We start from the raw sequence: 72,089 nt of genomic DNA on the forward strand, positions 1-72,089 counted from the left end.
TATTATCATTATTATTATCATCATTTTTATGATCATTATTATCATCATTATTATCATCATTTTTATCATTATTATTATCATTATTATTGTCATTATTATTATCAATTTTATCATCATTATTATCATTTTTATCATCATTATTATCATTATTATTATCATCATTATTATCATCATTTTTGTCATTATTATTATCATCATTTTTATCATTATTATAATCATCATTTTTATCATAATTATTATCATCATTTTTATCATTATTATTATCATTATTTTTATCATTATTATTATCATTTTTGTCATTATGATTATCATCATTTTTATCATTATTATAATCATCATTTTTATCATAATTATAATCATCATTTTTATAATTATTATAATCATCATTATTATCATTATTATTATCCTCATTTTTAATATTATTATTATCATCATTTTTATCATTATTATTATCATTATTTTTATCATTATTATTATCATTATTTTTATCATTATTATTATCATTATCATTATCATTATTTTTATCATTATTATTATCATTATTATTATCATTAGTATTATCATTATTTTTATCATTATTATTATCATTATTATTATCATTAGTATTATCATTATTTTTATCATTATTATTATCATTTTTGTCATTATTTTTATCATCATTTTTATCATTATTATAATCATCATTTTTATCATTATTATAATCATTATTTTTATCATTATTATTATAATCATTTTTATCATTATTATTATCATCATTTTTATTATTATTATTATCATCATTTTTATCATTATTATTATCATCATTTTTATCATTATTATTATCATTATTATTATCATTAGTATTATCATAATTTTTATCATTATTATTATCATTATCATTATCATTATTTTTATTTTTATTATAATCATCATTTTTATCATTATTATAATCATCATTTTTATCATTATTATTTTCATCATTTTTATCATTATTATAATCATCATTTTTATCATTATTACAATCATCATTTTTATCATTATTATTATCATCATTTTTATCATTATTATTATCATCATTTTTATCATTATTATTATCATTATTATTATCATTATAATTATCATTATTGTTATCATTATTATTATCATCATTTTTATCATTATTATAATCATCATTTTTATCATTATTATAATCATCATTTTATCATTATTATAATCATCATTTTTATCATTATTATAATCATCATTTTTATCATTATTATAATCATCATTTTTATCATTATTGTAATCATCATTTTTATCATTATTATAATCATCATTTTTATCATTATTGTTATCATAATTTTTATCATTACTATTATCATAATTTTTATCATTATTATTATCATTATTATTATCATTATTATTATCATTATTTTTATCATTATTATTATCATTATTATCATTATTAGGTATTTCGAGTTTTCTGTGGAATGATTGGTTGGATTTGTTCCGATAATTATTATTTTTCCGCAAAATTTTGTTCTTTGTTTTGTTTCGCAACAGGTCGCTTAAATTTTTGGTATATGTTATCATACAGGGATAAAACGCTTTAAAGTTTAACCTGCTAAATTCAACTTATTACTTTATAGCTTACTTTCTTTTATGCATCTTCTTCGCAACCGTAAAAGAAATCGACAAATTTAATTTTCAACTGGCTGGTTTTAAACATCTTCAGAATGCTTCGGTCAATTTCAACTGAAGAGATATAGAGTCTCAATTTGAGAGTGTTCTCCCCTTTTTTATTTGAAATAAGTGATATATGAGTGTAACTCATGAGCCATAAGCGCCACTGAAGAGTCTTGGTGTACCAAATCATTACCATGGTATATTCGTTATTTTTATCGCCTAACGATTTGAAGGAAATAGTTGAATGAACAATTCTGTTTTTGACAAATATCTGAGACACACAGGCTTCTGTGCATTGTTTTGTGTGTCATAGAATAGTGACAATATATACTTCGTATCTTATTATTTTAATAAATAAATAACACTTAGTATACAAACGGAGTATACAGTATAGCCGTAACTATATTAGTCAATGAATAGCTAATCAAAGACTTCAAATATATTATGACATTTGAAGCGATTTGTAAAGCCATTCCGAAATGTCTTAGCGTACCAACTCTTCACTTTAGCTATACTAGTTCTACAATCATCCTGTGTTTAGGCTTATCGGTGACAAAAAGATACAAATATATATCCCATCTCATAAATCAGTTACAGTCTATACAGTGATGGTTAAAATGGTGGCTGGGCGGGATGCAGTTTCCAATGTTTCAGAAGAGGGTGTTAAATAAATCATATTTTGATTTCATTTTAAAGGATAAAAGACCATACTAATCATATATATATGATATATATATGTAGGTCTCTATACCGCGATGGTAATTCGAACAGCGATGGTTACGCTGAGGTGCGATAGTTTAACGCTGAAGTACGTTTTTGATTACGCTGAAGTGCGATGGTGGCATGTGACGTTCTTGTTGAAACTTCACCTAAGTGTGATGGTGACAAAGCGGGAGTGGGGTGGTCTAAACAAACTACATTTTTACAGCTTTTCATGTCGATGTATACCTCAATTTGTATGTTCAAGTTAGGAGCAGTTTTCAGTTTATTTTTAGTTTATTAGGGGCTTGTAAATTTTAAAGTCTATATACGAGAAACTGCGAAGATTGAAAAATAGGGGAAAGTTAACCTTCTCTAGCGAACTTTCTTTTCGAAATCTACAAACGGTTCCTTCTTACGTACGATGGGGCGTGACATTCTCTATAATACTACCAATGGGCTCGCCAACAGAGACTCTTTATAATAATATTACAGTAATCCAGGAGTTAACTCATGAATGGAACCAAGTAAAGATCAAATGCAAATGCAGAAATATTTTGACATGCAGAAAATTGAAGAGGACGTTCTCTCATTTAATAGAATGCAACGGTTATTTAGGACAGTCATAGACAAAATGATTGTAAATGGATATACATGTACTAGATATTAAAAATATAAACATGTACTTCTCTTAACAATTGCACATCTGTAGATTTTAAACAAGACATCATGCATCAAAAAGACCATCGTACATCACGAACGGACCATCGCACTTCGGCTTAGGCATTCGCACTTCAGCGTCCCAATCGCACCTCCGAGGCCTACATATATATAACCACAAACAAAAGCCTACTTTTGAAAAAAACACTGACGAACAACATCGAACAAAAAAAAATGTGCTCGAGTAAGCGAAGTAATTAATGTGATCAACAATAACGCATTCCAATTTCTATGCAGGATTGGCTGATAATAACCTACAGACATAAACCAGTAACAGTCTAAATGACCATGAAAATAGAAAAATTGTGAAATCACGATCTTAATATGCTCGCTATTAGAAAAAGCTACAAATTTACACCGAGTATTTATAATTGTTGACAGAATATTTACACGCAAGAATGGTATGCTGTATATCCATTAATGTAACGATAAAAGAGGGACGAAAGATATCAGAGGGACAGTCAAACTCATATATCGAAAATAATCTGACAACGCCATGGCTAAAAATGAAAAGGTAAAACAGACAAACAATAGTACACATAACACAACATAGATAACTAAAGAATAAACAACACGAACCCAACCAAAAACTAGGGGTAATATCAGGTGCTCCGGAAGGGTAAGCAGATCCTGCTCTACATGTGGCACCCGTCGTGTTGCTTATTAGATAACAAATCCGGTAAAAAATCTAATTCGGTAGATCAAATTTATGAAATGGAATGGGATTGTAGTAAGGAACATATCCGATATCATTTGTAAAACGGTTATTCCATAACGGTCAACCAACTCGTAATGGCGTCCGTAAAATTAACGAAGAGATGATTTTAACTTCACAATTTGGAACTCTTGATTTAATAGCTTCCTTATTAGCAACAACCCTCTATCAAGAAAATCATGATAGGAAATGCTTGCACGGGAATATCGTATCAATTGGGATATATATACACCGTATGTAGGTGCTGTTGGAATGATACGATATTCCCGGGCTTGTGTTTCCTATCATGATTTCCTTGATACAGGATTGCTGCTCACAAGGTAGCTATTAAACCAAGAGTTCAAAATGACGAAGTTGAAATCATTCCTTCGTAAATTTTACGGACGCCTTCACGATATGGTTGACTGTTTTACCGTTTCACAGATGTTATCGGATGTGTTCCTTATGTCTTAACTACAATCCCGTTCCCTTCTCCCGAATATGACCTACCGAATTAGACTATTTACCGGATTTGTAATAACATAAGCAAAACGACGGATGCCACAGGAAGAGCAGGATCTGCTTCCTTCCAGAGCATCTGAGACCACCCCCAGTTTTTGGTAGGATTCGTGTTGCTTAGTTTTTAGTTTTCGATGTTGTGTTTTCTGTACTATTATTTGTCTGTTTGTCTTTTTATATTTAGCCATGGCGTTATTAGTCTTTTTTCTATCTATGAGTTTGACTTTCCCTCTTGTATCTTTCGTCCCTCTTTTAATGAAACAAGATGGTTAAAAGAACAAATAATATACTTTATTTTATCGTAGTTGAAATGGATTTTCAAATATTGAACAAAATACGTTCGCTATCATCTTTTCTTTAGTCCTTTATGGGTAGTTAGCTCATAGTCAATCAAATCATATCTCCTTACTTTTTATTATTGGAATAACGACGTAATTGTGTTCTTAAATGAAACAACACAATTTGTACTTTCATAAGATTTTGTTCTTGTCCTGAATGAGATGTTAGCCTATCATTTTCGAAATATGTTGAATCAAACACATTTTGAAAATTTCCATATTATTCTAAATAAGATAACTGTTTTCGTTTTTCGCAATAGGGTAAATTTTGACATTGGAGGAAGTATATTGCCCTATATAACTACTGTGGGAAATCCCTCAAACAAAACTTTCACAATTGAAGGGGGCTTAGACCACTTAGAAAGAGCACATTGTATTGAAACTCTGGCAGGAAAAATGACCTGTTTGACAAAACTTCTTTCATCCACTGACTATTTGTAGATCTGAGGTATCTTACTATCTTTTTACATCTAGATATTATAGGGTTAGAGACTGCCTATTTGTAGATACCGAAATATTTTACTATATGTTTATGTCTAGATATGGTGTATTCGTGAGCATTATATTATAGAGTTAAACACTGACTATGTGTAGATATTGTAGTATCTTACTATCTTCTTACATCTAAATTTTGTAGATTAACGAGCCCCAAAGGATTAAAATTGATTTGTTGATATGTATCAGTATGGTACCTATACATATCTTCGTTCGGCTGTAATGGCACGTTTAACTTTCAGTTACCTTTTTTTCATATATACGATATTTAATGATAAAATAAAAGAGATGGAAAAAAAGGAAAACGATAATTGATAAGTTGAATATGAACTGACAACGCTTCTGTCAAATACGAAAGACAAACAACTGACTACCAACATAAGATGAAAGATAAAAAAAATACTCATTCCCCACAAAACCAACAGGAGATGAAAGACCATAGGTGCTTCCAAATGATAAGCAGATTCTGCTGCAAATTTGGAAGCCATCGTGTTGCCATTGCATAACAAAAATTTTAATGTCATATTCGAGGACAAGAGAATAGGATTTCGGTTACTATAAATACATTTCTTTACGTCCCTATGTTTCATAACGGTCTTTTTATATTTAAATGATATGGGGTACATTTAGATGTAGTACCTATTGAATTCCTTTCTGCACGATTTTGGCAGTCAGTATATAAGGACGATTTGAGGTGTGTTTGACCAATGTTACAAGATAGTAAGGACTCTCCCACACGTTACCCTTTTTATATGTAGCCTTATCGGTTCTTTTCGACTTGTGTATGGTAAAAAATGATTCATTAATTTATGGCTATTGTATTTATTTATGTTGAACATGTTGAAGTAAAGGCGAGCTTGTAGCAAATGCACAACCCTATACTGTGTTTGTTTTTTCTACGATATCTATTTAAGACAAATTTTATTTTCGGAGGAGTGAAACGAGGGAGTAAATAATTAGAATATATCTATCATCATCTGTGAAACGTATTTTACACTTAACCAACTCGAGATGGCGCCTGTAAAAATTTTAAATGCATGACTTCAACTTTTCAACGTTTAAATGGGTTTACACTAGTAATTTGGGGCCCTTTATAGCTTGTTGTTAGGTGTGAGCCAAGGCTCCGTGTTGAAGTCCGTATATTGACCAATTATGGTTTACTTTTATAAATTGTTAATTGGATGGAGAGTTGTAATATTGGCACTCATACCACATCTTCCTATATCTATTTACCACTTTGAACCTTTTTGTTTTGGTAATAAAGAAGTCATCAATCTATAATTGTTTCGGAAGCAAATCTTTATTAATGATCTTCATAATTCTGTACAAGTGGTACAGTCCTCGATAGATGTAACTTATATCAAGGAGGACTGTTGTATGAAATTTAAATTGCTATGAATTCATCATCTTCGGGTATCTTGTGTATTATCACTTCACCTGCAAATACAAAACATAAAATATATAAATACGACATGTCTTTCAATTAACCAAACTAAACTTTCTCACAGTAAAATCCTACCATTATTTATAACTTTTTCCTTGATATTCTTTTACCTTTATATAGACCGGTCAGTTCCAAAGCTTGGTTCGCTTTACTAATTCTGCAGCGACTTCTTAGTTTCAAATGGACGACTTTTACATTGTTAAAATACCTTTATAGTAATAGCTTGGGTTAAACCTTTCATATTTTCTATCATCGAGACTAGTTCAGATATATCTCACATCATATTATTCATCATTGAAACAATATCCAGTACGGAACAGATTTTGTTATTTTTTATTTCATACGGATACATACCTAGTATTTTGATCCTTTTCCGTAACCATAACCGCCTCCAATTCCGCCACCTCCTAGAAGGACAGCTGAACCAAGTCCGGATCCATACCCAGAGCCATATCCAGAGCCGTATCCACCACTGACAACAACTGGTGCTGGTCCGTATTCGCCTTTTCCTACTGGTCCATATCCAGCACCGGATACACCTCCGAGAACAGCTACAGATCCGACACCGGATCCGAGTCCATAACCACCATATCCACTACCACCACCTCCTAGAAGGACTGCAGATCCAACTCCGGATCCATATCCAGAGCCATATCCAGAGCCGTAACCACCACTGACAACAACTGGTGCTGGTCCGTATCCGCCTTTTCCTACTGGTCCATATCCGGCACCGGATACACCTCTTAGAACAGCCAAAGATCCAACACCGGATCCGAGTCCATAACCACCATATCCACTACCGCCACCACCTAGAAGGACTGCAGATCCAACTCCGGATCCATATCCAGAGCCATATCCAGAGCCGTATCCACCACTTACAACAACTGGTGCTGGTCCATATCCGCCTTTACCTACTGGTCCGTATCCAGCACCGGATACACCTCCTAGAACAGCCAAAGATCCAACACCGGAGCCGAGTCCATATCCGCCATATCCACCTCCAACAGCTCCTAGAAGTAATCCAGATCCAACTCCGGATCCATATCCAGAGCCGTATCCACTTCCATATCCATATGAGTCTTTGCCAGAGCTGTAGGCAGAACTGAAGACAGTCAGCAAAACGACGGCGAAAGTGAAATACATTTTGGTTGATTTTTTCTGTAAAGAAAACAGAGGAAGACATCATTTATAGTTGTGGCAAAGAAATTTCACAACACAGTGGATGACAATTAAGTGTACAGGTATACTCAGTTACTCAAAAGTCAATAACTTGGATTTGAATTAGATTTCAAGAACTGTAAGTACCCCTTTATTGGTGCCAACAGTCAATTGTGTTTATGTTTAGTGTTTGTTTTTTGTATGTTTTATGTTAACCTGATGTTAAGTAGCTGTCGTTTGTTGATGTGGTTCATAAGTGTTTCTCGTTTTTTATATAGAATAGCCCGTTGGTTTTCCCATTTGAATGATTTTACACAAGTCCTTTTCGGGCCTTTTATAGCTTGCTGTTCTGTGTAAGCCAATGCTCCGTGTTGTAGACAGTGCATTTCATTTATCATTGTTTACTTTTACAAATTGCGAACTGGATTGAGAGTTGTCTAATTGGCACTCATACCACAAGTTCTTACACCTAATATATTGAAATATTTATTAAGTAATGTCCAACTGAGTTTTACTGTTTGCTTTTACTATGTACACTATCACCAATGTTCCAACATAAGAGCTGGGAATGGGGTTTGAGGGCCCAGAACCTGTCTAACTAGTCACATTCTATATAAGCTCGTATAAAGTCAGCCGCCTGATTTGTAAGTGTTTGTTGTTGTCCATGTCTTTCATATTTGTGTTTTTGTAAACTGGTTTGTTACAAATGTGGCCTTTTTTCATCTTTGGATCGTTAACATTTCTCAAGTCGGGACTTTTTACAGCTGAGTTACGGTTTTTACTTTTGTTATCGCTGAAGGCCGTACAGTAACCTACTATTGATGATATGTACGTTATTAGAACTCTTGTGGCTAGTTGTCTCGTTAACAGTTATATCATACTTTTTATATATAATTTATATCGGTACAGAAATATTTTATGCAATAGTTATGCTCAAATCGACCTTGCTCGTTTTAGAATGAATTTAGAAATAGATAAAATATTCATTAATGCATGCTGTATGTTTGAAACCTAACGAACTATAACATGTGAAGTTAAATAAAATAGATAATGCCCTATTTGCCCATTATTGGCCGGCCCTTTTAAAAAATAAATCTCTATTCTGTTTTTAAATGTCCGGGTAATCCTGCTGATTATGTAAAACAAAGCACCCAAAACTATGTGAAAGATGTAACATTAATTAAAAATATTATAAAAAAATATTTTTTCTATATATGCAACAACTAATAATTGCACGGCACACGAGCTATTATGGAAAATATTGGCGACTGACTAGCATACCAATTTTTCATTAACTTTAAAAAAAAAAGTACATTGTTTCTCTAATAAAATTTTGATAGATTATCGATTAACCGTAGATTGAAATGATACTTATCAACACAAAAGACACAAAGACACAAAGTCAAGCAGATATTACATAATATTTCAAATAAACAGGAGATTTTTTTGTTAGACATCAGAAAACTTACCTTAAGATAGGAGCTGGATATAACCTATGCTGACTCTGTAAACTGTTCCGGCTTTTATACTGAAAAAAGACTGATAACATACCACATAGGTCGATCCATTTATAATCATGCATCATAATTGCATCACCTTTTGACTATTGTTGTCATTCAGATGATCAATTCTCTACACTTTAATAATTTCATAAAATAATTCGAAAGAAACCATAATGTAAAAATAAATTTGTCTGTTGCATCATTCATATTTGTATGAAATTCTAATTTGCATGACTTTTAGAAAAACATCGAACATATATTTAAGGTCTTCTTCGAAGTACAAAAGTTCACAATTTCGCTATAGGAACCGACATAATTCTACCATGCCATGGTCTATGCTGCTTCTAAAATTGGTAGTCATTATGTTTATCAGCATTTTACACATTGTTAACACTCGGTATAGGGAAAACGGTACTATTAACATAAAATAAAACACCATTCAAACGGGAAAACCAACGGTCTAATCTATATAAAAAACGAGAAACGAGAAACACGTATAAATTACATAACCAAACGACAACTACTGTAGATCAGATTCCTGACTTCGGACAGATGCAAACATTTTCAGCGGGATAAAACGTTTTAATGGTACCAAACCAAATATATATATTTTTAAATCTAGTTCATTTTATGATTTGGGGTTTATTATGACGTTCATTTTCACTGAACAAGCACATGGAATTTTCTCATATTGTCAAAGACTCATTAGTTGCTTGAAGCTGTTTTCTGTTTGGGTTGAAGTCTTTTTGACATATTCTCCATTTTCTTACTCAATTGTCATACGATAATCTGCTCACTCATTGTTTGTGTCCTCGTTTTAAGACACATTTGCTTGACCGGCTACCATGCTCGTGTGTCAGCTGTTTACTTTTGTCCAGTGATGTTAATTTTGTTTTTCAAGACATGATTATTTGTTGAAGATCTGTTAAAAAATTGCCAATGTATTTGGACGATATGTTGTGTTGAAGGGTGATTATATGTTGAAGATCTGTAATAGAATGCCAGAGTATTAGGACAGGATGTCAAGGTATTTGGACGAGATGCACTACTTACAGAGCACTTATGTATTTTTGACACATAGCTTTTCAACGATTTTCGGTTTTTATATACATCTTCGGATTTCAAATGTTTGGCTTTGAGCGTTCCTGATGAAGGTAAATCCAGAAAAGCGCGTCGGACACAAGAAATTATTTAACGTGTTGTTTTCAATTTTTTATGTGATCTATTAAAAAAGTAAGACAAAAAAAAAGGTAACATAGTTATTCGTATTTGTTAATGTTAATTTAGCGTTTAATTTGTCATCTTCATGACATGCACCTTTATCCCCTACATAGTAAATATAATGTTATAATGAATTTTGGAATACATGTAATTGCAACTATGTAAACGCTGCAAAGTGAACAAAAATTGCATGTTATGAGAGTGTGATACTTTTAAGGCAAAGGTAAACGTAAAAATAATTTGAAAAAAATCATATAATTAAATAAATCTGCTTGTTGCATTATTCATATTTTACGGGCATACATTACAGTAGAGATCCATCGTTGTTCTTTTTCTTGAAATTTTGGAAGAAGGTCAATTTCAATGTGCACTTTTGAAATATGCAAAAAAAAAAAGTACCTTCATGACTTACTTTTTGTGATAATTTGGTTCAAAATTTGCATATTTGAAATAAAATATTTAAAACATATCAGAAAATCCCTGAAATTTCATAAATAAGGACTTTTAAATAAAGTACCAATGATTTTGTACGAGACGCCATAACTTAACCGGTTTTTTTGTAAAATGTACCTTGATCCATGGCATCAACATGTTTAAGGTTAAACCAGATTATCATTTTCCCGATTTAGATTGCTTTATTCGAAATAAAATAATTGATTATATTTTTGTGACTTTTCGGAAGTGCAGAAAAATTTGATCATTGATTTTTTCTTCAAATTTTTGGCGGAGTGATCTTGACACAATATTTGATGAATTGCAAAAGAAGAAAAACGGGGGTTCATGTGCTTGTTTTTTTCAATAAAAGCCACATACCTTGATTTTTTACGACACTTGTCAGTATGGCGCTAAATTACGTTATATCAAGTTTGTATTAAAAGTTTTAAACTCAACAACGTCGTGTAATAATTCCCGCCGTTCACGACTATTCTGTCAAGTATATGCAGGGTTTTCCACTAAGCGTTGATACTTTATATCATAAAATTCATAAGATGGTTACTCCTAAAATGGCAAAACATTTGTACTAAACATTTACGAAACGAAATTTGGACAGGACCTTTTTTGTAATATAAAATATTATAGATAAAAAAAGGATTCTAGCAGATTTCTTTGTCAGATGTACGGCAAAAACGAAAAATCTGATAGAAGTATAAAGGTGCATCTCCGTCCGACATTAGTTTGAAATTGCTTCATGCACTGAAAGAGAGTAGGCAACATTAAGCAATGACAAAATATGAACCAACCATAAATTAAGTGGGTGGTACCATTAATTGACAACCATATAACCTTCAACAATGACAAAACCGATACCGTATTGTCAGCTTTAAAATTTAAATTACAGGGAATACTTCTTGTTTTATAGTTAAAGCTGTTTCGTGCAATTGCATGTCCTTATTGCCTCAATCGACCGAAAATGAAGTTGTAGTTTATCATTTCATAGGAAGTACAGCAGCCGGTATTAAAGAACTATATTGAATGATGTCTTTAACAATAGATAAGTTATATTTCATTTTATACGGATTATATATATGATTATTGGCTTACTTGTTTGTCTAGAAGTAGAACTATATTGCAAACACTTCGTTTGTTCTTCTGTCCGATCGTATAACACTATGTTTGTTACTTTTCTCAGAAACAACCTTACTGAATGACTTCATATTTGCTTATCAGGTTGACAGCGACGAGTTTTAACGTGTGTACAATTTCTGGTCTGTCTGCAGTTATTGAACATTTGCCGATACTTAATTTTGTATCTCAATATGTTGAAGTACAATAGGGATATGCTTATACAAAAAAGAAGACGTGGTTTGATTACCAAAAAGGCAAATCTTAACCATAACGACTATAGGACATCGGACGGCCTTCAACAATGAGTAAAACCAATACCTCAGAGTCAGCTATGAAAGGTCCCTAAATGACAAATGCGAAACAACTCAAACGGTTAACATCATGTGAAAGGTTGTTTTCTTGTTTTGTTCTATTACATCGCATTTGATATAGTACACACACACAAATTTGAACCAATTAAACAAACTAACCTGTGACATTTCTGCATCTATTGGTACCAATTTGTGTAAAATCTAACCAAAAATGACACCAATATATACTTTTTAAAATCTTGACTTTAGTTGACAGTTTTTCTGCATACACATGCTATTATATATTTTTAAAACATGATCAATTAAACTTGGGGATTTTTCTTTTATGTACCGATTTCATGTCCAGAACAGTATGGGACACTCTCTTTATTGGTTATTTTATTTACGAATAGGAATGTTATACGACCTGATCTACCCATGAGGGTCTCGCACATGCAGCCGTTTTTTCATTTTTTATTTTATTGATAGTTTGTTCAATTTGGCCGTACAATGACAATTCTCCATACAATTTGAAGTCGGCCAATTGCTATACAAGAAAAATAAAAAATAAAGACACAAAATATTTTGATTCTGATTTTTTTCAATTCAAAATAGTATTATAGACTTCATTATCAATGAATGAAAATGACTATTTTCGTCATAAAAAATGATGCACAAATTTGTTGAGGGTAGGTGTTTTGTCTCTTACTCTTGGACTGCCATTTATACGTTTCTCAGTGAGGACTTGCTGTACACCACGGTAGTAATGACTTTTTTGTATGGATTTCAAATCTTCCAAACCCAGACTAGATTTAGCCACCATACGCGCCATAGATTTTGTTAAAAAAATTCTAATTAATCACGGGTTCATACGTTTTCTCATTTCTTCAAGTTTCATTTAAAAACCATGTTGATGTCATAAATGTTCAATTAAATATGATTTTCATTTACAAGTAGTTTCAAGTTGGGTTGAAACAGGAGGAGTTTTAGCAATATTGTAACACAATGATGTCTGCTGTACCCATATTTTGACTCTTTTATTTATTATGTCTGTTTAGTTCACGCATCATTGTAAATATAACGGAATTTGATGATACTGTTGTACAAAGTGAGAGGGTTAGCGCTATAAAACCAGGTTAAATCCACAATTTTCTACTTTTGAAAATGCCTGTACCTAGTCAGGAATATGAGAGTTGTTGTCCATTCGTTTATTATGTGTTTTGTCATTTAGTTTTGCCATGTGATTAGGGACTTTCCGATTTGATTTTCCTCTGAGTTCAGTATTTTTGTGATTTGACTTTTTAGCAGATTCAAAATATGCAAAGCCAATCGGTATCAACAGTTGGACAAGATATTTAAAATTAGAATACGTACCACATATGTCATTTGTTTACGATTTTATATTTAAAATTCTAATGGAAAATAAGTTGAAAATTTTCAGATGGAAACTTCTTCAGTATATTATTCCTTCAAAGCAGCTACTATTAAAATGGAAAATATCTCAGAACTATCAATGCACCTTTTGTAAAAGAAAAGAAGAAGATTATTTGCATTTCTTTATTACATGTTCATTTTTGAAAGATTTTAGGGAGAAAGTACATTATCTTCTAGCAAAAATGAATTTTCAAAACAAGATATTAGCAAAACAGATAGTATTTGGTACAAAATATCAGATCAAGGGTATAACGGTTTTAATTATTTCTTGACAATTATAGGTTTTTGTATTTACAAGTCGTACTATGTATTCGAGCAAAAATTGAAATTTTTAGATGTGTATGCTATGTTTATAAAGGAGCTACGAATGTTTATGAATGAGAACAAAACGGTATCTCAATATGTATTTTCATAAAGTTAAAAGTCCCAATTCAAATTGCAAAATTAAAAGCTCAAACACATTTAACGAATGGAAAACAACTGTTATATTCCTTACTATGGTATTTTCAAAGAAAATAGTGGATTAAATCAAGTTTTATAGATAGCGAAACCTCTCACTTGTATGACAGTCGCATACAATTCCATTATATTGACAACGATGTGAAGAAGAAAAAACACATTATAGGTAATATATGTAAAAAAAATAGGGGTACAGCCGTCAAAATTGGGATATAGTCTTAAATATAAAAATAAACAAGTTTAAAACAAAGAAGTACGAAAAGGGATTTAATATATGATCCATATATAATTTGGTTTCAAAAGATAAAAATATTATAATGAAAAATGAAAAATAGATACATTTGAATGTTTGACTATCCAGTGCAAATTAATATTATAACGTATATATTGTGTGATAATCTTTTAGGGTCTTCGAATCAGAAATAAACAAATTTGTTCTAAACCATTTAATGCCATGATACGGGTGATGAACCTCTCTTATACTTAATGATGGTATGATACTTAACCCCTAACGGGAGAAATTGAGCTTTATTTTCATAAGACTAGATGAAGACATAATCTTTCAATCAGTTTCATTAAGGTCTGGAGCTGACATGTGAGTAACTGCGAGTAGTCCTTTGTTAATTTATGTATCATTGTCATTTTGGTTAGTTTCTTTTATTACCAATTCCGATATTGGACTCGGACTTCTTTTAAACTCAGTTTTACTGTGCTTATTGCTCTGAGTTTTCTTGTTCGTCATTGGATAGAGGTTACGGAAGGGTTGAAATCTCACTTAATATGTTTGACTCCGCCGCATTTTTACTCCTGTTCGTAGTCAGGAGACTCTGGTCTTGTTTAGTCTGGTATATATATATTTTTGAAATCTATAGATATAGGAAGATGTGGGGTGAGTGCCAATGAGACAACTCTCCATCTAAATAACAATTTATAAAAGTAAACCATTATAGGTCAATGTACGGTCTTCAACACGGAGCCTTGGCTCACACCGAACAACAAGCTATAAAGGGCCCCAAAATTACTAGTGTAACACCATTCAAACGGGAAAACCAACGGTCTAATCTATATAAAAAACGAGAAACGAGAAACACGTATAAATTACATAACCAAACGACAACTACTGTAGATCAGATTCCTGACTTAGGACAGATGCAAACATTTTCAGCGGGATAAAACGTTTTAATGGTACCAAACCAAATATATATATTTTTAAATCTAGTTCATTTTATGATTTGGGGTTTATTATGACGTTCATTTTCACTGAACAAGCACATGGAATTTTCTCATATTGTCAAAGACTCATTAGTTGCTTGAAGCTGTTTTCTGTTTGGGTTGAAGTCTTTTTGACATATTCTCCATTTTCTTACTCAATTGTCATACGATAATCTGCTCACTCATTGTTTGTGTCCTCGTTTTAAGACACATTTGCTTGACCGGCTACCATGCTCGTGTGTCAGCTGTTTACTTTTGTCCAGTGATGTTAATTTTGTTTTTCAAGACATGATTATTTGTTGAAGATCTGTTAAAAAATTGCCAATGTATTTGGACGATATGTTGTGTTGAAGGGTGATTATATGTTGAAGATCTGTAATAGAATGCCAGAGTATTAGGACAGGATGTCAAGGTATTTGGACGAGATGCACTACTTACAGAGCACTTATGTATTTTTGACACATAGCTTTTCAACGATTTTCGGTTTTTATATACATCTTCGGATTTCAAATGTTTGGCTTTGAGCGTTCCTGATGAAGGTAAATCCAGAAAAGCGCGTCGGACACAAGAAATTATTTAACGTGTTGTTTTCAATTTTTTATGTGATCTATTAAAAAAGTAAGACAAAAAAAAAGGTAACATAGTTATTCGTATTTGTTAATGTTAATTTAGCGTTTAATTTGTCATCTTCATGACATGCACCTTTATCCCCTACATAGTAAATATAATGTTATAATGAATTTTGGAATACATGTAATTGCAACTATGTAAACGCTGCAAAGTGAACAAAAATTGCATGTTATGAGAGTGTGATACTTTTAAGGCAAAGGTAAACGTAAAAATAATTTGAAAAAAATCATATAATTAAATAAATCTGCTTGTTGCATTATTCATATTTTACGGGCATACATTACAGTAGAGATCCATCGTTGTTCTTTTTCTTGAAATTTTGGAAGAAGGTCAATTTCAATGTGCACTTTTGAAATATGCAAAAAAAAAAAGTACCTTCATGACTTACTTTTTGTGATAATTTGGTTCAAAATTTGCATATTTGAAATAAAATATTTAAAACATATCAGAAAATCCCTGAAATTTCATAAATAAGGACTTTTAAATAAAGTACCAATGATTTTGTACGAGACGCCATAACTTAACCGGTTTTTTTGTAAAATGTACCTTGATCCATGGCATCAACATGTTTAAGGTTAAACCAGATTATCATTTTCCCGATTTAGATTGCTTTATTCGAAATAAAATAATTGATTATATTTTTGTGACTTTTCGGAAGTGCAGAAAAATTTGATCATTGATTTTTTCTTCAAATTTTTGGCGGAGTGATCTTGACACAATATTTGATGAATTGCAAAAGAAGAAAAACGGGGGTTCATGTGCTTGTTTTTTTCAATAAAAGCCACATACCTTGATTTTTTACGACACTTGTCAGTATGGCGCTAAATTACGTTATATCAAGTTTGTATTAAAAGTTTTAAACTCAACAACGTCGTGTAATAATTCCCGCCGTTCACGACTATTCTGTCAAGTATATGCAGGGTTTTCCACTAAGCGTTGATACTTTATATCATAAAATTCATAAGATGGTTACTCCTAAAATGGCAAAACATTTGTACTAAACATTTACGAAACGAAATTTGGACAGGACCTTTTTTGTAATATAAAATATTATAGATAAAAAAAGGATTCTAGCAGATTTCTTTGTCAGATGTACGGCAAAAACGAAAAATCTGATAGAAGTATAAAGGTGCATCTCCGTCCGACATTAGTTTGAAATTGCTTCATGCACTGAAAGAGAGTAGGCAACATTAAGCAATGACAAAATATGAACCAACCATAAATTAAGTGGGTGGTACCATTAATTGACAACCATATAACCTTCAACAATGACAAAACCGATACCGTATTGTCAGCTTTAAAATTTAAATTACAGGGAATACTTCTTGTTTTATAGTTAAAGCTGTTTCGTGCAATTGCATGTCCTTATTGCCTCAATCGACCGAAAATGAAGTTGTAGTTTATCATTTCATAGGAAGTACAGCAGCCGGTATTAAAGAACTATATTGAATGATGTCTTTAACAATAGATAAGTTATATTTCATTTTATACGGATTATATATATGATTATTGGCTTACTTGTTTGTCTAGAAGTAGAACTATATTGCAAACACTTCGTTTGTTCTTCTGTCCGATCGTATAACACTATGTTTGTTACTTTTCTCAGAAACAACCTTACTGAATGACTTCATATTTGCTTATCAGGTTGACAGCGACGAGTTTTAACGTGTGTACAATTTCTGGTCTGTCTGCAGTTATTGAACATTTGCCGATACTTAATTTTGTATCTCAATATGTTGAAGTACAATAGGGATATGCTTATACAAAAAAGAAGACGTGGTTTGATTACCAAAAAGGCAAATCTTAACCATAACGACTATAGGACATCGGACGGCCTTCAACAATGAGTAAAACCAATACCTCAGAGTCAGCTATGAAAGGTCCCTAAATGACAAATGCGAAACAACTCAAACGGTTAACATCATGTGAAAGGTTGTTTTCTTGTTTTGTTCTATTACATCGCATTTGATATAGTACACACACACAAATTTGAACCAATTAAACAAACTAACCTGTGACATTTCTGCATCTATTGGTACCAATTTGTGTAAAATCTAACCAAAAATGACACCAATATATACTTTTTAAAATCTTGACTTTAGTTGACAGTTTTTCTGCATACACATGCTATTATATATTTTTAAAACATGATCAATTAAACTTGGGGATTTTTCTTTTATGTACCGATTTCATGTCCAGAACAGTATGGGACACTCTCTTTATTGGTTATTTTATTTACGAATAGGAATGTTATACGACCTGATCTACCCATGAGGGTCTCGCACATGCAGCCGTTTTTTCATTTTTTATTTTATTGATAGTTTGTTCAATTTGGCCGTACAATGACAATTCTCCATACAATTTGAAGTCGGCCAATTGCTATACAAGAAAAATAAAAAATAAAGACACAAAATATTTTGATTCTGATTTTTTTCAATTCAAAATAGTATTATAGACTTCATTATCAATGAATGAAAATGACTATTTTCGTCATAAAAAATGATGCACAAATTTGTTGAGGGTAGGTGTTTTGTCTCTTACTCTTGGACTGCCATTTATACGTTTCTCAGTGAGGACTTGCTGTACACCACGGTAGTAATGACTTTTTTGTATGGATTTCAAATCTTCCAAACCCAGACTAGATTTAGCCACCATACGCGCCATAGATTTTGTTAAAAAAATTCTAATTAATCACGGGTTCATACGTTTTCTCATTTCTTCAAGTTTCATTTAAAAACCATGTTGATGTCATAAATGTTCAATTAAATATGATTTTCATTTACAAGTAGTTTCAAGTTGGGTTGAAACAGGAGGAGTTTTAGCAATATTGTAACACAATGATGTCTGCTGTACCCATATTTTGACTCTTTTATTTATTATGTCTGTTTAGTTCACGCATCATTGTAAATATAACGGAATTTGATGATACTGTTGTACAAAGTGAGAGGGTTAGCGCTATAAAACCAGGTTAAATCCACAATTTTCTACTTTTGAAAATGCCTGTACCTAGTCAGGAATATGAGAGTTGTTGTCCATTCGTTTATTATGTGTTTTGTCATTTAGTTTTGCCATGTGATTAGGGACTTTCCGATTTGATTTTCCTCTGAGTTCAGTATTTTTGTGATTTGACTTTTTAGCAGATTCAAAATATGCAAAGCCAATCGGTATCAACAGTTGGACAAGATATTTAAAATTAGAATACGTACCACATATGTCATTTGTTTACGATTTTATATTTAAAATTCTAATGGAAAATAAGTTGAAAATTTTCAGATGGAAACTTCTTCAGTATATTATTCCTTCAAAGCAGCTACTATTAAAATGGAAAATATCTCAGAACTATCAATGCACCTTTTGTAAAAGAAAAGAAGAAGATTATTTGCATTTCTTTATTACATGTTCATTTTTGAAAGATTTTAGGGAGAAAGTACATTATCTTCTAGCAAAAATGAATTTTCAAAACAAGATATTAGCAAAACAGATAGTATTTGGTACAAAATATCAGATCAAGGGTATAACGGTTTTAATTATTTCTTGACAATTATAGGTTTTTGTATTTACAAGTCGTACTATGTATTCGAGCAAAAATTGAAATTTTTAGATGTGTATGCTATGTTTATAAAGGAGCTACGAATGTTTATGAATGAGAACAAAACGGTATCTCAATATGTATTTTCATAAAGTTAAAAAGATTGATATAATTGATGGAAAAAAATGTTTATATTTCATTTTATTCTGTGTATTTTCCTGGATAATCAGAAAGTATTTCACAAGAATACTTTATTGAAGCTTGGATAATGACGTTAAATTGTAACAAGCAATCTGAAGAATAAAGACTATTATTTTGTTGTTAAAAAAATTGAAATCATCAATTTCTTCGTACCTTCACCTTTTGTTCTTGTTCTGATTCATTGTTATTAGGTCTTTCCTCTTTTAAAGAAAAGACCTATTATTCTGATCATTACAATTTTTTTCGTCCGCTTACATTTTGTTCTTGCGCAATACTGGTCTTTTTACAAGAAATCGCTTAGATGTCGATATCAAACAGTTTATACGCTTTTGAAACTGACACTGTTAAACTGAACACTGTTCTTGTAAGACTTATCCCTCCGAACACTATTTTGCTTGTGTCCATTTCTCCTTTGCAACCGTAAAAGATTACAACAAATTAATTTTACCAAATTGCTTTTTCTTTCTTCTGGAATAGGCTGCCAATTTGCGCCGAACCTATACCATTATACGGAGACTCCATATGAGAGGTATTTCTCCTTAGGCATTTGATATAAGTGATATGCATTAGTAGCTGGTAAACCACAAGTGATAAAGACCTATGGTCTTTTGATTTTCGGTTATTGGCCCAATAATGAAAAAAATTAAGATCAATTTAATTTCTGAATTTTTGTTGTACATTTAGTTCATATCGCTTCCTCATAAGAAGAGTTATAGATATTTACATCATTAAGTGTCTCATTAAAATCGCCTCCATATATTGGTATACCTAGACCGTGTTCTTTCAAATTATCTTCGATTCGAAGAACAAAAATTCACTAATTTTCTATAGGGATCGAAATAATCATTTCTTGCCATGCTGTATGGTCCTTAAACATTTAGTATGTTTATCAGCATTCTACATCTTGTCAACGCTCGGTATGAAGATATAAGAAAATATAATGCCTACTTAGGTTACACAATATACCACTCCTTTAGCCCCCCACAAAAAAAAAAAAAATTATCTTCAATTTTTGGCCCCCCATTTTAAAGAAAAAAACCCCTTTTTACATCCAAAATAAAAATTTTACCAACATTTTTGTGTGATTTTTAACTTCAAAATTAAGAAGAAAAAAAAACACACTTTGTATTTATACCCCCCATAAAAAAATAAAAAAAATTTTTTGTAAAGAGCACACCAAAACCTTAATCCTGGGGTTTTTTATAAAACTTATTTTTTCCCCTAAGGGGAGTAGTATAGTACTTGAACGACTCCAGCATCCCCCCTCCAAAAAAAAAAAATTTGACCCCCAAAAAATTACCCTCATTTCAAGTAAAAGAGCCCTAAATTTTCATAAAAAAAAAAAAAGCAAAAAAACACCCCAAAAAACACCAAATTTTCTTACTCCCAAAAAAAAACCGGGATAACAGACAGAGAAAAAATTCTGTGGGATTTAAGAGAAAAATCAATTTTTACTTTTTAAAATGAAACAACCTACAGCTCCTGATTTATATCCAGAATTACCTATAGAAGATGGACAAAACTATAGATTACAAAAAATTTCAGAAATAGAAAATTCTTTAAAAAATGAAAGAGACAAAAGAAATTCTTTATATAAAAAATATAAAAGAGGAGTAAACTTTACAGATGGAATAGATACAACTTTAATTTCAGCATCAGTTATTTCTGCAGGTATAGGTGTTGCTATTCCTATTTTATTACCTTTACAAATAACAGCAGTCGCATGTGGAAGTATTGGTGGTGTAATAAAATTAATAAGAAGAAAGCTTACTTTAAAAGCTAAAAAACATTACGAAATAAAAACTTTAGCAGAATGTAAATTAAATAGTATTAAAGATTTAATTTCTAGGTCTTTAACTGACAACAAAATAAGTGAAGAAGAATTTAAACTTATTTTAGAAGAGCAAGAAAAATTTAATGAAATGAAAAAAAATTCCCAAAAAGGAAAAATGGAAAATTTCCTAAAAGGAAAAAGTTTAACTACTTTAGGAGAAGATGAAAGAAAAAAACTTATAGAAGAAACAGAAAATAGAGTAAGAAACGAAATAAAAAAAAAAATGGAAAATCTATAATTTTTATAAATAAAGTTATAATTTCTTCTATTCCCCTTAGGGAAAATCCACCAAACTATGAATCGATTTTTTAGACACAGGGTGATTTTTTTATTAAATAAATGGAAACTGAAAAATCGAAATGCGCTAAAAAAACAATTCAATATATTTTAGAACAAGAAGATTCTTCAGATGAAGAAGAAGAGCGTCAAGCGAAAATAAATGGACTTACAAAAAAACAAAAAGATAAAATTATAGAAAATCTACAAATAATGGTTGATAATGAATTTAAATATTCAAATATCTTTTTGTTAGTAGAAAAATTAATATTTACAGGTAGTTTTTATTGTTTATTAACAGAAATATTTGGTTAATTAAAAATGGCATTTTTATTTTATTTAATTAAAAATGGCAGAAGGGGGTTATGAGTTTAAAATAGATGATTATGATGATGATGATTATGATGATGAAGAAAAAACACCATTAATGAATAATGATGATGAAGAGTTTATATAAAGTTTATATAAATAATGAATTTGAAAAAACAAGATATTTATCAGAAGATGAATCTAAAATTCGTAAAAAAGAAACTATAAAAAAAATGATTAAACAATTTTATAAAAAAAATGGTGAAACAACACGTAGTGAAATAGGTTTTTTAGTTAGAGAAGATTATAAAGGAAACCAAATATTATATGTAAAAGATGAAAAAGGTAATAATATTGTATTAACATATTTTAAAAAAGGAGTATTAAAGTTTTATAAATTTAGCACTCTTCAAAAAGAATACGGTGTTAATTTTGTCAGGGATGTTTTAGGTGTAGATGATTTTAAAATATCTGATAATTTAAGAGAAGCTAGAGCAGATTTTCAAGATTTTCAAAGAACGATAAAAGTACCAATTCGTGAACTCGATAATATAGAAATTCCATTACAAGAAATATCTACACAAGAAGAAGGACAAGAATTATTAGAAACAGCAAGTAATGCAGAAACATATGTGAAAGAAATAGAAACTTCATTTATTGAACAAGGAACATCTTTAGTAGATAATGAAACACAAACAGAAATGACAAAAAGAGAGATGGATGGAATAATCAGTGCAATGACATCAGTAAAAGAAGAGATTGCAAATGAATTAGCAAAACTGAATGAAACAAATAAAGACTTAGCAAAAGAAAATGCCAAATTAAAACAAGCTAAAGAAGACAATTTAAAATTACAAATAGATAGAATAAGTAGTCGAATGAGAGAGTTGGAATCTGAGAGAAGTGCAAGAATAGAAGTAATTAATATTTATAGAGAAAAACTACGTAGTCAATTAGATAGATTTAAACAAACAATACATAAAATTTTAAACGAAGACAGAACATTAGGTGAAAGAATAAGAACATTATTCAGAGAACAAGGAATAACAATAGTTAGTGTTTTAACTGCTTTTGGAATGATTATTGGTGTTATTGTTGAGGCATTTACTGGTTCTCCTTCTCCTTCTCCTTCTCCTTCTCCTCCATCAAAAGGTGGTGGTGTACAAGACTGGATAAAAAAACAATTAAAAAATCTTGGAAAACTATTATCTTTTCTTGCAGGAAAATTAGCAGCTGCATTACCAGGTATTATAGGTTCTATTGTTTCTTGGTTATTGTCTGCAACAAAAGACGTAGTAAATTGGTTTGCAAACAACTTATGGGCATTGCTTATTTTAGTTGTTAGTTTATTGTTTACTGCTGCTAGAGATTATTTGAAAAAATAAAGTGCTGTAAATCCTATTACAATACTTACAAATATTATTGCTTGTTTATTATCTTCATGATCTTCATGTTCAATTTTTTTTATTGGATCTATTTTTGGTTCTTTAGGCTTTTCAGGTTTTATAGGTTCTTGTGGTTTTACAGGTTCTTTTGGTTTAAAATCAACATGATCAAAATTTTTATTATTTAAATCATCATTTAAACCGAGTGTTTGATTTTCTGTTGCAATTATAATTTTATTATTATAACCAACAATACTTCCAATTTGTAAAACCATATCACTGGGAGACATATATAAACCAAGTTCATAAGCATAATCAACTTTACTTCTTGCGTATTTTAAAACATTTTGATAATTTGAAATTTGTGTTGGTAAATCAATAGGACTATTTATTACATCTTGTACATTTGCTAAGAATTGTTTTTGTGCATCAAATCCTGTTCCTACTTTTAAAATTTCTGTTTTTGTTTGAGATTGTGCACCCAACAAAGCCCATACGTAAATTTTTATACTTTCATTTATACGTTCAATACCTGCTCGTGTAAAACCTTCTGATTTATCTAAAATAAATGTTGTCCAAGCCATACTTATATCTTTTTCATGTTTAATAGTATCACGAATATTAAAGAATGGACCATCCTTTTTATGATTTTGTCTATATTCATCACTTGGTTTATAAAATTCTTCAAAACTTCCTAATCCTTGACATGATGATTCTAGTTTTTGTCTCCAATCTGTATTTGGAGAAATATTAAATTCATCACATAATTTTTGATATGCAGCTTTGTCATAGGGATTCTTGTAATAACAGAAAGAAGAATCTGTTGGTAAAGGTGATTTAAGTTCTTTTAAAATTCTGGCAATACAATAATATAAATGAAACATATAAAAAGACTTTGTAAGATTTGAAGTATTTTGTATATGATCATTATAAGAAACACCACATCCTGTACTTGCACACCATACTGCAAAGTTTAATTGACATTGCCACCAATCAAATGAAGAATGAATCCATGTATTCCATGGTTCGTTAGTGTGTATTGATGGGTTTTGATAGTTTTGAAATAAATCAGGAAAAGATGTTTTAAAGTTCTCTTTTTGATTTACAAATATCGTTTGATTTACAAGATTTGTTTTTAATTGATGATCTTTTTCAGAATATTTAATACCTGGATTATATGAAACATTAGGATTATATTTAAATTCTTTTGTTATCATTTTTTTATATTAAAAATGTTTCATACTATTTCAAATATTGATAATACAATAAACTTAGAACAATACATAAATAACAGAAATGGAAATAAACGTATTGGTTTGAAATTTATAAGATACAGTATAGGTTGGTATAATGTTTATCATGGGTTTATAACAAAAACCGGAGAGGAACAACAAAGGATTATGAATGGTTATTATAGTTTTCAACAAATAGTGGATGAATTTCAAAAAGAAAATATTGTATTATCCGTAAATGAAGCAAATGGTATCGCTTCATTAAACACTACTACTGAGTTAAAGATAAGTAAGGGTTTGGGAAATATGTTAGGGTTTAATAATAAACGTAAATTCGAACCTGATGAATTACATTATGGAAACAAATTTGTGGATTTTGCTATTTATAAATCATTATATATCCATTTGGAACAAGTTAGCACTTCTCATAATTATCTTGATGGTAAGCCAAGTACATTATTGGCTGTTATTCCAGTCGAGAATAAAGAGTTTGGTGAAGTTATAACAGCGAGATTTGAGCATCCGGAATATAAGTGTTTAGTAAATGATGTTATAACAGAATTGAAATTAGAAATAAGAGATGAAAATAATAACAAGATAATTAATCATTTACCAATTAATTGTGTTTTAGAAGTTATATAATTTATTTAATAAAATGAGCATACTTGGTGTCAAAAAAAAAAACGTAGAAAAAGAAATATTAAATATGAAGAGTGAGCTTCAAACAATGGATACTAAGGATAAAAATTTACATCGGAGTGTCGCTGCCCTAAGCATCAGAGTTTTAAATGTTGAAAATATAGTTGGTAATATTAAAAATAAACCAGACAGAAAAATAATAAGTATATATGCTGGAATTGATGGTCCAATACATGGAAATAAAAAGTTTAATTTTGGTGATGGTGGTGGTTATTATGTAATGAACTTTCCAGGACAAATATTGGGTATTAGTTTAGTAAGTTTAAGAACAAGCACAGATATTATAGCCATTAAGATGATTGTTAATGATAAGTCAACTAGTTACAAAATGAGTTTGGATAATGGTGTCACACACGGTTTTAATAACTTTTATACACCTTTTGAAGTTAAGGCTGGAGATTTAATAAGTTTTATTAGTATGACTAATAATTATACATGTATCAATACTCTAGTATCAGTGGTAATTGAATTATTTTTATAACAAATTTAATCCTTAAAAATGTCGGCATACGGAAACAAATTAAATCCTTACAGAAAAATAAGAGAACCTCGTGGTGTGAAAGGTATTCGTCAAAGTGTATCAATAACAAATAATCCTTCAACTATTGATCAAAATCAACAGCTATTAGTGAGATTCCCCAATCTAAGCAATAATGATGTTATTGTTCCTGGAACAACCAGATTGGCATTTGAAATAGAACTCACATCTACAGACGACAATGCAACTATATATCAAAACATAGGAAGAGCAATAGTTAAAAAAACAACAATTCGTATAAGTGGAAATGAAATTATGTCAATTGATGATAGTGATATTTATCATTGTTATGTTGATTTATGGAAATCTACATCTGAACGTTTAAATATGGCATACCAAGGTATTGGTGAAACAAACATGTTAAAACACAGAGTTGGTGCGGATGATAAAGCATCAGACACAGGCGATGAAGCAATTGCAACTGCATATGGTGCAAGATTTTGTATCCCACTTGATTTTGAACTATTAGAAACTCATATGCCTTTTTATCAAGCAGGTCTTGGTGATAGACTTGAATATGAACTTACATTTAATAATTATAGTAATGTTATTAAATCAACAGATACATCTGCAAGTTATACAATCAAAAACATTTGTTTAGAATTTGATATGGTTACTGATACAGAATTAGCAAGACAGATAAGACAACAAGTTAATGGTAAGATGGTTATTTTGTACGATAGAATACTAAGACATAGAAAAATAACCAAAAACAAATCTGATACATTGTGGAATATAAATTTAAATGTTCCAGCTAGAAGTATGAAAGGAATTCTAATGTTGTTCGAAGATCCTGAAAGAACAAGTACCGAAACTTATTATAATCCTAACATAACAAAAGTAGAAATGACAATAGAAGGTGTTCCAAATCAATTATACAGCCAAGGAATGAAAGCATATCAACAATGGGATGAAATAAATAAATTCTTTGCTTTAAATTCAAAAAGAAATAAAACAACAGAAGAAGTTTTAAAGGATTTAAATTTATCCTATACAACATTAGAAAAATATCTTACAACTAATTATGCATTATGGTTAGATTTACGTTCAACAGATGACAATTCGTTACACGGTTCAGGTAGAAGAATTGAAAATGCTTCTGAAGGTATTACTATCCAAATAACTAAAACAGCAGGAGCAAATAAATTAATAAATGTTTATCTGTTTGTTATACAAGATGCACAAATTAATTTTGAAGATGGAAGATTTAAAGAAGTTAATTACTAGTAAGCGAACGGTTCCCCTTTAAAAATGGAAGAGATACACTCCGATTCCCTTTATGAATTACCAAAATATCCCCATTGTGCTATTATATGTGGACAAACAGGATGTGGAAAAACAGAGTTTGTTCTTGATTTATTAGAAGGAGAATATAGTGAAGTGTTCAAATATATAGTCATACTTTGTCCAACCATCCAATGGAACAAAGCATACAAAAATCGTGAATGGATTGGTGATGTTAGAAAACCAAAAACAAAAAATTTAATAATTGTTAATCCTATTGTTGAAGTGAGAGAAGCGAACGGTTCCCTTTATGAAGAAGAGAAGCTACAAGAACTATTAAGAATGTTCTTTAAAAAATATGCTGGTCATTCAACATTATATATCATTGATGACTGCAGTGCAACAAAAGAACTAACAAAGAAAAAAGATATGTTGTCCGAGCTTGCATTTTCAGGAAGACATGCGGAACAATCAGTGTGGGTCATTTCACAGAGATACAACTCTGTTTTAAAAGATTTAAGAGAACAAACAAAATGGTTATGTATGTTTTACACAAAAGATAGAGATAGTTTTGATAATTGTCTAAGAGAAAATGATGTTATTCCTACTTTGGAAGAAAGACAAAGAATAAAGGAAGAACTTAAAAAAAAGAAACATCGTAAATTAATATTAAAGACAGATCAACCTACTGATTATTGGTTACTTAATTGATTTTTTTTTAGCAATTCTCAAGTAATGCTTAAGTAATGCTTAAGTAATGCTTAAGTAATTCTTAAGTAATTTAACCAAAATAAGCAAAATAATTCTTAAGTAATGCTTAAGTAATTCTTAAGTAATTTAACCAAAATAAGTAATTCTTAAGTAATTTAACCAAAAATAAGCAATAAAAAAAGCAATGCTGTTGGAAATACTAACAATTACAACAAACACTGCAGTCTTATCATTGGTTGGATATGTTGTATTTAATTTTTTTAAAGTTAAAAATAAATTATATCCGTTTTTTGAAACGTATAAAATGAATGCTGAAGAATTATTAAGCGAGCAAATTGTGGAAAACATAAATATTGATGATGAAGCGAGCGAAGTGAACGGTTCCCTTCAAGAAAAAAAACGCGAAAGATTATCAGCTGTTGTTGCTGGTGGAAGTAGTAAACAATATCTGGGTAAAGAATTACAACTGTCAGATATTGATAAAATGACAACAGAACAAATAAACAAACTATACTGTAAATATGAAGCAAGATTGGGAGCTAGTATGACCAAGACATTAGGAAACTCTTTTATAAATTTATATGTCATGGGTGTATCAAAGTTTTTCAAAGTTGTTAATCCACCAATTTTGATACAAGACTTAGAGGAAGATCCTTTTATCAATAATGCTTTAACTAATACATGTTGTGAACTGTACTATAGATATGGAATGTATCTTGCTCCTTTTACTGCAATATTAACAACAGCAAGACATATCGAACCACTCGCTTCGCTCGATTTCCAAAAAAAAGATGAAAAAAATGACATAAAAAATGATGAATGAAAATCCTGAACAAAAAGAAGTATTTAAAAAACCCAAACCAAAAGACCCAAAAAGAGTAGCTGCTGGTAAGAAAGGTGCAGAAGTAAGAATAAGAAATGCAGAATTGAGAAAAAAAGAAGTGGAAAAATTAAAAAAAGAAAATTCAAAAATCAAACAAATAACAAAAGATTCTGATACAGAAACAGATTATGAATCAAACGAACATATTCCTTCGGTTGAGAAACACTTCAGTTCCCTAGTTGATTACAAATTTGTACTTTTTTCTATAAGTATTGTTGGATTGGGATTGTTTTTTTACAACCAAAGTAAGAAACCAGAAAGAATGATTAAAGAAATAACAAAACCAGAAAAACAAAAGAAAGAAATTGATCCTTTTGAATTTAATTAAATTTAGTACATTAAAATGACAACTCAAAAAGACGGAAAACAAATAGCAAATATGTTATATCATGCTGGAGTGGAAACATTGTTAACAGTTGGATATGCAGAAATAGGTAAAAAGGTATTAAGGAGGCCAGCACCAAAAGTGGATTTTAATATGAATGATGTTGTAATGTTATCCATTGATATATTACTTGCAATGGCAACAAAAGATATGTTGATTAAGCAAGGTATTATACCTGCTGATATTATGAAGTAATTTTTGTTTTTATAAAATGGCAAGTGCTTTAACAATGATGCTTGGTGGGGCAATAACAAATGCTTTTGCATTTTCAGGGAGTAATTATTTATTTTCACATATGGGTAGTAATGCAAATGAAGAGAAAATAAGACATGATAAAGCTATAGAAAAATTAGAAAAAGCACAAGCAGAATGGAATAAAAAAAGAATACAAAAATTAGATTTTATAAATGAACAATTACAAAAGGAACATCATGCGGTTCAGACTTTTGATGATGTTGACCAGGCAATGAAACTATACTATCGTGTCACGAATAAAAAATTAACTTCATTATCACCTAAACCTACATTAAGTGATTTTTATACTCCATCAGAAGACCAGAAAAATAGAGAGATTGCATTTGTTGTTGGTGGTATGGCATTAACTGGTTTTATTGTTTGGGTAATAAAATAAAAAAATAAATACAATTTACGTTTGTATGAAAAATTGGAAAAATAAGAAAAAAGTATGTACTATTCCTGTACTTTTTCTGTTTTTAGGGGGTATAGAGAAATAATAAAATAAAATAAAAAATTCTTAAAAAGAAATTTCAGGACATGGTTTTTCAAAAACATATTCATAAACTTTATCTGGTCTAATAAAAGCATCCCAACCAGGAGGAAACTTAGATAACTTTTTACCATCAAATTTTTCCATTACTTCCATTTGTTTTGGAGTCAAAGGACATTCTCCATCATCTCTTAAACAACATATTTGGTAATCTGATAACATTATTCTTCCTAATATAACTTTAGTGTCAGGATCATCTTTCTCAGTATAAGCTTCAATCATTTTTTAGTCTTTTATTTTTTAAAATGAAAATTTAAATTATATAATTTTTAATATCCATAAGGAAAACTTCTAATTAGATTTTCATTTTCACAATATACCATTCTTTTATCAAACATATAATCATAAGCTTTAACTTGTTTAACTGTTTTAAGTTGATTATCTTTTCCTATTTTTATGTTGTCATATTTTACAGTTTCATATTTTTCATTTTCATCAGTAACTATTTTTATTTTTTTATCTAATGTAATCTTTTCTTCAACTTCAGCATTTAATCTAAAACCTTTACAACAGCTAACTAGTTTTTCTGTATCTAGTTTCATAGAATAATCTTTTGGACCAGCAGATATAAATTGTTTTATATGATTAGCGTTATGTTTTGAAACAATTTCATCTGTTAAATCTCCTAATTTATTTCCCATCATACTTTCTATCTTTTTACAAGCTTCAGAACCATCATCATTATAAATACAAGAATCTGTATCCATGTATAAAACTCTTTCTTGTAGAATATCCAATAGTTCGTATAATTTTAATCTAGCATGTGCTGTTGTAAACAAAGCTATATAAACATTTACACTTGGATTAGGTTTAGAGTATTCTTCTTTATTTTTATATTCTGTTAAAACAATATCTTCATCTAATATCATAGTACTTATATCTTTATATTTTTCATTAAATACTATTTTAGTTATATGTTCTAAAGTAAAACAATATTCTTTTTGTGTAAAATTATCTCTCATACCAAAATGTCCCCATAAATTATTTAAACATATTTTAGCTATAAATCTTAATCCTGAATTGTACTTAACTTTGTCAATATCTAAATCATAAGCAGTATTATCTATAATGTATTGTATTTTTGTTTTACATTCTTTATCGTTTTTACAATCATTTTTACAATATTTAGGATCACATTTACATCCTGAAGCTTCTTGTTTATATTTCATAAACGTATCTACATAAAGTTTAAATATATCTGTAGATGTTTTTTCAAAATGTTCTAGTTCATATATTTTTTGTAATTTATAACCTTTTTCTATTGCTTTATCTATTTCTATTGTAGACCATGTACCTACTATAACTCTTTCCTCATCAGAATGTATACATTTTTCATTTTTAATATTTTTACATTCTTTACATCTTTTTATTTCATGTATTTTATCATGTTTATTTAAAGTAGGATCGCTTGACGCATCTATGTGTTTACATTTAAAAGATATTTTATTCATACATGTTCTACATAATCCAAAAAGTAATTTATGTGTATTATCACTAGTTGATTGTTTATAAGGTAAAACAGGGTGATACAATCCTTTAGGTGGTAATATTTTACATTTCATTATTCCGAAATAATTCCTATGGGGATTTTTTATATAATCATCTACAGAAATATCTGTATATGTAATAGGATGTCCTATAGGATATTTACAATATTTATTTACTGATGGATACAGAGAACAAAAATCTACATATCTACCTTTTAAATCAGAAAGATTATTGTATAATTGAATAGTTTCTGTTCTTCCTCCATAAAATGCATCTCTTTTATCAATAGGTTTTAAATGTGGATCAACTTCAGGATATTTTTGTTGATCAAACTCACATTCCCATATTGTATGAATTTTCACATTTGGTTTTAGATAATCTTCAATAGTTTTAAGTCTTTCTTTAGTTTGGTCATATAACTCTTTCATAGTTTTTTTATTTCTATCTTTTTTACATATTTCTTCAGGACTATAACATTTTGTACATCCATGCCAATAACATCCAAAAAATTCATAAACATTACGCATTTTATTTTCTCTATCATAATAATAACCATCGACTTTATAACATTTATTATTAATGAATAATTTCTTTTCACCTCCTCTTTTAGCATGTTGAATCATTATATTATATTCTAAAGAAATATACTCTAACCATTGTATTGATTTTTGTGAATGTACTTCTTTAATTGTCATCTTTTTGTGAATTCCAATTGTTTCATTTGTCAACATTAATGTTTTAAATATTTTTGTGCAACATTGAGCAATTGTAATATATTGAAATGGGTCGATACAATTATTGGTTATATTTAAAAATAATTTTCTATATAAGGTACAACCTTTGGCAAGAATTAATACATCCAATAGACAATAATAAAATATTTCTTTATAGAATTTAAATTCTTTTTCTTTAACTTTATTATACCATTCATCAAATAATTCTTTATTTTTAATTGTCATAGTATTATAACCAAAATATTCTTTATCAGGATAAATTCCCTTATATTTTTGATTCTCTGTTGTATTAAAATAATGTGGAAAATAACCTTTGTTGCCCACAAATCCAAATGTTTTTGGGAAAGCAGCTAATCCACATAATGTAAAATTTATAGAATCTATGAATCTTAAATTTATTCCTTTAATAAATATAAATGTTAATTTTAATCCTGAAGAAATAATACTATGTTCAATTTTATTTTTTATTATCCATCCTAAAATCGGTTGCATATCATAACCTTTTCCATAATGTGAAATAAAAGTGTAGTCTTTAAATTTGTCTCTTATGAAATATTTACAAAAGTTGTCTATTACAGAATTTCCTATAGGGGTTTCATATTCCCTAAAGGGAATTTTTTCTACATCACTAAAACAATCATCTATGTTTAATTCTAACAAGTTTAAATTATCAATATTGAAATCACATTTAAATACTTTTACATAGTTATTTTTAAAACAATAAATATTTTCTAAATCGTAAGCTATACAAAAATTCATTATATGTATTCCTGTTTCTTGATTTGCTTCAAAATCAAAATATATATATTTATTATTTTTTACTTGTTTTGGTACTGATGGTTTCATATAACATAAGTGTTCTTCATTACTTTCCGTGTATTTTTCATAACATATTAAACATATTTTTTCACCACATTTGTGATTTTTCCCTATAGGGCCTGTATATGTTTTGTTACATTTATCACAAATATGTTGTTTTCTGATAGTTGTTACTGTGTTATCTTTGCATGTATGTTGTTCAGTATAACCAATTAAACATACTTTACAAAACCTACGTTTAGCTAAAAATCCTGTTATATTTGTTATAGTGTCAAAGTGTTCATCATGATAATATAAATATATTTGTTCATTATATTCTTCATTACCATTATATACAATATATTCTGTACTATTTGATGTAAAAACAATTATCCTAATATTAAGATAATTTTCAAAAGCTTTTAAATCATCTAAATTATTACCTTCTTCTTTTATTTCTACTCCTGATTGTTCATGTAAATCTTCAGCAACTCTTTTTTGTAATGGTCTACCCTCTTTAATGTGTTTTAATTGTGAGTTTGTAAAATTTTCTAACAACTTGTTTGAAGCTAAAGAAGTTACAATTGCCCTTGATAAACATATTGTATCATCATTTTTTATTTGGATAATACTTCTTTTATTTATGACATCTAATATTTTTAAAGCTTTACCTTTTCCTCTTTTATTGGGTATAATAGTAACTTCAAAAATAACTTCTTCTAAATTTAATTCTTCAGCACTATTTAATAATCTTTCCATTTGATCCATGAATAACTTTTTAACTGTATTATATGTTCTTATAGGCCAGCCTTTATGTTTAGTACTTATGATTTCATGAATAGGTACTATTTTAATTCTTCCATTAGGGTAATCTTTTATGGAATAGTCTACCATGTGATCAAAAGCATTTGTAAATGTTTCTTGTTTTTCATCCTTTAGACTAATTTTATAATTAAATACATAAATACTTGCTTTATGTTTATATTCTTTTGTCAAAACAAGTTTATATGAATCTCCTAGCTTGGATAAAATTTTATCCTTTTTTGCCTCCATTTTTTAAGAAAACATTTTAGTTACTTAAAAATGTCTAAAACAAATCTAACAAATAAATTAGCAGATGAATTACATCATAGAGTTATAAAATCTTTTCCTAAAAGACGTGTTTATGTTAATTCAATAGATCAAACATGGGCAGTTGATTTGATAGATATGCAACCATATTCAAAACAAAATAAACACTATAAATATTTATTAGCAGTTATAGATGTTTTTAGTAAATATGGTTGGTTGATTCCATTGAAAAATAAAACAGGAGTAGCAGTAAGTGAAGCATTTAAAACATTATTTAAAGAAAGAAAACCAATGTATATTTGGTCAGATAAAGGATCTGAATTTTATAATCGACAAGTAAAAGAATTGTTAAAAGATAATAACATAAAGTTATATACAACTGAGAATGAAGAAAAATCTAGTGTAGTGGAACGCTGGATAGGAACAATGAAACAACATATGTATAAATACTTTACTGCTAATGAAACTTTAAAATATTATGATATACTAGATAAATTAGTTAAAAATTATAATAATACAGTACATTCTTCAATTAAAATGGCACCTGTTCAAGCAAGTAAATTAAAAAATGAATTAACAGTGTATAAAAATTTATATCCAGAAAAAGAAGAGAACATTAAAAAACCTAAATTTAAAGCAGGTACTAGAGTAAGAATAACAAAAAAGAAGGGTAAATTTGAAAAGGGTTATACTACTCGTTGGACTAAAGAAATATTTGTAATTGAAAAAGTTTTAAATACAATTCCTTTTACTTATAAAATAATTGATTTAAAAGGCGAAGAAATAACAGGTGCTTTCTATGAACAAGAATTAATGATGACTAAGTTTTAAATCTTTATTATAACACTCATTTGTAAAAACTTAAACACAAGATAAAGTATTTGTGAAATTACACGTTATCATCCATGTACATATAACAGTCACTCAGGTATGTAGAAATACAAAATCCATTATCAGTTAATAGTCAACACATAATCCTTAACAACGGCGCTCTAGCTGGAGCGCGGGGTTGAAAGGTCACTGAGAAGATTGTGTTTCAACCTGTATTATTGGTTGATTTTGAGTGGTCCAATACTGCCTAATCTCCTCACTATATAAAAACATTGTTTTCAATTCTTTTCTCATGGAATAGACTTCAATGAAAGGTAGTCCAACAGTAGAAAACCTTTCCATGTATGGTCTCAGCAAACGTGATATCTCCCTCAGTTTACGGGAATATGAAGATGAGATTCCAATATTCCGTTTTAACCAATCATCCCATTTTTGCTGTTGCAGTCCACTTTCCTTTTCTTTTGCATAGAGTTCAAAGGTGACATCTAAAAGGTGACCATACTGCAGATTGAAACACATGCTAGTAGCCTCTTGTCTTTGAATTTGTCTATATCCTTCTAGCAGCTTTACAACGGCGATGTTTGGGGTCGTTATGTCACTTGCAGAAAAGAAAAAGACTTCTTTTCTTACAGTTTTAGTTACATCTATCTCTTTTGTTTTTAAGTACTGGTGAAGGTCTTCCGGTGTCATCATCTTTCGTTTTTTTGCTTGCTCTCCATACAAAGATAACAGCTTTCTTTTTGGAAGAGAAGGAAACTTTGGAAGTTTTTTACTTTCTACGGGTCCTTCTGCGTGTAGTCTGTTTACAAAATCAACACAGGTTGTATAGTAAGACAAATTTTCAGAAAGAATGGAAAGTTGATCATCACTCCATTTACTTTGCTGATCCATATCTTTAGAAAGAATTAAACTATCAGCCTGCTCTGAATAATCCAACAAGTTTTGATGCACTGCTTGTGATTCACTAATTTCCTGTTCTAATTCTAGTGCAGTAGGACTACCTAACAATTCTTCTTCTTGAGAGGAAGAAATACTGTCCGACATGAAAAACCACAACACACTAAAAAGCACACACGTCTTCTCAGCACTGTTAATTTAAAACGAAAGACCGCACCAGTCTGCTATATGTTTTTATGTGATGACAACATCACCCAGACAACATGTAAACACACTCTTGACAACCATGTAAATATTTCCAATGATCGATTTAGTCTATTTAAAAGTCATGTCCTATTAAATAGCAAATGTAAAAAGCAATTTAAGTTGTAGTCGTATTGATCCGTTTTATTACTAAACTATATTGATAAAATTAATTAAAAATCAAGGTTGGGGCACACTGGGGATTTTTTTTTCTCTTAAATCCCACAGAATTTTTTCTCTGTCTGTTATCCCGGTTTTTTTTTGGGAGTAAGAAAATTTGGTGTTTTTTGGGGTGTTTTTTTGCTTTTTTTTTTTTTATGAAAATTTAGGGCTCTTTTACTTGAAATGAGGGTAATTTTTTGGGGGTCAAATTTTTTTTTTTTGGAGGGGGGATGCTGGAGTCGTTCAAGTACTATACTACTCCCCTTAGGGGAAAAAATAAGTTTTATAAAAAACCCCAGGATTGAGGTTTTGGTGTGCTCTTTACAAAAAAATTTTTTTATTTTTTTATGGGGGGTATAAATACAAAGTGTGTTTTTTTTTCTTCTTAATTTTGAAGTTAAAAATCACACAAAAATGTTGGTAAAATTTTTATTTTGGATGTAAAAAGGGTTTTTTTTCTTTAAAATGGGGGGCCAAAAATTGAAGATAATTTTTTTTTTTTGTGGGGGGCTAAAGGAGTGGTATATTGTGTTAGGTTTACATGAGCATAAAGCATGACACGAAGATCTCAAAAATCCAGTTCCAGTCTGCAGCAAATATATAAGATTCTGTTCTACGTTAAGGAACATATTTTTTGTCTATCTGATGAGTTAAGCCTTTTTCAACTGATTTTTATAGTTCGTTCTTATGTTGTACTGTTATACCACTGTCCCAGGTTAGGGGAGGGTTGGGATCCCACTAACATGTTTAACCCACCGACATTATTTATGTATGTGCCTGTCCCAAGTCAGGAGCCTGTAATTCAGTGGTTGTCGTTTGTTTATGTGTTACATATTTGTTTTTCGTTCATTTTTGTTTTACATAAATAAGGCCGTTAGTTTTCTCGTTTGAATTGTTTTACATTGTCTTATCGGGGCCTTTTATAGCTGACTATGTGGTATGGGCTTTGCTCATTGTTGAAGGCCGTACGGTTACCTATAGTTGTTAATGTTTGTGTCATTTTGGTCTTTTGTGGATAGTTGTCTCATTGGCAATAATACCACATCTTCTTTTTTACGTCTTTTTTTTCTAATTTGATGGGAATAGCAAATCTTTGATAGCTTTCGGAACGATTTAAACATAACATGGATTTTATGTTTTAAATAACTTATTTATTAAAGTATCACTATTCATTTCAGCATTCACATTATAAGCTCTAATACATACATAAAAAGACAAAGACAAAAATTCATACCTAATTTCTAGATTTAAACGTATTTCCGTCGGAAAAGATAATTTTAAGATACAAATATGTTTCATTGGGAAACATAGAAATATAACTGTACCCCTATTTTGACAATTTTACCTATTATATCTACTTCCTGTTGGTACAAGACTATGGGTGACCATAATTTTTTACACCAGTCAACTCTTGGAATAACTGAGAATGAAAAGTTAAATCACAAAAATTCTGCACTCCTATTATGTCTGTTTTGTTCAAGCAGCGTTGTTTGATATGTTTTATCTTTTGATTTTGCCATTTGATTAGGGACTTTTCGTTTTGAATTTTCCGCGGAGTTCAGTATTTTTGTGATTTTACTTTTTCCAATGTTCCATAAGCCTTTATGTTAAATACTTTGTGATGACGACTTTATGTCGATTATTTGATTGATTGTCTTTTTGATGGTTACCCCACATATTGATATGTATGTATAAACATATAGGTACATTTTGGTGGTTATAATCAAAGATTTTCATCGTATTTATTGAGACTGTGATATTGAGGTTCGTATCTACATAATCTCTAATATTTTAGAATTTTCCCTTTTTTTCTTACCGCAAGGGGTGTACCATGGTAAACGTAATCATTAGATATTAAAAGTTCATTATTTCTAGATTGAAAAATAACCTTTATCATGTTAAACTGCTATGTATATATGTAACACTCCCAAACGTGTCCTTCCCCCCAAACGTGTCCAATTCTCCCAAACGTGTCTTTTCTCCCTAAACGTGACCGAAGTGTACAATATTTCCCAAACGTGTCCGATTTCATAACCCCCAAACGTGTCCGATAATTGTTATTCGCCAAAACGTGTCCAATATTTAACGCCAAAACGTTACACGTCTTTTAGCGCTTTTACATGTATCTCTTTTAAAAATAAAATCGCTGATAACGTTTACGGCAATTCTATGATAGGAGACACACGTGATGAAGATGTCATTTATCAGATTAAGTTAGTTCGATGTAGGTTTTTAATGATTATAATAATTGCAAAATTAATCTGTTATTATTAAGTAACTTTGACTGCAGTTGTTTATTGTCCAGTTGCAAGTATTTCATATTCGTTTAGAGCGAACATACACATAGTTCTGGAGTTGAATTAATCGTTAACTTTGTTAATTATTTTGTACTTATAAACTCCGATGATGCCTTTTATATTTATCCAAATTGCATGGCGGGGTTTTAACAGTATTTTTTTTTTTTTTAACTTTGATCAATAGTTTGTGTGTTTTTCAAAAGCCCATCAAATTATAAACTTGTTATCCGGGTTTTTAATAAATTTTAGGTTTCCACCATCACTAAAGACACACGATAAGAAACATAACGTTCAGTGCCAAATATTTCATGCAAAAGTTTTATAGATTCTTTTTTTTTTATGAATATTACTGTTATGTGATCAACGCCGGTTTTAAATGCAAATTTATTTTGTAGTGTATAAATAAACTTTAGAATGTTGATTACGTATTGTCCAGTTGCAAGTACTTTATTCATATTTAGAGCGCACAATAGTTTTGCAAGTTTTAATGTTTTTACAGTTGTACTGTACACATTTACTTTAAACTAAACTTTAAACTGATGATCGCATATTGTCCAGTTGCAAGTATGTCATGCATATTTAGAGAGAACATACAAGTTTTAATGTTTTTGCAGTTCTATTTAGAGAGAACATAGGCTACCTGGTTTTTTTTTGTTTTTTTTTTCCATTTTAACATACATGTTTTAATGTTTTTACTGTTCTTTTGTTAAGATAAACTCTAGACTGCTGGTGCATATTGTCCAGTTGCAAGTATTTCATGCAGATTAGAGAAAACATACCAGTTTTAATGTTTTTTTCAGTTCTACTGAATAAATTAACTTTAGACTGTTGATTGCGAATTGTCCAGTTGTCAGTATTTCATGCATAATTAGAGAGAACATTAAAGTTTTAACGCGCAGAGAAAGGGACACTTTGACCCGTTAAATGTACTGTTTAACTCAACATGTTTGCTTACAATTTACAAACAAAATAGCCGAAATGACGCCCCCACTTTAAGCCAGTTTAGTTCTTCCGTTTTGAAAAAGTACTAACGTGCTTATGTATATTTTTAATGAAATGGTAAAATTAGTATACGTTAATGAAATAGCAATAACCAAATAACGCTTGATATGGACACATTTTGGGGATTGGACACGTTTGGGGGTTAATTGAGAAATGGACACGTTTGGGCGTTTATACAAATGACACGCTTTGGCGCAGTTTTCAACTAGACATCGGGTGGTTGTCGCTTTGACATATTCACCATTTCCTTTCTCAATTTTATGTTTGGGGGAATCGGACACGTTTGGGGGAAAGGACACGTTTCTGAGTGTTACACTTTTTTTTTTTTTTACTTTTTCCAATGTTCCATAAGTCTTTATGTTAAATACTTTGTGATGACGACTTTATGTCGATTATTTGATTGATTGTCTTTTTGATGGTTACCCCACATATTGATATGTATGTATAAACATATAGGTACATTTTGGTGGTTATAATCAAAGATTTTCATCGTATTTATTGAGACTGTGATATTGAGGTTCGTATCTACATAATCTCTAATATTTTAGAATTTTCCCTTTTTTTCTTACCGCAAGGGGTGTACCATGGTAAACGTAATCATTAGATATTAAAAGTTCATTATTTCTAGATTGAAAAATAACCTTTATCATGTTAAACTGCTATGTATATATGTAACACTCCCAAACGTGTCCTTCCCCCCAAACGTGTCCAATTCTCCCAAACGTGTCTTTTCTCCCTAAACGTGACCGAAGTGTACAATATTTCCCAAACGTGTCCGATTTCATAACCCCCAAACGTGTCCGATAATTGTTATTCGCCAAAACGTGTCCAATATTTAACGCCAAAACGTTACACGTCTTTTAGCGCTTTTACATGTATCTCTTTTAAAAATAAAATCGCTGATAACGTTTACGGCAATTCTATGATAGGAGACACACGTGATGAAGATGTCATTTATCAGATTAAGTTAGTTCGATGTAGGTTTTTAATGATTATAATAATTGCAAAATTAATCTGTTATTATTAAGTAACTTTGACTGCAGTTGTTTATTGTCCAGTTGCAAGTATTTAATATTCGTTTAGAGCGAACATACACATAGTTCTGGAGTTGAATTAATCGTTAACTTTGTTAATTATTTTGTACTTATAAACTCCGATGATGCCTTTTATATTTATCCAAATTGCATGGCGGGGTTTTAACAGTATTTTTTTTTTTTAACTTTGATCAATAGTTTGTGTGTTTTTCAAAAGCCCATCAAATTATAAACTTGTTATCCGGGTTTTTAATAAATTTTAGGTTTCCACCATTACTAAAGACACACGATAAGAAACATAACGTTCAGTGCCAAATATTTCATGCAAAAGTTTTATAGATTCTTTTTTTTTTATGAATATTACTGTTATGTGATCAACGCCGGTTTTAAATGCAAATTTATTTTGTAGTGTATAAATAAACTTTAGAATGTTGATTACGTATTGTCCAGTTGCAAGTACTTTATTCATATTTAGAGCGCACAATAGTTTTGCAAGTTTTAATGTTTTTACAGTTGTACTGTACACATTAACTTTAAACTAAACTTTAAACTGATGATCGCATATTGTCCAGTTGCAAGTATGTCATGCATATTTAGAGAGAACATACAAGTTTTAATGTTTTTGCAGTTCTATTTAGAGAGAACATAGGCTACCTGGTTTGTTTTTGTTTTTTTTTTCCATTTTAACATACATGTTTTAATGTTTTTACTGTTCTTTTGTTAAGATAAACTCTAGACTGCTGGTGCATATTGTCCAGTTGCAAGTATTTCATGCAGATTAGAGAAAACATACCAGTTTTAATGTTTTTTTCAGTTCTACTGAATAAATTAACTTTAGACTGTTGATTGCGAATTGTCCAGTTGTCAGTATTTCATGCATAATTAGAGAGAACATTAAAGTTTTAACGCGCAGAGAAAGGGACACTTTGACCCGTTAAATGTACTGTTTAACTCAACATGTTTGCTTACAATTTACAAACAAAATAGCCGAAATGACGCCCCCACTTTAAGCCAGTTTAGTTCTTCCGTTTTGAAAAAGTACTAACGTGCTTATGTATATTTTTAATGAAATGGTAAAATTAGTATACGTTAATGAAATAGCAATAACCAAATAACGCTTGATATGGACACATTTTGGGGATTGGACACGTTTGGGGGTTAATTGAGAAATGGACACGTTTGGGCGTTTATACAAATGACACGCTTTGGCGCAGTTTTCAACTAGACATGTTTGGGGGAATCGGACACGTTTGGGGGAAAGGACACGTTTCTGAGTGTTACACTTTTTTTTTTTTTTACTTTTTCCAATGTTCCATAAGCCTTTATGTTAAATACTTTGTGATGACGACTTTATGTCGATTATTTGATTGATTGTCTTTTTGATGGTTACCCCACATATTGATATGTATGTATAAACATATAGGTACATTTTGGTGGTTATAATCAAAGATTTTCATCGTATTTATTGAGACTGTGATATTGAGGTTCGTATCTACATAATCTCTAATATTTTAGAATTTTCCCTTTTTTTCTTACCGCAAGGGGTGTACCATGGTAAACGTAATCATTAGATATTAAAAGTTCATTATTTCTAGATTGAAAAATAACCTTTATCATGTTAAACTGCTATGTATATACATGATAAATTTTTACGGGACTGGAAAACGATAAATGTTCTTATTTTTAGTAACCATATATTTCATAATTCTTAAAGTTTTACATTTATGAAACGATTGATTTAACCTCAGAAATATTTGTATGCGCATTTTACGATTTTGCACGAAGTAATGAATTATAACAATACATCAAAAGTTTTGAAATGTGTTTGGAACATAGAAATGTGCCAAACTGGTTATAAATGTGTCGTCGTTAATCAAAAATATATACAATATTAACATTCGTTATATATGATGATGTACTGCAGATATAGGGTAGTTAGTAGATAGTGATGATAAAAAAACCCATCTTCTATACTACAGTTTACCAATATCACGTATGGTCCATGCACATTACATTTCAGTAGTGTAAGTGTAATAGAAGGTCATTAAACCTAGTGATTAAGTACATAAAGTACATACAAATGCATCATTCTATTCATTCAACAATTATTTGACAAAGCTTTCATGTGACGGGACAGCTTGTTGGTCTTCCATAAATAAAAATATATATGTAAAATTTTAACCATGTGATTATTTTCATTTCATTTTAGAAGAGTGGTGTGGTATATTGATATTTGGAAAACAAACAGATTTTAAAAACACCAATATATAAAATTATTATTATCATAATTTTTTTTAAAACCTCTTATATATTACAAACAATTCTATTGGGTAGCACATTATCACGTGACAGCAAATGATTCGGTAAATTTTCAATTGCAAGAAAGGACTAACAACCCTTAAAATTTACACCAGCGGTGAATAACCCTATAGTTCACCAGCGAATAACCTTTTGATTTTCTAGATTTGTACACGAGTTATCTCCAATGAAAATGACGTCACAGACGTAAATAAACAAAAAGCCAGCGTTGACGTTACATTAGAAGCCTATAGAGAGAAGAGGAAATAAGGACATGAATCTATAGTGCCAGTAGACAAAGATATCTCTTATAAACGGTCTCTTTCAGGGCCATCAATATTTACAAAAATATTCTATATTTTCAATAGTTTCGTGTGGACGTAGCGCGTGTCTGGTGTATAAAAATATTTTTTAACCTGTTACCTTTGGATGGCTATTATTCGTTTGTTTCTTTGTCCTATATTTTCTCTTATTTATCTGTTTATTGTAACCCTGTCGTGTAATGTCGTAATTTTAATGTTGTAATTAAGACTGCCATTAAAGCGGGAGGTTTGGCATGCCACAAAACCAGGTTCAACCAACCATTTTTATAAAATGCCCTGTACCAAGTCAGGAAAATGGCCATTGTTACATTATAGTTCGTTTCTCTGTTGTGTCGTAGTTCTTATATATTTGATACGTTTCCCTCAGGTGTAGTTGGTAACCCAGATTTGTATTTTCCTCTATCGATTTATGAATTTTGAACAGCGGTATACTACTTTTGTTTTTACTTTGTACTTTCTAGAAATTCTAGAACACAAATGAATTTTCATACGTATGAAAACATAAGCTTCAGTTTGTAAGTAACGAATTAATATTATTATTATTATTAGTAGTAGTAGTAGTAGTAGTAGTAGTAGTAGTAGTAGTAGTAGTAGTAGTATTAGTATTATTATTATTATTATTATTATTATTATTATTATTATTATTATTATTATTATTATTTATCATTATTATTATTATTATTATTATTATTATTATTATCATTATTATTACTATTTTTATTTTTATTATTATTATTATTATTATTATTATTATTATTATTATTATTATTATTATTATTATTATTATTATTTTTTTTATTATCAATCTGAATACTATTATTATTATTATTATTCTGTTATTATTATTATTATTATTATTTATATTATTATTATTAAATTATTGTTATTATTATTATTATTATCATTATTATTATTATTATTATTATTATTATTATTATTATTATTATTATTATTATTATTATTATTATTATTATTATTATTATTATTATTATTATTATTATTATTATTATCAATCTTAATACTATTATTATTATCATGATTATTATTCTGTTATTATTATTATTAATATTATATTATTATTATATTATTGTTATTATTATTATTATTATTATTATTATTAAGTCTTTCCACTTTTCTGTGGAAAGACTTATTGTTTTTGTTCTGATTATTATTATTATTATTATTATTATTTTTTTTTTTTTCCGCCAACTTTTGTTCTTGCGATAAATGTTTGTTTCGCAATATGTCGCTTAGATATTTCTCATATTGTATCGTATAGTTTATGCGCTTTTAAATTTCACCCTGCTAAGCCGAACTATTTTCTTTGTAAGAGTTATCTCCCTATTCACTGTTTATCATCAAAGCGTATCTCCTTCGTAACAAAAAAAGATAGCGACAAAATTCTTTTTACAAATTGTTCGTTACATCCTCAGTAATTTTTGGCGTATTTGGATCGAAGCGATTCGATGAAATTTTATAGTAGTTATCTACCTTTACAAAATGAAATTGTCGGTATGTTTATTTAACTCATTAACAGATAACCGTATAACCCTGGGATGTTTTTATTTGAGTCCCCTAGGTCCTAACTTAGAAAATGAGGTCAAGGTCAAAGGTCAAAGGTCAAGGTCAAGTTCCCAATTGTGACTTTTGCTTGTTTTTGCATTTTCTCACTCACTTTGAGAGATTTATATAAAAGAACAAGTGCAAAATGTCTGCTTAATTGTAATGAAGATATGCTACATTTAGTCTTATTCAATTAGATGGCATCTTATAGGAGTTGTCGCCCCTGAAATGTCTTGATATGAGGTTATTTGATTATAACTTCAAGTAAGTTCATTATAAAGACATTTGACCTGATACAAAAGGTTAAGTGACAAATGACCTTGAAAAATGGCTACCGGAAGTGACCTTGAGAAAACCGGAAGTAGCTTTTTTTGCAATTTTTTCACATAAAAATACTCAGAATCCATATATTTTTTCATATAGATACATGAACAAAGTACTGAAGACTAAAAATGACTTCCAACAAACCGGAAGTGGCCAATTATCTCCCATTCTACATACAAAAGTATATAGAAACTATATATTTTTGCAATCAGTGTGAAAGAACCTATCATATGAGACCAGATGTGACATTCATTTCACCGGAAGTAGCATATTATCTCCCTTATATCACTCAATAAGATAATTAAACCATTATCTATCGCATCAGTATGAAGAAACTACCTTCTTATCCAAATTTCTGTGGTGTGGAAAGACTTTCAATTGTTCTCTGAACAATTGGTTTTTAATTATTATTATTATTATTATTATTATTATTATTATTATTATTATTATTATCATTATTATTATTATTATTATTATTATTATTATTAGATGTGAGCCACAACTTTTTCGGCGATTGGGTGAACGAGCAAATAAGTTCACATTGTATGGAGCGGTTGACCTTTCACGATATTTATACGTAGAAAACTCTATGAAATGTTTATCGTCCTCTACATTTGTAGAAGGGATTGTATTCCCTTCTTTAGACATGTATACGCTTTACGAAACTAAACTTGATGTCTTCTTATATATATATATATATATATATATAGGCTCAAGGATCTCAAAGTTAGATACGAGAATTACAAAGCTACTGTAAAGAGTGATATAGTAAAAGGGATCGACAGTAATTATAATGACCATCCTTATTAATATTAATTATTATAATAATGAGATATCGTATAACGGCACAATTAAACTGGTCGTTTGTTCTATTGAATTACGAGTGCTGCTATCATACACTATTGGTACAACACACATGTATCTTATTTTACAACAGACCTGGCCATGAAAGTTTCCATCGGTTGATATGCTTGCGCTTTTTTACTTTGTCAATGTATTAGGGACTTTCTGTTTTGAAATAACTTTATTATTTTTTTTATTTAACTTCTCACCAACTTTGAAAAGAGAAAAGCAAAGTAGTTTATCTGTATAAAACTAAGATAAAAAAAAAGCCGAGGTTGATACAACTTGTATTTTATTGAACCGCCGATTGATTTTCCAGAATAGGCTACTGGAATGAACAACGGGTTACTCGACTGGTAATAGAAAATCTGGGGATAGAATATTGTCTTGCGTCATACAGACGGTGGTTGTTACAGTGGAACGTTAACGTCTTCGCATCGGAAATAAACACATTTATTCTAAAATCAGTTGTTTTCATGCAACGGGTTATGATCTTCTCTTATATTTTATTATGGTAGGATACTTAACACCTATCGGGTGGGATCGTCCTTGATTTTCATATGATATAACACTTCGGTGTTGACATGACTATGAATAATGTGGTCATTTTTAGAAATATCCTGTTTACAAAAATTTAAATTTTTCGAAAAAAATTAGGATTATCTTATCCCAGGCATAGATTTTTTTAGCTGTATTTGGCACAACTTTTTGGATCCTCAATGCTCTTCAACTTGGCTTTATAAATATTTTGATTGAGCGTCACTGTTGAGTCTTATGTAGACGAAACGCGCGTCTGGCGTACTAAATTATAATCCTGGTACCTTTGATAGCTATGAAGACACAATCCGTCAATCAGTTTAATTGAGGTCTGGAGCTGGCATGTCATTTACTGCTGGAAGTCATATGTAAACTTATGTATCATTGTCGTTTTGTTTAGTGTCTTTTGTTACCTATACGGCACCACACACGGACTTCTTTTAAATGGGTTTTACTGTGCGTATTGGTGTTGGTTTCTGTATTTTACATGGACCAGAGACATAGGGAAGGATTGAAATCTCATTAAACATGTTTATACCCGCAGCATTTTTGCACTTGTCCCAAGTCAGAAGCCTCTGACCTTTGTGAGTCTAGTATATTTTTAAAATCTAATTAATTTAAATGTTTTGGAGATTAGTTTGACGACCAATTTCACTGAACTATTATCTATTTTTTTTTTACGTGCCAGCTGAAGCCCTCCACCGGATGAAGGATTTTCTTGCTGTATTGCAGACCTATTAGTGACTTTAAGCTGTTTTCTGCTCTTAAGTCTAGTTGAAGTTTCTTTGTGTGTTACATTTTCACGTTGCGGCGTTTGTTTTCTCTTAATTTTTAGTGTAAATTCACATTGTTATAAGACGTGTCACGGTACTTGTCTATCCCAAATTTATGTATTTGGTTTTGATGTTATATTTGTTTTTCTCGTGGGATTTTGTCTGATGCTTGGTCCGTTTCTGTGTGTATTACATTGTAGTGTTGTGTCGTTGTTCTCTTTTTATATTTAATGCGTTTCCCTCAGTTTTAGTCTGTTACCCCGATTTGGTTTTTGTCCATGGATTTATGAGTTTGAACAGCGGTATACTACTGTTGCCTTTATTTGACATATTTATTATTTTCTTACTCAATATTATGTTATACGATGATCTGCTCAATTATTGTTTGTGTCCTCGTCTTAGAACGCGTTTGCTGGACCTTCTACCCTTATGGTGTGTTTAATTTTGTCCAGAGATTTGAATTTTGTTTTCAATACATGATTATACATTGAAGATCTGTTAGAAAATTGCCAAGGTATTTGGACGAGATTTGTTGAAGATTTGTTAGAAAATTGCCAAGGTATTTGGGCGAGATTTGTTGAAGATCTGTTAGAAAATTGTCAAGATATTAAGACGAGATGCACTACTTACAGAACACCTATGTGATCTATTAAAAAAGGAAGATAAAACAGAGGTATCATAATTATTCATATTTGTTAATGGTAATTAAGCGTTTAATTTGTCATCTTCATGACATGCACCTTCATCTCCTACATTGTAAATATAATTACTACGAAATATTGAATGTATATAATATATAATAAACACAATGTCAACGCTGCAAAAAGGGCTGACAGGCATGTCATGAGAGTGTGATACTTTAAAGGCAAAGATAAACGTTATTCTGTTATGTTTCGAATAGGGAGGACATTTTGTTTGCATTTAGGAATTGTTAAACTGCATTTAAATTTTGAATTGTTTTTTTTCCACTTGGGGTTAAAAAAAAAACAAATTTGTAGGAAAATACAAAATAGAAAAACGAACAACAAATAATATTCATTAAATACCTGAACATTGAAGGTTCATAATAAGCTGCGTTTGTTCATTCATTGTACTTCATTTGACCAACTTATTTAGTTCATATGTTTAATCACCATGATTCAAGTAATTACTAGTACCGGTATGTAGATGGCCCTATACATTGGTCATACCTGTATGAATATCAAACTATAGAAATCTAGAAAAATGTTGATTTTGGTATAAATATTTATACAACTATTACTTATAGGCTGCACTGACTCTGATTTTACAACAAGACACAAAGAGATGTAATCAATGTCAACGGGACAACAACCACACAACAGGAATACACAAAGGGCACATATAGGGCAACCTACAGTCCTCGATGATAAAAAAATACGAATAAAAGATAAGTATAGAACATTTTCCATGCAAACAATTTAGCACTGTTATCTCTTCTGAGTCAATAACTGATATGATATCAATGAATTAGCAGCATATATAAAGAACTCTCATCAACAGTTTGTTTTTGAATTCAAACAAATATTAAGATATAACTCTAAACATCTAAACTGAAGGTTTATTTTACCTAGGTAAAGGCAACAGTAGTATACCGCTGTTCGAAACTCAAACAAGTACAAAGTTGAAGATCATTGGTGACCCAAAATTCTAAAAAGATGTGACAAATACGGCTAAAGTTATCTATTCCTGGGATAAGAAAATCCTTAGTATTCAGAATAATTCTTAATTTTGCAAACAGTAAATTTATAAAAGTGGGGACTTACCACAGAATAAAAACAAACACAAAATAAAAAACGAAACCTCATAAAACAATACAAAATAACCTTGCATTGACACCTGCAGAGTAACGCTACTCTACAAAATGTCCCAGGTATAAGTGTCGACACGATAATTAAGGCATTCAATGTATAAAACAACAATTAAAATTTAATGTATATAAAAATGTGTTCTCAACCAGATAATGAATTGTATTATCTAATTATGTACACGGTAGGTATAGTGTCCGGCTAGGATCGTGGTTTTTCGAGTGATTTGGTCCATTTTTGTCGAGTGTAGACCGGCTTTTTTCGAGTGATAAAACATGCGATAAGTTCAATTAACGGATATTTCGTATTTATAACAGTTTTTAACATTACTACCAATCTTATATTGAATACTACATATGTTTTGATCAACGAAGAAGCTCAATTTCCTTGTATTTATTAGAAAAAAATCAGTGTTTGTTATTGTCCGGGTTTTTTCAAAAGCAACTGTAAAATCGTCCGGGTTTTTAGACAAATTGTCCGGGTTTTTTACATGAACTTTGAAGGCATTCTAGACTTTAAAAAATGCCTTTATCTAGTTTATAACTGAATTTAAGTGAAGGACAATATCATATATTCCCAATAAGTCATCAAAAACATATCAAAATGAATCTTTTTTTCAACTTAATGTTATCCTTAACAAAACTGTGTCTAGAACATTATGCAGATAACTCATATTCATTTTAACTTCATTCCATGCTACTTTTGATTTAACAGTTAGTAATATTTCTTGCGGTGAACTCCGGAGATTAATAAAAGAAACCTATTAATAAAAAAAAAAAACATTTTGTTATAATAAAACACCCATGCAACCACGCATCCCATATTGCTGATAGGACCCGACACAAATATCAATTTCGTGTTTCGGTAGTTAAGCTTGGGATGGTCTTTTTAAGATCCATTATTTGAATATAATCAAATATGAAAATTATTCATGTTTATATTGATATATTTATATTTTAATTCTTCTTCAATATATCTAGTTATTATGACAGATCTACCATCATCAGGGGTCCAACTGTCAATTTAATGTTGAAGTCTAACTTTCATCTACTAAGCATATCTCCAATACTTTTATGTTTGCTATACGCAACTTTTGGTGCTGTATTGAATATTTGTCTTCGTCGAACTGTAATAAATGCCAGTGTTTCATTATACGTTTCTTTATTTTACGTATATATGGATCATATTTAGTTATTAAAACAAACGGAATACTTTGCTTCTCTTTAGATTTGTTCTGTTGTAATAAATCAGTACGGTCAATTGATAAAGCATCAGTAATACTATCATCTATTTCCACGTTATCAAATATTTCAATAAATCGTTGTCAAAGCCTATCCCAGCACCCCAACTCCATAGATCATAAGGTGTTTCGAACATCTATTTAGACCAATTAGAATTAACTAATTGACCATGGCCATGTCCATCGTCAGGAGCCCAAGCCATTGCATAGTGACACTTATTATAAAAATACTGTAATTTTTATTAGGGGCTCGACACCTCATGATCTGTCTGACTTATATTTTTCTATACTCTTATCTTCTTAACCTTGTTTATCAATTTAACGAACAAAGTTTAGAATCTATTTTCATAATCTGCAACATATCAATTACCCAGAGTTACTGATGTTACTGTGTCTTTCAAGTTTTTATGCATTCGGAAAGCAAATAGAGATCTTTTATCAAATAAAACAAAAATGTTGCCTCCTCGTCATCTTTTAATGTATCCCAGTGATTTAAGTTATTGTTCTTTATGTGTGATTTCTGTCTCGAAAACACTGTAGAGAATACCAAGGGAGGCGACTGTAATACAGATTTGGCCTTTACCATTAATGTGTCTTTTCTTTGTTTTGCAGTCACTTCCTGCATAACCGATTCATATCCAGATTTTGTTAAAAAAAAAAAGGATGACGTTTAAAAATATCACCCTTGTCAAAATGATATTTACATCTTAGTTTTCTTGCAAATTCATTGGAATCTGATGCAATACTAGATTTTGCAAATTTCGTCGAGGGAGACGGTAGATATATTAATCCTTTACTGAGTAACAAAGTCTCATCGTCTTTTATTTTTTCAGTGATTAATATTTTGACATATTCACGTGTTTTTTCAATTGATTGTTTTCCTCTTGAGATAGCGAATCTATATCTTTCTATTTTTCTGATAGAGGGCCTTTTTCAATATAGCCTTTTTTGTTTTTTTCGCTCTCTTAAAGTGTCTGTTAGCCATACTTACAGATCGGAGGAAATCGCCAGAAGGCAGTGTGCAATTCATTTCTTGATGTAATATTGATTCTTTATCAAGCCTGTATGAACGCACCAACCAATCAGATATCAGTTACTCATTAGGAAACTAAATAAGGGGAAGAGGAGAACATCCCTCCTCGTTATTGCAACCAATCACCATTCATTACTTTATTAACTGACACGTATACCAGATGCATTTTGACAATTTGACTTTTTAATTTATCAGACAATCAAAAACCATACATTTTTGTTTTGCAAATCTCAGCACTTTCTTATCAACTAATTCCTCTCACTAAAGAATCTCTGACGTATTGATTTTTACATTTACTTTTCTTGTATTATGTAGGTATTACAACTTTAACATAAATTGCCATAATTAATCAACGCTTAAACATTTTTCAAATTTAATATCTATTTTGACAGAAATACAAAACACATTATCAATGCACTATTGCTATTGCCGATAATAACCGTTGCATTTAATTATAATGTATCAATTATGACCACTTATCGTCAACAAATATCAAAAATTATCTTTGATGGTTTTATTTCTCAATTTTAAATAAAGATATATTTGTAAACATTTGTTTATCATCATAATTGTACTGGGTTCATTGATAAACTAACCTTCTTTGTTCTGCTCTAAGGTAAGGTCGATTCGACACAACTTCCAAGTTATATCAGACTAACAGGTAATTTCACACCATCATTGGACCAAGGTTCTAATTCTTTTTTTAACGAAAATCTGGATATCATTAAAAGTGAACTTTCTGAACAATTTCTCAATAGACTTATTGAAATGTGTGAGGAGCACCACAAAAGCATGTTATCCAGCATATCCAACTTGCTTGAGGAAACAGAGCGGCAGTTAGGTCATGGAAGTGCAGAAGAAGTCGCTTGTCTAAATAGGTTGACATTCCTAGTAAAGGAAAAGAAAGAGAAATGGAATGGAACGATATCTGAGGGCTATTAGAAACATGTCTACACCTAGTACCGAGAAACCGGAAACTGAAGCAAATACTATATCTAAACTCCAGGATGAGTTACGAGAGTTGAGAGGCTTCCTTGAACCATCCCATCGAGGACGAGGCGGACGTCGTTTTAATCGTGGAAGGGGGAGGGGAGGAAGAAGATTTCCCTCCGTTTAATTATTAAATAGTGTCGATTAATATTGAAATGACTATGTACATAACTCATAACTTTTATTGGAATATATATGATTTCACTGAACTGTGTAACATCAGATAAGTCTTTGGAAGATGATAAAACATTTAACGTGTGCCTATACACTTCGTTAGTGATGTTTTTTGACAAACAGCTGTAAAGTGTGTAAATAAAAGTGTAATATCTTATTGGTTCTTGAGTTACGCTTAATTTATAGATAATTGATATAGCAGAACACAGAAGGTTAGTTTATCAATGAACCCAATGCAATTATGATGATAAACAAATGTTTACAAATATATCTTTATTTAAGTTGAGAAATAAAGATATCAAAGATAATTCTTGATATTTTGTTCACGTTAAGTGGCCAGAATTAATACATTATAATCAAATGCAACGGTTATTATCGGCAAAAGCAATAGTGCATTGCTAATATGTTTCTTATTTCTGTAAAAATAGATATTAAATTTGAAAAATATCTTTACCGAAAGCTAAAAGGGTTGATTAATTATGTCAATTTCATGTTAAAGTTATAATACCTACATAATACAGGGAAAGTAAATGTAAAATCCAATACGTCAGAGATTCTTTAGTGAGTGGAATTAGTTGATAAGAAAGTGCTGAGATTTGGAAAACAAAAATGTATGGTTTTTGATTGTCTGATAAATTTAAAAGTCAAATTGTCAAACTACATCTGGTATACGTGTCAGTTTATAGAGCAATGAATGGTGATTGGTTGCAATGTCTATGAGGGATGTTCTCCTCTTCCCCTTATTTAGTTTCCTAATGAGTAACTGATATCTGATTGGTTGGTGCGTTCATACAGGCTTGATAAAGAATCAATATTACATCAAGAAATGAATTGCACACTGCCTTCTTGTGATTTCCTACGATCTGTAAGCATGGCTAACAGACACTTTAAGAGACCGAAAAAAACAAAAAAGGCTATCATGAAAAAGGCCTTCTATCAGAAAAATAGAAAGATAAAGATTCGCTCTCTCAAGAGGAAAACAATTAATTGAAAAAACACGTGAATATGTTAAAATATTTACCACGAAAAAAATTAAAGACGAGATTTTGTTACTCAGTAAAGGATTAAAATATATACCGTCTCCCTCGACGAAATTTGCAAAATCTAGTATTGCATCAGATTTCAATGAATTTGCAAGAAAACTAAGATGTAAATATCATTTTGACAAGGGTGATATTTTCAAACGTCATCCCTTTTTAACAAAATCCGGATATGAACCGGAACTTGCAAACAATGCCATTGAGACATATATATTCAAAACTAAGATTGAGATAGATAATATAACAATTAATAAAGCACACGATAATCCCACTACGCTGGAAAGAAAGGCAATTTCTTCCCTCAAACGAAACGAAAAAATAGTTATTCGAAAAGCAGATAAAAATAACACCACAGTGATCTGGGATAAAACAGAATATATAAATGAAGGTCTGAGGCAATTAAGTAGTGCTACTCACTTCATGGAAGACTAACCTGAAAATCAATACTATTATCTTTGAAATGCATAGAAAAGGGGTCATGGATGAAATCACCTTTTAATATCTTTCTGCTAAGAGAGATATCAAACCAGGAAGGTTGTATCTTCTGCCTAAATTGCACAAACTTGATCCTGAACTAATAGAAAGCGTTCAACAGAATCCTACGCTGTATAAAAATGTCAGAATTCAAGGAAGGCCTATTGTTTCATTATCGGGTACTGTTTTAGAGAGAATAGGGCAGTATTTGGATAAATTCATGCTTCCAGCAGTAGTAAAACAAGAAACACATTTAAGAGACTCATTAGAATTAATAAATATTTTTGAGAAGTTGCAGGTAAAACCTGACGCCTACTTAGTCAGTTTTGACATAAAAGAAATGTACAACAATATGTCCCATGTAGAAATGATTGTCGCAGTCAAGCATGCTTGGCCTACGATAATTAAATGTAAACATACGATACTATTACCTCCGTTGCGATATAAATTGGAACTTCTTTAGATAGTTCTTGAAAATAATGAATTTATGTTCAATAGTAAATTTTATAAAACTTCAACTGGAGTTCCAATGGGAAATAGTTTATCACCTGAAATTACGGATCTGAGAGTTTATGAAGTCTTAAATAGTATTTTAAGGACTTTCCAACATAAACAGAAAATATCAAGCCTCTACTGGTTTAGGGACGATGGCTTTTTTATTTACAATGAAGGTACAGATGATGAAATAGCACAATTCTTTGAACATTTTGTTGAACATGCTAACAGACAACATGCACTTCTAAAATTTACACACGAGAAATCACAAACTAAAATGCAGTTTTTAGATGTGTTGGTATTCAAAGGTCCAAGATTTAGAGAAACAGGAATCTTAGACCTCACGACATTCCGAAAAAAGACTGAAAATTATCAGTACTTAGAGAGATCCTCATGCCACCTATCCTCTACTTTCAGAGGCATAATTAAAGGAGAAATGCTTCGCTTTAAGAGATGTACGAACGATCCAGTAGATTTGCAAACACAATATGCGTTATTTTCTGAGCGCCTTATTAAAAGGGGATATAAAAAAAATGAAATTAAAACTGTTATGCAGGAAGTGACTGCAAAACAAAGAAAAGACACATTAATGGTAAAGCCCAAATCTGTATTACAGTCACCTCCCTTGGTATTCTCCACAGTGTTTTCAAGACAGAAATCACACATAAAGAACAATATCTTAAAACACTGGGATAAATTAAAGGATGACGAAGAGGCAAAACTTTTATTTGATAAAAGACCTCTGTTTGCTTTCCGTAGGCATAAAAACTTGAAAGACACAGTAACATTAGCAACTCTGAATAATTAATATGTTGCAGATTATGAAAATAGATTCTATACTTTGTTCGTTAAATTGATAAACAAGGTTAAGTAGATAAAAAGTATAGAAAAATATTAGTCAGACAGATCATGAGGTGTCGAGCCCCTAATAAAAATTACAGTATTTTTATAATAAGTGTCACTATGCAATGGCTTGGGCTCCTGACGATGGACATGGTCATGGTCAATTAGTTAATTCTAATTGGTCTAAATAGATGTTCGAAACACCTTGTGATCTATGGAGTTGGGGTGCTGGGATAGGCTTTGCAACGATTTATTGAAATAAAAAACCACAAAAAACACACACACACTTTATCCACCCCATTTTTATTGCCATTGAACACAAAATTTGAATAACATTTCAGATAAAATCAACAATAAAATGAATGGGTCATTAGCCTAAATATGATTCTTTAGCAATGATAGACTAATACAAAATGTGTATATTATATGCTATCACCAGCTAGAATGTCCAGTGCTTCGAACGACACCAGAAACAGTTAACACTGTAATGTCTTGATTAATATTCATATTTTCCACTTTTTAGACACTTTTCTTTTATTGAAAGGAAGTTATCATGGTGTTTAGTTGCTGTATGACCAATTATTATATTTTCATACTCCGACTTCTCCTCTCAGTTGTAGCATTTAGTCATTTTCGGTTTCCATCCAATAAAATAAATAATACAAGATACAAGACAAATAGAAAATGAAATATCTAAAATGTATACTCATTTAAAAACACACATACCTCTCATCTTATACAATATATGTATGTACGTCTCAATTCGAATTGTCTATGCTTATGTTCCGGACCATATGAGTATTAGGACCATACGCGGATGGTCACGACCATATGCGTATACTCATATGGTTAAACTGTACGCGTATAGTCGGATCATATGATAGATATAGGAAGATGTGGTATGAGTGCCAATGAGACAACTCTCCATCCAAATAACAATTTATAAAGTAAACCATTATAGGTCAAGGTACGGCCTTCAACACGGGGCATTGGCTCACACCGAACATCAAGATATAAAGGGCCCCCAAATTAACTAGTTCAAAATCATTCAAACGGGAAACTAACGGTATGGGGGGAAGGGGGGGGGGGGTGGGTAGATAAAAGGAAAGTTTTAAACGAAAGATCTATTTATGTTACTTTGCGAAAAAAGCAATAAAGTGGCGACAAATATATTGTTTTGGCGAACGAGGTGTCGAAAAAAATAATTGCCCAAGGGGAAACCAAATTTGGGACCTTATCTATACTTATCTATAACAATGACGGTTACATAAAATGTATAAATTTAATAGTTCAAAGGCTACCCAAAACAGCACAAGTTACAAGTTGAAACCCATTGTCTTTCGAATAATTGTCTTAATCTGGGTGTATCTGTTTTCAGTCCGTCGCTAGTATCAATTATAAGACTCTTTATCATATCGACTTTTTTTTGTCAGTTAGAAAACAGTTGAACTGTTGTTTAACAGTTCATTTAGACATTTTTAGAAGTTATCTTCCAAGTCGACATTTTGCTGTTCGGTAAAAGGTATATCACATGAGGTCCACATACCTTTATGGTCCGGAACACTCACATTTGATTGTTGACATCACGGAAATATACTGTACATGCAATTTATAAGATATGAGAAAAAGAATATATACAAATGAACGATACTTGTTTCATGATAAAAGTGTTGATACACCATGTGCCTTGAAAGTACTTAATTTAAGCCTTTATTTTATAGTTTTTAAACGTAAACACATAACATTTTTAGGTATAAGAAATGTGTATAATTACTCGATGAAAAAAGGACACACTCGAAAAAGCCCGGACTGCTCTCGAAAAAGCCCGGACATGAAAAACTGAACTTAGTCTCAAAATGTCGTTTACAATGCAACAACAATAGTTTTTGTAAAGTGTCTGTATATCTAAGGATATATAGATTCCAGGTATGCATTTCCGTCGACATTTGCATTGGTATGTGAAAGAAAATGGCTTTATTCGGTATTTTGAAATAAAAGCATTTTAAGGCTTAATTTAACTTTTTAAACGAAAAGCAATGTCAGAATGACACTATCTGTATATCTCAAATACTAACATATCATGTTTAACCTTGTATATCAAACTCAAGCTTCTATATGACGTCTTCTTAGAAAAGAAGTATGTTTGTTTACATTTTTGATCATATTCACTCAAAAAAAGTGGTCACACTCGAAAAAGCCCGATCAAATCACTCGAAAAAACACGATCCTAGCTGGACACTATATCTACCGTGATGTAGGTATTAATTTTATAAATAAAACTATAAAACAAATAAATCGTATACGTTAAGTAGCCACAAACTAGAATCTTATAAATGGACTGGGTGGTTACTTATCTTTACTTTTACATACGAATACAATATTAACAAATTAGAACCACAACTACAAACAACAACACATTTAACTATACCCGATCAGAATTAGAAATTAGGGAGATAACACAAAGACTGGTCGGCCTGGAGTCAGAATAATGTACCCGATATATTCTCCGACTTTTTGAACTAGTACGTAAAAACTCAGGCCCAGCTTGCGCTCACCTGTCCCTGTGAAATCGTTCGCCGCTTTTTTTTTTTATAATACCGTATAGCAGATTTTTTTCGCGAGTGTTAAATTTCGCGATTTTCATTGAATAAGGTATTCGAAATATTTTGACGATTATCATTTTGGCGGATTCAAAGCTTTTCTCAATACCTTTGCATGTGCACTTTTAAATTGGGGGTATTTATTTTGGCGATTTTGTTCTATCCGCGAAAATAAGCGAAAATTTACAACCCGCGAAAAAAATCGCTATACGGTAACAGTTGATGTTTACATCATTAGTTTATCTAGCTAAATACACTAAAACATCTGTAACTAAAAGTACTTAAAAATCCCATACCGTATAGTCTGCTTTGTAAGCCCCAAAATGACAAATGCAAAACAATTCAAAAAAACTAACGGTCTGAGTTATGTACAAACAATAAACCAAAAATGTATAGTATATTATACAGCAACAAACGACAAACACTGAATTCCGGCTCCTGACTTAAAACAGTCACCAACAGAATGTGGCGGTGTTTTAAACTAGTTTGCTGGAGAACCCATGACAGCTAAAAGATAACACCTATAGGACTTTTCTACCTCAGGCATAGATTACTTTAGCTGTATTTGGCAAAACTTTTAGGAATTTTGGTCCTCAATGCTCTTCAACTTCGTACTATATTTGGCCTTTTTAACTTTTTTGGATTCGAGCGTCACTGATGAGTCTTTTGTAGACGAAACGCGCGTCTGTCGTATATACTAAATTTAGTCCTGGTATCTACATGTATGATGAGTTTATCTTTTACCAAAGATGTTTTAATTATATCGAAATTTTAATAGATATTGAACTGTCGATAGCAGAAATACAAGGGTCTACTTTAGGAGAAAGAAATCCACGGAGAGAGGTGTCACCGGGGAAACTGGGTGACTTGTTGGGATGTGTAACAAGAGCCTGACTGAATGGCCTCTTGTTACTGAAACTGTGTGATGCACCTGATCACACAACGAACGATTGCTGTGAATAGCAATGGGAACTCTGACACTGAAACTCTGGTGAAAACTAACTCTTGAGACTTTGGAACTAGCGAATGAATAAACCAATAATTCAGCATGGAATACAAATACTTTTATTACAGATGGACTGTGTTCAGTGTAAAGTCCTGAGTCCAAATCCTGCTTATTGAAATTATAAGCAAGTATTTATACACAATTGAAATGACAAGAATAGACATAACAAATAACAATTAATTTGAGTGATATTGTTCACTGACAAAGATTAAACTATTTTTAGAACTTGAAGAATAGATATTAAATGATAATCTGATTAAGACAATTAAGAACATACATTGTGAATAAGGCAAAATGTCACTAATTAGCTAACAGATTGAAACATGTCACTCAATGTTCAAACTAAGAATTAAATTGCATAACAAAGCATGTTTAATTTAAGTCCTGGATATGAAATGTAAGTAGAAACGAAATTATAAAATAAAATAAATTATATAACACAGAGAATTAAAGTCTGAAATATCAAAATTGAGAATTTTATATTAAAGTCCAAAATAATAAACGAAGCTGCTTTTTGCACTGTCACATATTTTTTTTTTTTTTTTTTTTTTTTTTTTTTTTTGTTTGGAATACTATTACTTTTATTACAGATGGACTGTGTTCAGGGTAAAGTCCTGAGTCCGAATCTTGCTTATTGAAATTATAAGCAAGTATTTATACACAATTGAAATGACAAGAATAGACATAACAAATAACAATTAATTTGAGTGATATTGTTCACTGACAAAGATTAAACTATTTTTAGAACTTGAAGAATAGATATTAAATGATAATCTGATTAAGACTATTAAGAACATACATTGTGAATAAGGCAAAATGTCACTAATTAGCTAACAGATTGAAACATGTCACTCAATGTTCAAACTAAGAATTAAATTGCATAACAAAGCATGTTTAATTTAAGTCCTGGATATGAAATGTAAGTAGAAACGAAATTATAAAATAAAATAAATTATATAACACAGAGAATTAAAGTCTGAAATATCAAAATTGAGAATTTTATATTAAAGTCCAAAATAATAAACGAAGCTGCTTTTTGCACTGTCACATATTTTTTTTTTTTTTTTTTTTTTTTTTTTTTTTTTTTTTTGTTTGGAATACTATTACTTTTATTACAGATGGACTGTGTTCAGGGTAAAGTCCTGAGTCCGAATCTTGCTTATTGAAATTATAAGCAAGTATTTATACACAATTGAAATGACAAGAATAGACATAACAAATAACAATTAATTTGAGTGATATTGTTCACTGACAAAGATTAAACTATTTTTAGAACTTGAAGAATAGATATTAAATGATAATCTGATTAAGACTATTAAGAACATACATTGTGAATAAGGCAAAATGTCACTAATTAGCTAACAGATTGAAACATGTCACTCAATGTTCAAACTAAGAATTAAATTGCATAACAAAGCATGTTTAATTTAAGTCCTGGATATGAAATGTAAGTAGAAACGAAATTATAAAATAAAATAAATTATATAACACAGAGAATTAAAGTCTGAAATATCAAAATTGAGAATTTTATATTAAAGTCCAAAATAATAAACGAAGCTGCTTTTTGCACTGTCACAGAGGTCTGTATTGATGTTTTTGTGACTTTGTCCTACAAACATTAGGATATTATAATTAATAATTATTATGGACTTTTGACGAGATCAATACGTTATATATGGACCTGTTCAGATTATATTGAGCTAGGACGAAGTTTAATTAAATATTACATGTATAACAGGTCCATAGATAACGTATTGACTGAGTGAAAGTCCTTAATTTGTATTCTACATATGTAAATAATGTATTAGGAAAATGGCGCTTTAATGTTCTTTCTGTGCATTCTTGAATTATATTTTGATTTTGCACAAACATTTTTAAAATGTTATTGAAAATATCAATATGCTACACCACAGCCAGATCAGAGCCACGCACATATTAGATAAAAAAAAAGGCATAACAATTATATCTACATGTATTATTAACAGGCAAATGTTCTCAACGTCTGAAATAAAACAATATATGTACTATATTGATAGTTTTCTCAGTTCAAAACATTTATCAATATAAATTGCAATACTTTTCAACACCTCTAGGTTTTCTTAAATAAAAGGCCAATTAAATTTGGCACTGGTTCTTAACTTTTCAAAATTTTTACAACCTATTAAAATACTATCATACAATTCTTTTCTTAAAAAAGTTATAAAGGGGACACTGACACATAAAATGTTTTTCGTCTTCCACTTTATCTAAGGTGCTTTTTTACATAATCTTTGTGATTTATCTATAAAGGTTTTTGCATATCTATCTGTCTCTACTTTTAGGGGGTGTGCACTTATTCTGATCTTGCAGAGTGCTTGTATATCTTTAAATTCCTTTAATTGCAGATATTTTTCTGTACCAAAAAAATGTTTAATTGACAAATAGGTCAAGAGTTTACCTCTACCTGATTAAACAGATGTTCTCCAAAAAGCTTGTTTCATTCACCTCGACGATTTCTGTATGTGCCTGAACTAAATCAGGCGCCTGAAATTCAGTGTTTGTCATTTGTGAATATCATATTTTGTGTGCATTGTTTTGTACATAAATCAGGTCGTTATTTCTCTCGTTTTAATAATTTAATAATTTTCATTTCAGGGCCTTTTATATTTGACTATGCGGTTTGCTCATTACTAAAGGTCGTACAGTGACCTATAGTTGTAAATTTCTATGTTATTGGTTCTCTGTTGGATAGTAGTCTCATTATCAGTAATGCCACATCTACCTATTTTATATGCAATAATTAAATCGTCACACCCCAGTTTAATCACCTAGTTTGTGTGATTCTAGAAACCTTTGACTCCGGAGTGTTCAAATAGAGAATACCCACTCCAAAAGACTGAAAAAGCTACCATTGTTTTTTCGGGGAAACTCAGGGGTTCACGTAAAAATGATATAATTTGACGTTTTATCAGCAAAACTTTCTTTAAATCTGGACATAAGTGCGTGTCGTTTTGACCTGTCTTTTAGATATCCAAACATTAATTAACCTGTTCACCTTATTGACTTTAAACTTCGATCGCACTGATTTGACTTGTATTGGTTCATATTCTTGATTTCTATGATATATTGTTGTCGTTTTGGTATTTAGGCTGTGTTGATAGAATTCTTTTCATGATAGAGTCTCAAAAATTTGGATTACTAGTATAATTTTTTTTTTATGATCAAGCGGTTCTAAATGACTGTTTCAGTTGTTCTAATTCCTTTATTTATAATCAGCAGGTCATCTAACATTTTTGCTTTGACTCACGGTGCGAAATTTTAAGTTTCAAACGAATTAACAACGTAAAAAACAACGGATCTCATTAATTGGTTGATGATGTGGGGAAAATCTATTGGCTAAAATGGGATATAGATTTGGGTACATGATACCTACGAAAAGTGAATTAGAATTGTTGTGATAATGATATGGAATATTTAGTAGGAATCCAATAACAAGATAATAAAACCTCTGTTTAGCAAACCGAACAAAGATTATCCATATGCAATAAATAAATATTGAAACAAAAATTCGTAAAGGTTCCGCGGAACCCAGCGTCTCGCCTACTGTTGCTGTTAATCACAAACTCAACAAAAATACTTTCTTATGATCATAAACAAGCTTCTGTTGGTAGAAATTAAGGATACTGTATGAAAGTAATTAAAATTACGTTCTTAACTGATTAATAGTATTTAGACTTTCTTTTCGAGGTCATGGTCATATACGACTCGGACCTTCACTAAGCGTTCAACATATATCTGTAATACCAAAAAACTTATGTAGTAACATCAAAAAATGAAAAATGTGATTCCTTACGGAGTAAAATGGTTGAAAAATAAATGTCTGATATTTCACGTATCTTGTATCCTTAACTGATTGTATGAGGTCCGATATTTCAAAAGAGGGACAAAAGATATAAATGGGACATTCAAACTCATGAATCGAAAATAAACTGAGAACGCCATGGCTAAAAAAGAAACAGACAAACAGACACACAATAGTACACAAAACACAAGATATGGTTGCCTACATTGCTTTGTTTATCATAAACATTGAAATGAACCATACACATGAGTAGTACGTGATTGTTTCAAACGTAAAAGTTTAAACTGTTTGTTATTGTTAACTAGAAATACAAAATATGCATAATAAGATATTTTTATTCCAAATAAAGGGCCCATGAAGTGCATAGTAATTTATTACAATGATTTTTTATAAATTGCAATACTTTTCAACACCTCTATATTTTCTTAAATAAAAGACCAATTATATTTGGCACTTGTGCTTAACTTTTCAAAACGTTTACAACATATTAAAATACTTTCATACAATTCTTTTCTTAAACAGTTATTAAGGGGACACTGTCACATAAAATGTTCTTCGTCTTCAACTTTATCTTTATGTTTTTACATAATCTTTGTGATTTATCTATATAAGTTTTTGCATATCTTTACGTCTCTACTTTTATGGTGTGTGTAATTATTCTGATCTTGCACAGTGCTTGCATAAAAAATTCGTAAAGGTTTCGCGGAACCCAGTGTCTCGCCAACTGTTGCTGTTAACCACAGACTCACCAAAGATGAGGGGGAAAATAAAATATTCCTCTTGATTCTATCTTTTGATTGTAAGAAGCTTCTGTCCAAGTTTGGTAAAGATCCAGATAGTTTATGAATCTAATAAATGCTTTAAAAACTTTAACTGCATACTGTATGTAATGTTTACTGGCAGAAAACAACCATTTATACGTAAAATACGGAAAAATAGGATTTTACTTCTATATAATTTCTTAGGATCATGAACAAGTTTCTGCTGGTAGAAATCCAGGATAGTTTATGAAAGTTATTAAAATTTCAGAAACTTTAAACACAGAGTAAATAGTTGTTGACACCACAAGCGACGACGACATCGACGACGTCGACGACACAATATGTAGGATCGCTATGTCTCGCTCTCGACAAAAGTCGAAGGCTCGACAAACTGACTGTGTAAAGTCCCATAACTCTGAAACGACAAACGATATAATTTAGGAACTAGTCGTTTCTTTTCCATCCACAAAATTATGATAACCTATTATTTAAATTAAATTATGTTTACATCTCACACCGTGTTGCGACATCAATGTCAGAGGCTGATATAAGTAAACCGTAGTTACTACTTCATGCGTATTCTACGCATGTATGATATTTAACTGATCATAACCAGTATTATATCATGGAAGCAGTATTTTGTCATTATAATATTTCTAATGATATATACGTGTATATAAACAAACTCAATAAACTTCAAGGTGTAAACTGTTATCGTCAATTTGGATAAGATATGCGTAGTCTAAATAAATGTAAATATATAGGATGATAAAACAATATTATAATGCACACCAAATGAATTGCTAGTTTTTTGGACTCAGTTTTTAGTTAGTTGGTTTTATTTGCAAGGTTTGTTTTTTTGGCTGACGAAAGAAATATTATAAACGAGCGACATTAATTTTCAAATATTATCAATCAGATCTATGAAAACATTGTTATGCAAGCAAGCTTTCATAAATTTACATAGTGTTGGTGCCAGATTCCTTTAGACCGTATAGCGGATTATTGTCGAGGGGTCTAAATTTTCGCATATTTTAAGATAGAACAAAATCGCAAAAATAATTCCGCAAATTTAAAAGTGTTCATGCAAAGGTATTGATAACAGTTTTGAATCCGCCAAAATATTTCGAATACTTTATTCAAGGTAAGTCGTGAAATTTCACATCCGCAAAAATAACCCGCTATACGGTATTATATCTCATATTCAAGTTCTTATAATACCCTACTTTGCTTCTTGATTCTAAAAATAGAAAGATGTGGTATGATTGCCAATGAGACAACTCTCTACCAGAGACCATATGGCATTGAAGCTATCAACTATAGGTCAAAGTACGACCTTTAACAATGTGCAAAACTCATACCATATAGTAAGTTATAAAAGGCTAACGGGAGAAAGTCTGGAGCTAGCTTGTCGGTAACTTCTTTCCCCATCCCAAGTCAGGAACCTCTTGCCTTTTTTAGTCTTGTATGTTTTTTTTTTATCATTTTGGTTCATGTTTATGTTTCCAAATTCAATGCGGTTTCCTAACGCTGAACTAGTATGAATTATTGTTTAGGGGTCTACAGAGCCTCTTCTCTGGGTGCAAGATTTTCTTGCTTCATTTAAGACTCATTGGTGGCTTAAGGCTTTTTTTCTGCTCTTTGGTCGGGTTGTTGTCTCTTTGACACATTTCTCGTTTCTATTCCTTATTGTATATATGTATATAGCTTTTATATACAACGGAACAGATAAAAACAACAGTCTTGTACGGACCACATCATACAAATCGGTCAAATATTGTGAATTAAACAAAATTCGTCAAGTCACTTAGAGACAGAAATTGTGTGCCTACAACACTCAAAATGCTAAAAGGAACTTATATCCGCCAACTACTCAAATTCAATATATCGAATGACGACATTGTAGATCTGTAAGCGTGCCGACACAAGAGAGAATATGTTGATGCAATGTGAAGCTTGGCTGAAATGACAATCTCTTGCTTTCAGGTGGTGAAATAAGACACGAAAAACTAACCAGTGAAAATGCAAGTAAAATGTAAGTCTGGACATTAAGAAAATACAAAAGAATTCGATTGATGTCACGTCATCGATAAAATTCCCAACAAGAAGACTAACTTTTATCATCCACAGTGCACAATACCAGATGGTACCGAAGGACCAAACAAAGAGACGACAATCATAGCAGTGGGATCAAGAATGGGTTGGGGCAACTTTTTCTGGACAAATACATGCTGTACCTTCTCACATTTGTCTAGTTAACCATTCTAACCGGCAACTTAGTACTTAATCTTCATAACTTACTATAGAAGTAAGTTAGCTCAAACTATTACTTATTTTGAGTTATCGCCTACATTGTAATTCGCTCTTAAAACGCAGGGTCGAAAACTTCACCTTTTACGATTTAGCTTATGCTCAAACCATTTTAGCTTATGCTAAAATCATTTTAGCATATGCATATGCATTGCGCGTCATAACAATGAGATAGGTTTAGGAGGAACCACGATTTTTTTAGTAACGATTCAATAATTCATTTTATGCCAATCTGATTTAAAAAGCCGTATGAACTGTAATACTAAAAAATAAAATAACAAAAAAAATTAAAACGGAAATTAACTTATCAAATGGCAAAATCAAAAGAACAAATATACCAAACGAATGAATAACATAAATGTGTATTACATTCTAAGTGATAAAAACGTTTAATGTACTGCATAATATGTACAGTAATTGAATAGCGTCTCATAGACAGGAAAGCGACTCTTAATAGATAATTACTTATTTTAAACGAACACAAAATGTCGAGTGTATAGTGTTGAAATAACATGAGAAGATAAACATTAATTCCCAGTGTAAATAGTGTGCACAATTGTGTTATTGATGGTAAAAACGTTCTACTATAAAGAATGTAAAGATCAACAGAAGACGCAGAGGTAAAACATTTGTCCAAATTACATTCCACTGCTGTGTTTGGCAGTCCGGTTTTTGCATGCACTACAACTGTAACTACTAATAATGCTATCATGTATTACTTTAGATTGTATAGCATGTTAAATTTTGCAATACTATTGTACATGTAACTACGCGGAATGGGGACCAACGGATTTGCCTCATTCAAACTTATTGAAACTCAATAAATTGGATAGCTACCTTTAGCCTCCTGTTTCGTGTTAGGTATTGGTTTTGAAGTTTCTAAGTACATTTGTACAATATTGGTGTCTCATGACCCACATTTCGTTTTAAAATGTTGTTATGATTGAGTGTCAGTCTAGAAATAAGGTAGAATCTATGTACTGACGTCAAATAGTGTTAAATTAATCGGAATGTTCACAGAAATGCAAATAAGAAAGCCAACATTTTCAAGTGAATCTACATTCCGTAAGAATAACAATACACCTTTTTTTTAATAACTACATTCTTACTAGACGAGTTTGTCGTAATAGTCCATTTGCCAATAACCGATTTGATTCTATTATTACACACTTCTTAAACAAATTACTTCCCTTTGTCAATCGTAGACTGGTTCCATACCGGACAATATTTCCTTTTGCCAATGCAAAGTATGATGAATTGAAAGTGGTGTATCGGCGGTTTAACTAATTTTTCATGAAAAATAATTTCTGATGTCAAATGTATTTAGCCAAACAACAAATTAATGTAATTAAAAGATTTAAAACCCTTATAGATTACTCACATTACGCACAGGTAAATTTGTCTTTGTTTCTTTCTTTTCTTCGTATGAGCTTCCTATTATAAGGAACACCCCTTATCGGGTAATATTCAAATATTAAAAAAGGGGGAAGAAACAGGGATAAAATATATTACATCAAGGTAAAATCCAGTGGTGGTGTGCTATACATTGACAGTGAATTGTAAAAAAAAGTCATAGTAGATAAAATATACATTTATATATACATAAACATGATAAACCAATCTACAGAAGGTTATATAACCCAAATAATTAGTCATTCATTTTACAAGCAAAAAGCTTTTTTAAAATTATGTAAGAATAAAATACATGTTACAGAATAGTGGGGTCGATATATACAATAACATTCATGATAGTTTAAAAATTTATCTAATATTTCACTTTTTCATTGTCTATGTTTCACCATCCAATTCTTTATGATAATTGTCATCCGTCTAGCTTTTTTAAAAGAGATAATCTTTTGTAATGTAGCTTGAAACAGAAGTGTCTTGTAAGCGTTTCCAGTTTAAGAATTCACTCTTCTTTGCATCCAAGTTGTTTGATATATTTTGTACAGTCCAGTACAAGTTGCGTAACTGATAGTTTATTATTAAACAGCAGATCCCATGTTCCAGGAGGAGAGTTTTCAGTCACAAGTTGTTTAATAGGAGTGAAGTATTCTTTTCTCTCATTGCCTAGAACAGGACACTGTGTAAGAACATGTAAGATATCCCCAATTTCCCTGTGGCATAGTAGGCCTGTGGGGTCAATTGTATATTGGCTGAACTTGTGTTTGTCGGCTTGCACCATGTAGGTCCCCGTCAGCATCCTTACTTTAGATACCCATACAGGATGAGTTGTTTCTGCAATGCCAAAGTTGAGGTTCAGAAATTTTAAAGATGACATTTGGTGAGATTCCTCTTTGAGTCTGCGGGTCCAGAAGGATGAGATTTCTGTTTTTACTAATTTCTTCCAGTATAGTTTTGATGGAATTGGAATGTTTTTGTCAAAGATGTCCGGTAGATTATATTTTGATAGTAATAAAGCAGTTTGAAAGAAGAAGCTATTGTTGTTGTCAAAGTTCACTGCAACTTGCCTGTTAATGATTTCTTTAATTTTATTGTTGGAGCAGGTTGTAAGGGAATGTAGTAATGTTAATTTCCTCTTGTGAATTTCTGCTTCTACAGGAAGAACTCCAAGAATTAAGTATACCGCCGGTTTTGCTGTCCTCGTGGCAAGAGCTTGTATTGCACGCAGTGTACCAATATGGAACCTCTCCAAAATCTGAATCTGAGTTTTTGTTAGAGAAAGGATTTCAAGACCATATAGTAATCTTGGTAGCACATATGTCCTATATATTGTGTAGGAGATTTTAGGGCTTAGTCCATTTGTACCATGCAGTCCTGAATTAATAAGGGCATATTTTGTTCTTCGAGCAGATTTTACACGGTTTTCTATATTTACTTCATTTTCCTTTTGGCTTGATCTTTCTAGGCCTAAATGAATAGTTTCATTTGAGAGTTCAATTATATTTTCTGATAAGTTCCAAGTGTTTGTTCTGTGATTCTTTGCAGGCCCGTAGCAGATGACTTTCCATTTTGTTAGATGGATATTGTAATGATGTTGATTTGCATATCTTCCAATGGTGTTTAGCATTATTTGTAGTTCTGCTGGATTAGAGCTTATCAGGGCATTGTCGTCAGCACTGGTAGGCGTTCCACAGTATATATCTTCCAAACTGAATCCTATTGCATTTTTCTCTAATTCTACTAGGAGATCCTCTACAAATATTTTATACAGATGAGTTGACAATATTCCACCCTGCCTAACTCCATGGAGTATATTGAAGCTGTCACTAAGTTATCCTTGCCATTTGACTTTAGATGTAAGGCCAGAGTATAGATCTTTGATGACAAACCATAGATCCCGGTGTATATTCCTATCTAGCATTTTGTCGTGGAGTATCAGATGCTGGACTACATCAACAGTAGCCAGATAGAGAGAGTTGTTTTTCCGTTCACATTTGCATTCTGATATAATGAGACTAGCAATTAGTGGACATAGCCCTTTTTTAAATCCAAATTGTAGATCAGTGTTAGGAGTAATACTGAGTTTGCCAAGAATACAGAGTTCATGGAGTTTAGAGATTACCGGGGTTACAGTGATTCCTCTATAGCTGGAAACTAGACATTGATTTTTTCCTTTTTAAGTACTGGAGTTAAAATTCCGGACTTGAATTCAGTTGGGACAGTTCTATTAATGAGTATATTATTAAATATATTTGCGAGCGTCGGTGTGACTGTTTCTTTAGCAAGTTTTAGATGTTCTGCACATAATCCGTACTCATCTGGAGATTTGCCAGTGTTTAGGTTGTCTATAGCTTTGGAGATGTCATCTTCTTTGTACGGTTCTATATGTGTTTGTTGGTTATATAGAACTTCTTCCACGAGTCGCTGCCTTATCTGGAGATTTGCCAGTGTTTAGGTTGTCTATAGCTTTGGAGATGTCATCTTCTTTGTACGGTTCTATATGTGTTTGTTGGTTATATAGAACTTCTTCCACGAGTCGCTGCCTTATTTGACATAGTTCCAAATATGAGTTATCAAATTTTGGTTCTTTTGGGATACTGAGATCTGCATAGTACTTTGCGAATGCCTTTCTCTGTATAGCAGGATTGAATTCTAATTCACCCTCAAGTCTATACCTGTTGAATTTGTTCTAGGTTTGGATCTATTCCTGTTTATTAATTAATTTGTAGAATAAGTCTGTGGATGGATTATCCAAATTTGCTGGTATAAATTCAATCTATCTTCAGCATGTTCCTTTCTTTGCTGACTGCGGAGATTTTTCTTTTCTGCTTTCAGTTGTTCCCTCTTGTGAATTTCTGCTCTCCATTGTAAATAAAAAATAATGTCCGTCATAAGGGAGACAACCAAATTAGGGATCTCTAATTACAGGGTCAATTACGGCAATTGGCAAATAGCCTATTGAGATTCTATTCCGGTTTGTGAATTTTAAATCTAGATCCTTTTTATGTCACTTTCAGTGTCTGTATAGCGTTAATTTCAAACGCCCCACTGATTTAATTGTTTGTTACATAAAATTAGAGACGTATGCGTGCTGCTTCGTAATCATGGTAATTGACGAGGGTTTTTAAAAAAAACAAATTCCTCGTAGACCGTTTAATACATGCAGGTGATCCGACTAACCAGGTTTTTACTTGGCGTGGCTTTACATCAAGTTGGATTGGTTCTTTTTAAAGAAATTGAAAAGAAGATCACAGAACTCGGAAATCCGTTTTAACATGGTTACTTTACTTCAAAGAGTTAGACACCTTATAATTCTTGAAACAACCCATTAATGCAACAATTGTTAAATCAAAACGCAGATGGTATGTGATTGATAATTTATAGGTCCTTCACCAGTGTATAAATGCAGCGATAAAAATAACTTATAGGTCTTAAAATACAAGTGCTAACACTTTGAAACCTCTGTTAAATTTTTTATCATTCAAAATAAGATTATTAGTGTTTCCAGCGTACACAGCAAAATTCAAAACCTAATCGCAAAGACGGTCATCGGCTCAAAGGCTAAGATACACGACACACTGTGGAAACTAGCATGCCTGATAATATGGCGATTAAAAATAGCAGGCCTCGACCGTTTGACTTGTTGTGCAATGGTATATAGTTGCTGGCCAAATGTTTGTATAACTTCCTCTTGCCCAATCATTATTGGACTTGCAAGACATTTCTTCATGCCAGTATATACCGCGACCATATAATTTGGCTCAGCATCTTTGATTAAATGATAAGAGGTATGGTACAAATGTAAAATTGACACACTTCTTTGACAAATGATAAAAAGTAGAATCACAAAAATACTGAACTTTGAAAATTCAAAACGGAAAGTCTATAATCAAATGGCAAAATCAAAAGCCCAAACACATCAAACGAATGGATAACAACTGTCATATTCCTGACTTTTCCAGGTATTTTCTTATCTAGAAAATGGTGAATTGAACCTGGTTTTATAGGGCTAAACCTTTCACTAATACGACAGTCAGATCAAATTATATTACATTGACAACGTTGCGTGAACAAAACAAACAGACACAATGGATAAAAAAGTCAAAAATAGGGGTATACCAGTCAATATTGTGTTATAATCTTAATCACAATAAAAAGAAAAAAATATTTAACAAAGAATCACAAAAAGGCATTTATCAAATTTCACAACCCCTTTCATTGCTGTTTCATATTTCTATTTTATTTATGTTTGTTAAATCCGCCCATAAAGGAGTGACATTGTTTAAGTACTGTGGCCAAACGGCTAGATTAAAATTAACTCTGACGGTGAATAGTGCGTTTGGCGTAGAAAGTAAACGCCAAATAGTTAGAAATATGAAATTATTTTGGCGTTCAAAGTTTGAAAAGTATATAGTCTATAGTTATTATAGGTATATCTTCTGCAAAATGTAAAATAGAAGTTTTCCTTGTCCGTCTTGCCGCTTGTCTAGGTCTATGTGCATCTAAAATACCGGACACAATCCAGTATTGACATGAATAAATCTTGTAATTTTTCGAAAGTTTTAAGTGCATAAGTCGTTGACATATGCAATGGTCCACTTCCTTCCTTGCTTATAGATACATCGTTTTATAACTGAATGCACCTAAAAAAAAGGCAATTATATTAGTATACCGCTGTTCAATAATCACAAATCGATTTAACTGAAACAAATCCGGGTTACAAACCAAAATTGAGTGAAACACATCAACTATATAAGGAAACAAAGCGGAAAAAAAGAAACTAAATTAGTTTACATTTGTATACAATCAATTTTGA

General features: G+C 30.8%; 1 protein-coding gene across 1 annotated transcript; it reads right to left on the minus strand.

Annotated features, from left to right (window-relative positions):
* Positions 1 to 6,402: 6,402 nt before the first annotated feature.
* LOC143056915 (uncharacterized) lies at positions 6,403 to 9,267 on the minus strand. Its single transcript, XM_076230106.1, has 3 exons — positions 9,181 to 9,267; positions 6,908 to 7,711; positions 6,403 to 6,546 (listed from the first exon to the last, which is right to left on the minus strand). Exon 2 carries the CDS (start codon positions 7,694 to 7,696, stop codon positions 6,908 to 6,910), a length of 789 nt encoding a protein of 262 aa, XP_076086221.1. The 5' UTR covers positions 7,697 to 7,711; positions 9,181 to 9,267; the 3' UTR covers positions 6,403 to 6,546.
* Between the last annotated feature and the right edge of the window lie 62,822 nt (positions 9,268 to 72,089).

Source organism: Mytilus galloprovincialis, chromosome 13 (genome assembly GCF_965363235.1).
Source record: "Mytilus galloprovincialis chromosome 13, xbMytGall1.hap1.1, whole genome shotgun sequence".
NCBI classification, from domain to species: Eukaryota; Metazoa; Mollusca; class Bivalvia; order Mytilida; family Mytilidae; genus Mytilus; species Mytilus galloprovincialis.

Excerpts from the sequence above, each read along its gene's own strand:
- LOC143056915 (XM_076230106.1), bottom strand. The coding sequence starts at position 7,696 with ATGTATTTCACTTTCGCCGTCGTTTTGCTGACTGTCTTCAGTTCTGCC.